Genomic DNA, 72,089 nt, shown 5'->3' with positions numbered 1-72,089 from the left:
AACCTTTGGTCAAGGTTGACCTGGTTGACCCGACTTGAGTTGACCTGATTCGGGAAAAGTCCAAGTATGGATACTTGGCACGGAAAAATCCAAGCAGGGAGCTTGGCACGGGAAAAGTCCAAGCAGGGAGCTTGGCACGGGAAAAGTCCAAGTATGGAAGCTTGGCATGGGAGGCCTGAGAGGCCTCTGGCTGCGTTCTCTAGACCGGATGGAGTCGAGAGGCTCGGTAGCTCGTTCTCGACTAGGCCGAGAGGGCCGGTGGCCGTTCTCTCGGACTTGATGGAGTCGGAGAGGGCTCGGTAGCTAGTTCTCGAGACTAGGCGGAGAGGGTCGGTGAGCTCGTTCCTCGGACCGGACGGTTGGAGAGGGCCGGTAGCTCGTTCTCCGGACTAGGTCCGAGAGGGCCGGTGCTCGTCCGGACCGACGTGGAAGTCGGAGAGAGCCTGGTGAGCTCGTTCTCGACTAGGTCCGAGAGGGCTCGGTGGCTCTTCTCTAGATCGAAGGCTTTAGGTTTAAGGTGGAAATGGATCGGTCTCCGACCGATCCAGGATATCTATGGGTATCCGGATCGGTCCGCCGATCGATCCAGGATACACTAATTCTCATCGGTCATCTGACGGTCCCGGTGACCGATCAGTAACCAAACAGATTGGGAGAAGGAATAGGAGGGATCGGTCGGTGGACCGATCCACCTATGGCCTGATCGGTCCACAGACTGATCAGGGCTCTTCAACCAACTCTCTGTGAGAGTTGGGATCGGTCTGGGGACCGATCAGCCTAGGGCCTGATCGGTCCCCTGACCGATCAGATCCATCCTGGATCGATCAGGGTGGAGCCTGATCGGTCCACGCCTAGCCGTTGAGTCACAACGGCTAGATTTCTGTGTCTTCTTTGTCTTCTTCGCAGGTTCAGGTTATAAATCGATGTTGAAGGCCTCTACAAAAAAAAAAAAAGTGCGCACTTCTTCTTGCTCCTGCGATCTGAGCTTTGTTGATCTCTCTGTTGATACAGTCTGACCTGGCTATTGTTTTGATGTTGACACGGATTTAAGTTTGTATCAGATGTTAATTAAACTCTGTTTGATTAATGATCAAGGTTGATCAAGTGGAAGGGAAAAGTCCAAGTTGGAAACTTGGCACGTGAAGTCAGAGAGGGCTCGGAGAGAGCTCGTTCTCCGGACTAGGTCAGAGCGGGCTCGGTAGCTCGTTCTCTGGACCTGACGAAGTCGGAGAGGGCTCGGTAGCTCGTTCTCCGGACTAGGTCAGAGAGGGCTCGGTAGCTCGTTCTCTGGACCGGACGAAGTCGGAGAGGGCTCGGTAGCTCGTTCTCCGGACTAGGTCAGAGAGGGCTCGGTAGCTCGTTCTCTGGACCAAACGAAGTCGGAGAGGGCTCGGTAGCTAGTTCTCCGGACTAGGTCAGAGAGAGCTCGGTAGCTCGTTCTCTGGACCTGACGAAGTCGGAGATGGCTCGGTAGTTTGTTCTCCGGATTAGGTCAGAGAGGGACCTAAGTGGACATTCCATTGTACATTGGATCGGTCGGCAGACCGATCCAGTGATACATAAGACAGTGGATCGGTCAGCAGACCGATCCAGTGAAACTAAGTTTCCATGGAACGGTCTGGTGACCGATCAGGAAACACTCAGTAGCACACTGAGTGTAATCTGATCGGTCTGTAGACCGATCAGGAAACACTCAGTAGCACACTGAGTGCAATCTGATCGGTCTTGGAGACCGATCAGGAGATGGTATTGCGAAGAGAAGAAGGCAGGGGATCGGTCGTGGAGACCGATCCACCTGCAGTCTGATCGGTCTCCACGACCGATCAGACAAGCTGCGGACCGATCAGGATATGTCCTGATCGGTCCATGGATCGGTCCATGGATCGGTCTGGTGACCGATCCACACACAATCAGATTTGTTCGTTGTTTCTGCGATTCCTCCACTGCATTTGATCTGCCTGATTCATGTGATATAACCCTCTGTGCTGTTAGCTTTTGAGTTTGCAGGATCACAGGTATCATTCCAAGCCTAATTTCAAATTAAGTCCATAAGAGGAATACGACAAATGGCCTTTCTGCTGTGATTCGCGGCGCATGGTGCATTTGAAGCATCAACGGCTACTGTTGTGATCTGGCTGCGATCCGCTTGACTCCTAGTGATTGGTTCGAGCTCAGAAGATACCAGTGAAGACTGTGATTTCATTGGTGTGAGTTCAGAGAACCAGGTAAGGAGGAAGAGGGATTGGCTGCAGCGATGATTCTATGCAGCTTGACCACGATCCGTGACAGCAGAGAACAGGGGCTTAAGAAGCAGTAAAAAGCGAGAGGAAAGAAGAACAAGAAAGCAAGAAAGTGAAAAAGAAAGAAACAAAATGTTCTGTTGATCGTTGAGGTGTGCTAAGTTCTTGAGCTCTCGGGTGAGAAACTGCTATCTGTGAGTTCTCTGTTTCCACTGATCCTCACGTGGTTGTAAGTGTTAGTTCATTCTTCTTTGCCACCGAGCTCTGTAAGTCTTGTGCTTTAACATATATATTTCTTGAGACTTTGTGGAGAGGTTACTCCACCGAGAAGGAGGATCTTTAGCCGGAATTTATCCGGGGTGCGATCTACCGAAGATCAAGGTGTCGTCCACCTTACGGACACGCCGAGGAGTAGGGGCAAGTTATCCCCGAACCTCGTAAATCCATGTGTTAGTGTGCTTGTTTCCTCTTTGTTTTAGTTTCCTAATTCCGCTGTGCTAACAAGTTTCTTTGTAGAAATTTGTGTTTAAGTTTTTAAGAGGCTATTCCCCCCCCCCCCCCCCCCTCTAGCCATCTAAGATCCCAACAAGTGGTATCAGAGCCTGGTGCTCTTCATCTGGACTAACATCCTAAGGAGCAAGAAGATGGCCATGAAGGAAGGATTCAGCACCAACAGACCACCCTTCTTCGATGGAGCAGATTTCCAATATTGGAAGAGCCGCATGGAGTATTACCTCAAGACTGATATCTCCATGTGGTTCTCGGTCAAGGAAGGATTCACACTACCGAAGGACGAAGAAGGTAAGGAACTCGATTCATCAAGGTGGTCTACCGAACAAACTCGTAAAGGGCAAGCCGATGCCAAGGCGGTAGTCACCTTACAATGTGGGATTGCCAAGTACCAACTCGTCAAGGTAGGTCCATTCTCGAGTGCAAAAGATTTATGGAACAAGCTTATCGAGCTCCAAGAAGGAACTCGAGATTCTCGGATAGCCAAGAGGGACCTATTCTTGAATCAACTACAAAATCTCACCATGAAGGAAAACGAAACGGTAAGTGAACTACATGGGAGGTTCAAGGAAATCATCAATGGTCTACATTCCGTAGATGAACGCGTGGAGAATCACGATCTAGTAAGGTACGCTCTTAAAGCCTTTCCAAGGAATGCCTTGTGGTCATCTATGGTAGATGCCTACAAGGTTTCCAAGGATCTTTCCATTGTTAAATTAGACGAATTCTTTTGTGAAATGGAACTTTATGACCTTGCTAACAAAGGTCAAAGAGAGAAAGGTATTGCCTTAGTTGCAGGACCAAAGAACAAGGATGGAAGAAGAAAGAGGGAAAAGAAGAAGGAGAAAGAGATTTCTTCATCTACATCCTCCTCCGAGTCCGATGATGAAGGTGGATCATCATCAAGCGAGATGGCAAATTTTGTGAGGAGGATTATGAGAAGAAGCCGAAGATACAAAGGAAAAGGTAAACCTAATGATCAAAATATCGATAAGACTAATGTTACATGTTATGAGTGAAGCAAGAAAGGCCACTACCGGAGTGAGTGTCCAAAACTCAAGAAGGAGGAACGGGCCAAAAAGAAGGAGGAAAGAGCCAAGAAGAAGAAAGCTCTCAAGGCCACTTGGGATGAATCTTCCTCAAGCTCGTCGGAGGAGGAAGAGAAGAAGGAGAAGAGTACTCGGCAATTGGCACTCATGGCAAGGGAGGAGTCCGAGTCCGAGAGTGATGACTCAAGCACTTCAGCCACGGCTTCATCATCTTCGGATGATGAAGAGGTAACCTCTTCTCACTTAGAAAAATTCTATAAGACTATTACACATTTGTCTACCTTGCTTAAAAAATCAAAAACAGAAAATAAATCATTAAAAGAAGAAGTAGAAAACTTGAGGGCCCTTAGGGAAGATGAGGTTGATGACCTACATCTAGAGGTCCTTGAGGATGAGAACAAGGCCTTGAAGGGTGAGGTTGAGAAACTCAAGAAAATGCTTGAAAAATTCTCAACTAGCTCTAAGACCCTAGACATGATTCTAAATGCCCAAAGGGCGGTCTACAACAAGGCTGGATTAGGATACCAACCTAAGGAGTCTAGCTTTATTTCTTTAGTGTCAAGAACCCAATTTCATAGATCGCATGTTTCTAGGGTTCATGAGACTAGGAAGAAGGTAACAAAGGCATGGGTGCCTAAGTCTTTCATTGTAGATGCATTAGGTCCCAAGATTTGGGTACCTAAAACATCTATCTTTCGTGTCTTGTAGACATTGGTAAAGGGGGAGCGTCTATCAACTTGGTTTGTTGATAGTGGATGCTCCAAGCACATGACCGGGGACAAGTCACTATTTTCTACCATTCAAAACAAAAATAGAGGTAATGTGTCCTTTGGTAATAATGGTAGCCTTAAGGTTATAGGGGTTGGAGACATTCATATATTCGAATATCTCCAAATCAAGAATGTCCTTCTAGTCAAGGGGATGACTTTTAATCTCCTAAGTGTCAGTCAATTGTATGATACGGGTTACACAATTGAGTTTCATTCGAGTCAATGTCTAGTCAAAAACATTGACACACTTGACACGGTACTAGTAGGCACAAGGGTAGATAACATTTATCAAGTTTCTTTTAAAAGTGCTACTAATGCTCTTGCTAAGTGTTTCATGTCAAAAGAAGAAGAATCGTGGCTTTGGCATAGGAGGTTGGCTCATGTGAACATGAAGAATATCCGGAAGCTGGTCAACAAAGGGTTAGTGCGAGGCTTACCAAACATCAAGTACCAAAAGACCAAATTTTGTGATGCATGTCAGAAGGGTAAGCAAACTAAAGCGCCTCATAAAGGTAAAAGCGTTGTAAGTACAACTACTGCCTTAGACTTATTACATATGGATTTGTTTGATTGCAGTAGTGTTATTTCATTAAATGGAAGTAGATACTGTTTAGTGATTATTGATGACTTTACTAGGTATACATGGACCTTCTTTTTGAAAACTAAGGATCAAACCATAGATATTTTTATTTCCTTTTGTAGAAGAACTGAAAATGAAAAATCAACAACAATTAAAACCATTAGAAGTGATTATGGTGGGGAATTTCATAATCATAGGTTTTTAGAATTCTGTCAAGAAAAGGGATATAGGCATGAGTTCTCTACTCCAAGGACCCCACAGCAAAATGGGGTTGTGGAGAGAAAGAACCGAGTCTTACAAGAGGCTGCACGAAGTATGCTCAATGAGTACTCACTACCGAGTTACTTATGGGCTGAAGCTGTAAATACAGCTTGCTATGTGCAAAACCGAATCCTGATACATAGATTTTTAGGAAAGACTCCCCATGAACTTTGGTTTGGAAAACCCCCTACAATTAAACATCTTAGGGTGTTTGGTTGTAAGGTGTTTATTTTGAACACCAAGGACCATCTTGGAAAATTTTTGGCCAAGGCTGATGAAGGGATACTGGTCGGGTACTCGTATCGAGTCTACAACAATAGGACTAAATTGATTGAAGAGTCCTCTGATGTAGCTTTTGAAGAAATCCCTAATTTAAATGATCAATCAAGGGATGTAGGAGAAATTCAATTTGAACTTAGAAGGCTAAGTTTGAATGATCGAAACATAGAAAGAGTCGAAGTTGACTCTGATGATGATGAGCAAAGGCAACAAAGAACTCAATCTGATCCTTTGCCTGATATTGAGTCCTTGCCTGTGCCTAGTGAGACCATTCATGAGGCACCACCAACACCAAGACAATCTAGGATAGCCACTAGTCATCCCCAAGACCAAATTGTGGGAGACATCCAACAAGGGGTTAGGACTAGGTCATTCTTTAGAAATGAGTCTAATGAAGTCGCATTGATTTCAGAGATTGAACCAAAATTAGTTGATGAGGCATTGCGCGATCCTGATTGGATCATAGCTATGCAAGATGAGTTAGGTCAATTTGAAAGGAGCCAAGTGTGGGACTTAGTTCCTAGACCTAAGAAGACCACCATTATTGGAACTAAATGGGTCTTCAAAAATAAGTTAAATCAAAAGGGAGAAGTTGTAAGAAACAAGGCAAGACTTGTAGCCAAGGGCTATAGTCAAGTCGAAGGTCTCGATTATGATGAGACCTATGCTCCCGTGGTCCGATTAGAGTCCATTCGTTTGATGCTAGCTTTTGCTGCACATAGAGGTTTCAAGCTCTATCAAATGGATGTTAAATCTGCCTTCTTAAATGACTTTATTAAAGAAGAAGTCTATGTTGAACAACCACCGGGGTTTGTGAATACCGAAGCTCCAAACCACGTGTACAAGCTCAAGAAAGCACTTTATGGGCTTAAACAAGCACCACGAGCTTGGTACGAAAGGTTGTCAACATATTTACTAGAAAAGGGTTTTGTAAGAGGCCAAATAGACCCAACACTATTTCTGCGTAGAGATGGTGAAAACATTTTTGTAGCCCAAGTGTATGTCGATGACATAATTTGTGGCTCAAATAACAAGGGCTATTTGAATGAATTTATTTCTCACATGGAAAGTGAGTTTGAGATGAGTCTAGTAGGAGAATTGACATTCTTCCTTGGACTTGAAATCAAACAAACTCGAGATGGAATTTATGTCCATCAGACGAAATACACTCAAGAGATGCTCAAAAAATTCAAAATGAGTGACTCTAAGGAAGTATCCACTCCAATGGCGACAAACACTCGTCTTGACAATGATGAGAGTGGGAAACCAGTTGATCTAATGCAATATAGAAGCATGATCGGTAGTCTTCTATATCTCACAGCTAGTCGACCAGACATACTTTTTGCTGTGGGCATGTGCGCTAGATATCAAGTTTGTGCCAAGGAATCTCATTTAACTGCAATTAAGAGAATTCTAAGATATCTCAAGGGCACAATTAGAGTAGGACTGTGGTACCCTCGTACGGAGTCTTTTGATTTGATAGGCTATACCGATTCCGATTATGCTGGATGCAAATTGGATCGGAAAAGCACTAGTGGGGGTTGCCAATTTTTAGGTTCATCGTTGATTAGTTGGTCAAGTCGGAAGCAACATTGTGTTGCTCTCTCCACAACCGAGGCTGAATACATTGCCATGGGAGAGAGTGTATCACAATTGTTGTGGATGATTCACACTCTAGAAGATTATGGACTTTCATATAAAGGAGTGCAAGTGTTGTGTGACAACATTAGCACAATAAACCTAACGAAAAATCCAGTCCATCATTCAAGGACCAAACACATTGAAGTGCGTCATCACTTCATTAGAGATCACGTAGCTAGGGGAGACATTGCACTCACATATGTTGAGTCAAAGTCAAACTTAGCCGACATTTTCACCAAACCCCTTCTGGAAAATGAATTTAGTCATTTAAGGAGAGAATTGGGGATGTGTTTGGCTCAATAGGCCATTAGGATTTCATCATGATCAATAAGGACAACTAAAACTACAAGAGAAATTGAGAAATTAATTTGGGTAACTTGGGGACATCTCACACAAACTATAAGGTTTAACAAATTGTTTTTGTTTGCTAAATATGGGGTGAGATGCTAGGATCAACCAAATTATTCAAAATGTATCATGCATCCCTTGAATAATTAGGTTGAAGAGACATAAATTGAGTATAGGGAAGGCCATTACATAATTCATGTGTATTTGGCTCCTAGATCTTACTCATATATTCCAACCAAGGAATCTTGGTTGGACCTGTGTCTAAAAATCATCTAACCTTGTTGATGTGTTGATTGATACCCTTGATTGATACCTTCCTGATTTTGATTGAAAATAGGACAAGTTAGTGAAGAAATTTTGACATATTTTGACAAACTTGTAACTACTCATAGCAAGGATATATTTTGAACCGATAGCCTGAGTCAGATTTATTACCTTGGTTCACTATAGATCATAGTTTCAGCAAACAAACAAAACAAACTTCTCTGGTTTTGAAACTTTGAGATTCGACACATTTGTTATGAAGTGTCTGAAACTTTCGAGCCCTAAATAATTCCAAATCATTAGAGCTCATCATTAGGAAATATTCATTGGTATCACTGAATATAATCTGTGGGCTCTTCAGATTCTAGGTTATGAACTTGGAAGTTGTTGAACCAAGTTTCAGAGCTTTCGATACAAATTTCAGAGACTGAAATCACTGATTATCAGACATTGATCGGTCCAGGGACCGATCAGGATGATATCTGATCGGTCTCTACGACCGATCAGGAGATTTCCACCTCTCTGTTCGATATCTGATCGGTCTGCAGACCGATCAGGGGTTCTGGCACGTGTCACTAGTCACTGATCGACCTCTGATCGGTCCGGGGACCTATCAGGAGGTTCCCTGATCGGTCCCCACGACCGATCAGGACAGTCCCTGACCGATCAGGACGTTCCCTGATCGGTCAGGATTTCTTCTGTTCGGACAGCCATCCGATCCTATGATCTGATCACCCTCTTTAACTTCCCCCAATCCTTCGTCCTCTCATTTCACGCCGAAAACCCTAGCCGAACCACTCCTCAGTCCCGACTCTTCTCTCCATCTTCTCCGAAAGCCTCAAATGGCGCCCAGGTAACTTCCTTTCTCCCCGAAATCTGTTCATTTTTGGCATTTTAGCTTCTTTTCACAGTGTATCTCTGTGTGTTGTCTCGGTTCTCGACTCTGTGGCTCCCGTGGACTCCCATTTGCCCCGACCATGTCCCATTTTTGACCTATTTAGGAAGAAATCAGCCGGTGAGGGTACTTCTAAGTCATCTGCTGAGAAATCCAAGTCCCAGGCACCCTCCCGACCTCAACCTTCTTCTTCTTCGAGATTCCCGAACCGACAGTTTGAACAAGCGTTTCAACAGAGGACATTCAAGCTACTCCCATGTCGATCTGTGGATCGAAAGTACATGGATGAGTTTTGTCCCTCTGTATCCGAAACCCTGGCTTATTATAAACTTGACTCGTTAGTCTACCTAGAAAGGGACATCAACTATGACCTAGTATCTGAATTCTACAACAATCTTCATCAGGCCAGTGATGGTGCTTATAGAACCAGAGTCGCTAAGAGAACTATCGATTTCTCCGTCGTAGAATTCTTTGGGTATCTAGGTTGCCGAATGTGTTCAGGAGATCCTTTTCCCGTTTATCCTGATTTACCCCATCCTTTACCTCCTCCATTTGATGTCTCACCTGATTCCATCTATGAGTACTTCTTCAGTCATCCTAGACCAGATGGACTGGATGAGTTCGATGTCGAGTTTCCTACTTTTGCGGCTCTGAGACTATCTCCTCCTGACTATATTCTTTTTAAGATAGTCACAAACTGTCTTCTTCCAATCACATCCAAACCTCTAGCAGAGATCCGACCATACCACTGCCTGATGCTTTATGGTTTGCGTCGGCGTCTCGATTTTGATATCATGTCGAGTATCTATTCTTCGATCATCTCATATACTCAGCCTAGCAGCTCCACTATTTATATGCCTTATGGGCATATAATTACAGATTGGCTCGAGACCCTTCTGATAGATGTGTCTAAGGGTAGGATAGTGAAGATGGTCAGACAGGATTGCAGACTTGGGAAACGGGCATTTTCCAAGTCCGGTATCTTGGGACAGAATGGGGCTGTTCGGTGGAAGGATGGGAGAGGTCTGGGAGAGTTACCACGGGCACTTCCTCGACAGGTTGCTGCTCCTCCTCCTACTGCTGATGAGGCCGATCCTGATCTGCGCTGACAGATCGCTGAGTTAGAGAGCCGCTTCGATCAGTACGATGAGCTGTTGTCTGCTGAGCTCCATGGATTGCGTGTTCGGATCGACCAGCGCTACGATGACTTACACAGTCAGCAGTTGGTGATGCAACAGCTGCTTATGGGCTGGATGACCAACTACCCACCTCCGCAGCATTTCTCGAGTCATCCACCTTCGAGCTCCAGCATGCCGCCTCAGGGTTACGTGCCTCCCGCAGATGATGATGAGGTTCCTCCTGTTGAGGATATTGATTGATACATTCTGTGTGTCACTTTGCCTGTCTGTGTTTTGGATGCTATTTGTTGGATATCTTTGTCTGACCTGGATACTTATGCTACTCATATATTTTTGCTATTCATTTGTCTATTTCTTGCTTTTCCTTATGCTTCAGTTCATATTAATATGCTGTTCCTATGCCATGACTTGATTGTATCTTATCTCTTTCTTGCTGTCATATAATACACTTAGAGGGAACTCTAGGTGCATTAAGAAAAAGACAGTATAGGTTAAGGGGGAGCCTTTTGAGTTTTGTCACCTCATTTGTACCTTTTCGGTGTTTGACAAAGGGGGAGAGGATACCTAAGTTTAGAGATGTATGAAGGCTTGATTTTAGGGGAGAAGATAACGGGAAGGATCTTGATTCCCGTTATTGACTTAGTGGTGTATCCATCTTAGGGGGAGGATCTTGATTCCCCTAAAATTATGAAAATAAGAACATTTCTGATCTAAACTTAAATCGTGTTGTCAAACAACAAAAAGGGGGAGATTGTTGATACAGTCTGACCTGGCTGTTGTTTTGATGTTGACACGGATTTAAGTATGTATCAGATGTTAATTAAACTCAGTTTGATTAATGATCAAGGTTGATCAAGTGGAAGGGAAAAGTCCAAGTTGGAAACTTGGCACGCGAAGTCAAAGAGGGCTCGGAGAGAGCTCGTTCTCCGGACTAGGTCAGAGCGGGCTCAGTAGCTCGTTCTCTGGACCTGACGAAGTCGGAGAGGGCTCGGTAGCTCGTTCTCCGGACTAGGTCGGAGAGGGCTCAGTAGCTCGTTCTATGGACCGGACGAAGTCGGAGAGGGCTCGGTAGCTAGTTCTCCGGACTAGGTCAGAGAGGGCTCGGTAGCTCGTTCTCTGGACCTGACGAAGTCGGAGAGGGCTCGGTAGTTTGTTCTCCGGATTAGGTCAGAGAGGGACCTAAGTGGACATTCCATGGTACATTGGATCGGTCGGCCCGATCCAAAGATACCATAAGATGCTGGATCGGTCGTGACCGTCGATGTCATAAGATGCTGGATCGGTCGGCATCCGATCCGGAAACTAAGTTCATGGATCGGCGGTGACCGATCGAGAAACACCGATGCCATGCGAGTAATCTGATCGGTCTATAGACCGATCAGAAACACTCAGTGCAGCACAGAGTGATCCATGGAAACTTAGTTTCACTGGAGACCGATCCACCTGCAGCCTGATCGGTCTCCACGACCGATCAGACAAGCTCGGACCGATCAGGATATGTCCTGATCGGTCCATGGATCGGTCCAGATCTGGTGACCGATCCACACACACATCAGATTTGTTTCTGCGATTCCTCCACCGCATTTGATCTGCCTGATTCATATAATCCTCTGTGCTGTTAGCTTTTGAGTTTGCAGGATCACAGGTATCATTCCAAGCCTAATTTCAAATTAAGTCCATAAGAGGAATACGACAAATGGCCTTTCTGCTGTGATTCGCGGCGCATGGTGCATTTGAAGCATCAACGGCTACTGGTGTGATCTGGCTGCGATCCGCTTGACTCCTGGTGATTGGTTCGAGCTCAGAAGATACCAGTGAAGACTGTGATTTCATTGGTGTGAGTTCAGAGAACCAGGTAAGGAGGAAGAGGGATTGGCTACAGCGATGATTCTGTGCAGCTTGACCACGATCCGTGACAGCAGAGAACAGGGGCTTAAGAAGCAGTAAAAAGCGAGAGGAAAGAAGAACAAGAAAGCAAGAAAGTGAAAAAGAAAGAAACAAAATGTTCTGTTGATCGTTGAGGTGTGCTAAGTTCTTGAGCTCTCGGGTGAGAAACTGCTATCTGTGAGTTCTCTGTTTCCACTGATCCTCGCGTGGTTGTAAGCGTTAGTTCATTCTTCTTTGCCACCGAGCTCTGTAAGTCTTGTGCTTTAACATATATATTTCTTGAGACTTTGCGGAGAGGTTACTCCACCGAGAAGGAGGATCTTTAGCCGAAATTTATCCGGGGTGCGATCTACCGAAGATCAAGGGGTCGTCCACCTTACGGACACGCCGAGGAGTAGGGGCAAGTTATCCCCGAACCTCGTAAATCCGTGTGTTAGTGTGCTTGTTTCCTCTTTGTTTTAGTTTCCTAATTCCGCTGTGCTAACAAGTTTCTATGTAGAAATTTGTGTTTAAGTTTTTAAGAGGCTATTCACCCCCCCCCCCCTCTAGCCATCTAAGATCCCAACACTCTCCACTGCTGAAGCTTCGTGTGAGCTTCCCTCGGCTGGACTCCAATTGATCAGTTGCTGCTGTTGTTGGCATCCGTGAAGTGGTTGCTTCATCACCAGTCGACGAGAAGGCAAGCAAACTAGTGTTTTTACATTCATATTGTTCTTGGCTTCTTGCTTTATCTTTGTACTCTGATTTTGCTGTTGCAAGAGAGATTGTGGCGAGGTTTCTCCACCCAGAAGGAGTTTTTATTAGCCGGTTTTCCCGGGTCTCATCCACCGACGGATTGATAGGATTCGTCCACCTTACGGACACGCCGAGGAGTAGGAGTATCATCTCCGAACCTCGTTATATCGTCGCGTTTGAGGTTTGATATTCTCCCATTTCATTTCTATCTTTTATTTCCGCTGCACTAACTCAAATTGTAGGAAGAAACGAGAATTTGGGGTCGGCTATTCAAACCCCCCCCCCCTCTCTAGCCGCATCCGAAGATCCTAACAAGTGGTATCAGAGCAAGGTCGCTCTTCGTCGGATTAACACCCGGGGGAGCACGAGCTAGAGAATGGATCAACTTGGAGAAGACGTCACGATTCCACCCTTCTACGATCGCGACGACTTCGCGTATTGGAAGGTAAGAATGAAGTATTTTCTTATGACCAACCTAGTAAATTGGAATTGTGTACAAGTAGATTTTATTCCTCCGGTGGATAAAGAAGGAGAACCTCTCGAGAAGAAAAAGTGGATGAAGGAACAAATCCACCAATCCATAATCAACGATGAGGTAATGAAAATCTTTGAATTTTCATTACCTAATGATATCTTGTGTAAGATAGGTGGATACAACAATGCCAAGGAGTTGTGGAACAACTTGGCTAAGTTCCATGAGGAGAGCTCCAATTCAAGTCATGAAGAGGAGTCAAGTGAGCCAAGTAGCTCACATCATGGAGGTATGGAATTAGAAGTTGAGGGCTACTCAACATCTAAGGAAGAAGAGGAGGAGAGTTCTTCTTCAAGACTGGAGCAAGAAGAAGAAGCCTCTACTTCCGGAAGGGATAAAGGAGAGAGCTTATATCCATCCTCAACCCTAGGTAACTCAAGCAACTTAATTTCAAGTAAATTACATATAATGTGCTTTGAGTGTAGGGAATATGGGCATTACAAAAGTAAATGTCCAAAGAGGATTAAGAAGACTCCACCGGCACCAAAAGTCAAGGAAGCCGGAGTCCCGATACGCAAGGGCAAGGAGCACGTGGTGTGCTTCCAATGCAAGCAAAGGGGACATTATAGGAGTCAATGTCCAAGGGGGAGGCAACCTCACAAGGACAAGAGACCAAGCACATCTATGGGGGGAGCTAAGGCAAACCCTAAGATATCCTTTAAGGCACATTCTTGCAATTCTAATAAGACACATGCTAGTAGTTTTATTACAATTGTCAATAATGATAAGCATGATAACCATAGAAACCGATACATGTGCTTAGGTGCCAAACATGTTAGCCTAGATAAAGACAATGCTAGAAATGCCAACCCTAGAGTTAACTCATCTAAGGTTAAGGAAAACCTAGATAGGAATCCCAAAACAACTAGACATATGCCTAGGAATACCTCAAAGAAAAATGGAAAATTAAAGCTTGAGGTATTAAAGAAGGAAAATCAAGTCTTGAGGTCAAGACTTGACACTTTAGAAAATGCTCTTAAGAATTTGGAGAAGTCAACTCTAGGGTCTAAGGGTCAAAAATCAAAGCCCAAGGACATGAGAGGTTTGGGTCACAAACCTAAGTCTCAAGTGGTCAAGCCCGCTTATCATAATGTTCCATTCGATTATGGAACAAGACCTAGGGCTAAGAAGACCATCACCAAGGTCACAAGGGGAGTCACCCCTAGAGTTGATCTTGATGAGTCCCAAATGACCAAGGCCTTAAAGCCTAGGAGGGTCATTAGGAGGGTTGCTAGGGAAGTCATCCCTAGTGAATATTTAGTGAACCCAATGAGCTCAAATAGGTATTGGGTTCCTAGGAGCATGATCCCTTCACGCTAGATGGTTTAGGGTGTGCCAACCTTAATTGGATAGGTAGTTAACCTACTCATGGCAAAAGGTGGCATTTTAGGAATTTTCAAGGTGTAATCAAGTCTTGAAAATGAAATTAAAAATTATTCCTAAGGTGATTAGGATGTGCCAACCACATTTGAGGAGTTTTCTAAGGTCAATCTAATTGGCACATAGTGATCTAAAAATCTTTAGTATATGATTTTAGGTCTATTACACTTAGGAATATAGAATTTATGGTAAAATGATCAAAATTATCAAAAATGGCAACTAAGGCTAGAATTAGGGATTTTCTATACCTTTATATGTTATTTGCCATACATTGTTTGTCATATGCCATGTCATGACATCATATTTATTTTATTATCATTTGAAATATCATGCTTAGGTTAGTTATATGTCATGCCTTATTTAAGTTTCATACTTGATGACATGACATCATGACATTGGCACATGTTTCCACTTATGATATTATTTTATACCATGTCATCATCTCTTGCATTTATGATCAATTAATTTGATTTAAGGATAGAAACACAATTTGATATGGAGATCAAATTGTTGTTTAGAAAATGCATGAGAACTTAGCTTAAGATGACCTAAACTCATATCTCACATCAAAATTGACTTGGATGTGTTTGATACACCTTAGATGTGTGTGAGATATTAGGATTATGAGTTAGGATCAAGGTGCATAGTTCTTGTACCTAGATGAGCCTAATTCGAATTTGAGGATCATAGGGAAAACTTGTGTACAAGTCTTGTACATTTAGCCCTAAGATTGTGGTCCTAAATTGAATAGTTTAAGATCATTTCAAAATTGATTTGAAAAATCTTGATGAAGCTTTTCTAGTGATAGCATTCATCATTGAGCAAGTTGATACAAAGATGGATTAACCTTGAGCTATTTCAAAGTATTTTAAACTTTGTATCAAGATTAAAAAATGGGAGTTATTTTCATAGAAAACTATTTTTTCATGATAATATATGTTATGAGGAATGTATCCTCAAAATTTTACAATTTTTGGATTTTTTGTAATTTTTTAGGGGTTTCTGAATTTCGGGAGAAAAATCAGAAATTCTTATCAGAGAATTGTGGACCGATCAGAGAAGATTCTGATCGGTCCAGGGAAGTTTGGATCGGTCATTGGACCGATCCAGGGAAGTGTGGATCGGTCTGGTGACCGATCCAGTGGAGTCCTGATCGGTCTGGTGACCGATCAGAGCGTGCCAAAATGCTAATTTTTTACTGTTGTCTGAAATTTCAGCTATGGAAGTTGGTGCTTTAGATTTCTAAAGGGTCGAAACTCTCCAAGACATTGTTGGTGCAATGGTCAAGGAGGAGTTGACCTTTAGGGGGAGTTTTACCTAATGGTCAAGAGGGAGTTGACTTTTAGGGGGATTTTTTGCTCGTCAAGTTTTTTTTTTTAAGTGATTATCACTAAGTTGATTGTTGATTTTAGTATCAAGGGGGAAATTAAGGGTTTCAATGAAAGGTATGGGACTTTCATTAGGAAGAAAATCTTGACCTTGATTCACTCCTTTTGATGTGTGTCAAAAAGGGGAAGAATGTCCAGAGAATGTTCAAGGAAGAACATTGGAGTTTGGGGAGAATGTTCAGAGAATGTTCAAGGAAGAACATTGGAGAACTATTGGAAAACCTAAGTTAGGTTATCGGGTTAACCTAACTTGATTATGGTTTTTGTCAAACATCAAAAAGGGGGAGATTGTTGGTGCAACCTTAGGTCAAGGTTGACCTGGGTGACCCGACTCAAGTTGACCTGACTCGAGGTATATTTTGATGTTTGACAAGAATGGAGAAGTTATATTTTGATGTTTGACAAGAATAGGAACTTGGGAGATTGTGGGTGCAACCTTTGGTCAAGGTTGACCTGGTTGACCCGACTTGAGTTGACCTGATTCGGGAAAAGTCCAAGTATGGAGACTTGGCACGGAAAAGTCCAAGCAGGGAGCTTGGCATGGAAAAAGTCCAAGCAGGGAGCTTGGCACGGGAAAAGTCCAAGTATGGAAACTTGGCATGGGAGGTCGGAGAGGGCTCGGTAGCTCGTTCTCTGGACTGGATGGAGTCGGAGAGGGCTCGGTAGCTCGTTCTCTGGACTGGATGGAGTCGGAGAGGGCTCGGTAGCTAGTTCTCCAGACTAGGTCAGAGAGGGCTTGGTAGCTCGTTCTATGGACCGGACGAAGTTGGAGAGGGCTCGGTAGCTCGTTCTCTGGACTAGATCAGAGAGGGCTCGGTAGCTCGTTCTCTGGACCGGACGTGGAAGTCAGAGAGGGCTCGGTAGCTCGTTCTCTGGACTAGGTCAGAGAGGGCTCGGTAGCTCGTTCTCTAGATCAGGAAGGCTTTAGGGTTTAAGGCTAGGAAATTGGATCGGTCTGCTGACCGATCCAGTGATACTATGGGTATCTGGATCGGTCCGCTGACCGATCCAGTGATACACTAGGTCATCTGATCGGTAACCAAACAGATTGGGAGAAGGAATAGGAGGGATCGGTCGGTGGACCGATCCACCTATGGCCTGATCGGTCCACAGACCGATCAGGGCTATGCAACCAACTCTCTATGAGAGTTGGGATCGGTCTGGGGACCGATCAGCCTAGGGCCTGATCGGTCCAGGCCTAGCCGTTGAGTCATAACGGCTAGATTTCTGTGTCTTCTTTGTCTTCTTCGCAGGTTCAGGTTATAAATCGAGGTTGAAGGCCTCTACAAAAAACAACGTGCGGACTTCTTCTTGCTCCTGCGATCTAAGCTTTGTTGAGCTTCCCTCGGCTGGACTCCAATTGATCAGTTGCTGCTGTTGTTGGCATCCGTGAAGTGGTTGATTCATCACCAGTCGACGAGAAGGCAAGCAAACTAGTGTTTTTACATTCATATTGTTCTTGGCTTCTTGCTTTATCTTTGTACTCCGATCTTGCTGTTGCAAGAGAGATTGTGGCGAGGTTTCTCCACCCAGAAGGAGTTTTTATTAGCCGGTTTTCCAGGGTCTCATCCACCGACGGATTGATAGGATTCGTCCACCTTACGGACACGCCGAGGAGTAGGAGTCTCCGAACCTCGTTATATCGTCGCGTTTGAGGTTTGATATTCTCCCGTTTCATTTCTATCTTTTATTTCCGCTGCGCTAACTCAAATTGTAGGAAGAAACGAGAATTTGGGGTCGGCTATTCACACCCCCCCCCCTCTCTAGCCGCATCCGAAGATCCTAACACCTTTCACTCTTACCAAGGTTCTATCCGAACCTTAGTGTGAGAGTGCTCTAAAATTAAATTTTCTAGCGGTGAAGACGCTGTTGCGACTCAACCGAGGTCATCAGTTCTATATTTTACGATGGCTCCTCGGTAAATTTTTTTTCTTAGAATTCTTTTAAATTTGTCTTGATATTTTCATTTAGAATATCTCTTTTATATACAGTAGGAAACGAAAGAATACTGGTGCTGGGCCCTCTAACGCTAGTACTGACCCTAGGTTTCCCACAGATGAACTTAGAGTCAAGTTTGAGTCAACCATTTATATGGCCATTAGGACTAAATGTATAGATAGATCGTTCTTTCTAGTTTCTTGTGCTCCCATTATGGAGGTTATAAACCACTATAACTTACGGAACCTTGTTGAATGTACTAGTCCGGTAAACATAAGTCTGTGTGCTGAATTTTGTAACAACCTAGTGAAAGTAGACGACCTTACCTATACTACTAGAGCAGTGGGTACTGATATCACGCTATCCCCTACGACGATCCGGGAGTTTTTAGGGTTACGTCCATCCACTTGTTCCTTTTTGTGCTATCCTCCCGGGGATCTACCATTCGGAGATCCCTACTCACATATCACTCTTGATACGATTTATTCGTATTTTTTTTGGGGAGAGCGAGATCCCACTGTGACCCAGTTTAGGTCGGTAGAACTTCGAGTCCAGGACTACGCTCTTTATAGGGTCTTAGTCTTCTGCATTTTACCACTGACTACACGGGACATCGCTGTGATGTGCTCATTCCATTCATTTTTACTCTATGCCCTGAGTCATAGGTTAGATATTGACATCAGCCTACATATCTTCTCCACTATTATCTACTCTGCTGGATATGCGACTAATAGACGAGTCCACATGCCTTTCTATCACATTCTGACAGCATATATGTCCTCGTTGGACATTGATGTCACTAGAGGAGACATTCGTTATATGACTGAGTTTGACGTCATAGCAGCTAGGAACTTCTCTCTAGCTAGTATCCACATAGATGAGGGTGACGGTACTATGTCTTGGCGGAGGGGGGCACGGCACCAGCACGATCCAGACGCACAGGGGGAGACCGAGCAGGATGAGTTCATGCTTGCACTGTTTCCAGAGGAGGTCGTTCCACCTCCACCACCAGCTCGAGCACCACGTCACGCACCACGCACTCTAGCTGACCGCATGACCGGACTAGAGAGAGCCATGGCGAGTCTCCAGCAGGAGAACTCTGACTTTCAGCGTGACATGCGGCGAGAGGTCTCCGAGTTACGAGCTGACGGGCAGACCCGACACACTGAGCTGATGACACTACTCCGCTCCTTGGGATCTGGACCACCCCCTTCCTCATCTCAGTAGCTCTAGTTATGACACTTCAGTTATCTGCATCACTTGTAGAATACTTTTTGATCTATCTAGTGCTCTTTCTGATATGGATTGATTATGTTCGATCGTAATAGACTAGGAGTTTCAAATTTCAAAAAATATTTTTTGAAAATGGTTATTCTAAAATTATAGGTTAAAACATATTTCATTTTCAAAACTTTCCTATTTTTAGATTTTTAAATATATTTTCAGCCTTAGACTAGTTCAAAATCCTTAGAAAGCATGTACCCATAGGACTAGTTTTGAGCATCTCACCAAAACTCTAGGCTTACCTTGCTTGTGATTGACGAACATAGAAAGGGGTGAGATGTATAGGCCACTTGCCTAAGACTTAAGATGCTTATTTCAGTGCATCGATATAAGTCTGGGCGTTAAATACAAAATATACATTAATCAAGTTAAGGTTGAACTTAACTTGACTAACCAAGTGAAAGCTGCTATCTTCTGATAAGTCAGTCAGTAACAAACTGGTTAGACATTTGAGTTAATGTCAGGTTCAGGGGGAGAAATAAAACTACTTCAGTATTTCAAATTGACTTGTTAAACTTATCTTTGAAAATCAAAGTCTAAACTCAACTTGGTTAAAAATGTGAAATTTTTTTTATTATTTTTGAAAATTTGATTCTGAAAAAGAATTTTACAAAATTGTTTTGAAAACTCCTTTGTTTAAAAAAAAAAATATTCTGCTTTGAATATTTTTTTCATTTTATGTTAGTGATTGAAAAATATTTTCTTAAATATTTCTTAAACTTATTTTTGAAAACTAACTCTTATAAAACTAAGTTGTTTTGGGTTTTACTTTTTGTTAAAAAATTGATTTTGAAAATTATCTAACTTAGTTTTGAAAATTGAATTTTTTTCTCTTAATTTTGACAATTTGATTTGAAAGTTTAAATTTTATAAAAATTAGTTTTAAAAATTGCTTTGTTATTGAAAATTGTGAAAATTAGATTTTTCAAAACTTAAGTTTACAAACTAAGCTTCTCAAAATCATTTTCCTTAATTTTGAAAATTGAATCTTTTACAAACTTAGTGTTAAAAAATAAATTTCAATCAGTTTTGAAAAATAGATCTTTCAAACTTAGTTTTGGAATTTTGATTTTGAAAACAAAATAAAAAGCAAAATAGACTTAGTATTTTTTTAAAGATTTAAGAAATAAAAGCAAAATAATCTATGTTTTAACTCCCCCAGATTAACTTGACATTATTTCTTACTTTGTCTGAAGTCTATGTTTATGCTTACTTAATCCATGATTATTTTTGATGAATGCCAAAGGGGGAGGGTTAGGTGGTTAAGTTAGCTAAACCAATTTGAAAATACAAACTAACCTTTAAAACCACATAAATGCATGTTGTTTCTTGCATATGTTTTCACTAACTTAACCAGGTTGTCATTCCATCAAAAAGGGGAAGATTGTTGGTGCGGTTAGCACTAACGATTTAACCCAGGTTTTGATGAATGACAAATCATGTTAAGTTATTTTGTTGTTGTCTGACACTTTGATCGAGTGTGCAGGAGAAGTCCAGACAGGTCGACGGGCTGACCGGATGTCTGGCATGAAGTCCAAGCGGGTCAACGGGCTGACCGGACGCTTAGGCACGAAGTCCAGCTGGTCGACGGGCTGACCGAACGTCTGGCAGGTAAGTGAGGTAAGTCACTGGAGGGGAGTGACTGCGAGGACGCGTTCCTAGGAAGGGAACATTAGGCGTCGATCCGGCTTAGATCCATTTCGGATATCTAAGTCGAGATCGTGACTAGATTCCGGTCTCGGAAAGACGGAATCTAAGTCATACTCTTTGCTATTACTTTGTTGAACTTTAATTGTGCTAACAATCTGTTTTACAGGATATATATTTGCCTCGGACTAACTCTATTTTGCAGGAGAAGGAGTTCCTGGAAATAGGAGGTCCGGGCGCCCGGAGGTAAGTGTTATCCAAACTCGCGCGTCGCCACGTGGAGCTTGCTGGTTGGACCTGCCACGTCCCACCAGGGCGCCCGGAAGGGATCCGCGACGCCCCGAGTCTCATATAAAAGAAGGGTCAGAGGGGAGCTTCAGAACAACAACGAAAAGAAAGTCTTCTACTGCTTGCTCTACTGCTCTGCACTCTAGCGACGCTAACAAAGATCCGATAATACGCTCCTTTCCTTTTCTTTAATTCTTGTCGGTATTTTCTTTATTTTGCTAGCATTCCTGTACTTTAAATTGTAATCATTTTCGAACTGCTAGTGATTGCCCAACGAAAGTACTCACGGAGTACGGGCCTTCGAGTAGGAGTCGTCACAGGCTCCGAACGAAGTAAAAAACACCGTGTTCAGTTTGTCTAAGTTTTTTTTATTCCGCTGCGCTTAACTCTTATTAACGTTATTTTTTTTCGAATCGATATTCACCCCCCCCTCTATCGACGTTTCACGATCCAACAGGTTTTACTTGGGAGTTTAGGTTGGGTCATGGATTGAGTCAAGTGGTTTGGAGACAAACTTAAGTCTCAAACCTAGGGATTTGACACAATTAGATTGTGTTTCATGAAAGAAATATGACATTGGGGTCATATAGCATGATAATTGGTTTTGGATGTATAGATGCCACATAAATCAATGCTAGGGATGCATTGTGGGTTGACATGGGCAAATACATCAAGAGGAAGCCAAAACTAGAACTTTAGGTCAAGGTTCTATTGAACCATTTAAGCTAGTTTTGGATTTTGTGTCAATCTTGGGATTGGTGATAGATACATTTTTGAATGTATTTTTCCCAAGTAGACATGGGTAAAACAGACCTCTCCACAAAATTTGGGGATTTTTGGAGGTCTATGGAATTATTGATGTATTTCTGAAATTGGGTCAGAAATGCTGAAAAATGCTGAAAAACTGTGCCAGTCGACTGCTAGTTTTAGCAGTCGACTGCTAAAAGTTGCAGTCGACTGGCAGCGAATAGAAGCATTCTGTTTGCTCAGCTATTGGTGACCAGTCGACTGGTACTTCTTGCAGTCGACTGATACCAGTCTGAAATTGTCTTCAGCACTGAATTTTGACCAAGTCAACTCATACAAGTGTATAAAATCCATGGGGGATAAACACACGAGTTTAGGGTCAATTGGAATGACAAGTTTTCAACAATTGGGATATTGTTGGAGGACTTTTTGGATGTTAGGCAAAGGAGGAGATGTAAGGTTTAGTTGGGAAAACCTGAAAGTGTCTTTGCATAGGGGGAGCCTTGGGATAGGTTCTTAAAAAACCCGTTGTAAAAATCCTAGCTCATTGGGGAGTGTAGGTGTAGGGGAGCCTTGGGATAGGTTCTTAAAAAGTCTGTTGTGAAAATCCTAGCTCATTGGGGAGCATAGGTGTAGGGGGAGCCTTGGGATAGGTTCAAATGCATGTTGCATTGTTTTTTTTCATTCGGCAATGTAAGTCCAAGTGTGTAACCTTGGCATCGTAAGTCCATTCGGCGTTGTAAGTCCAAGTGTGTAGCCTTGGCATCGTAAGTCCATTCGTCATTGTAAGTCCAAGTGTACGTAGCCTTGGCATCGTAAATTCATTCGGCGTTGTAAGTCCAAGTGTGTAGCCTTGGCATCGTAAGTCCATTCGGCGGAGTAAGTCCAAGTGTGTAGCCTTGGCATCGTAAGTCCATTGTATGTATTAGCATGTTTATTTGCTATTTGTTTTCCCTAACTTAAACGTATTGCCAAACACCAAAAAGGGGGAGATTGTTGGAGCAATCCCAATGGTCCGCGGGACCATGTGTTTTGGTATTTGGGCAAAGGGTTTAAGTTAGGTTCACCCTTGTATTTGATATGTGTACTTGAGTTGTGCAGGACTGCAGGATACACATGTGACTCAGGTTGATGGTTTCGGGTTTGGTGAAGGATGGAGCATCCGAGGGACCGTGGACAAGCGACACAGGCCGAGGACTTCGGGTCTCGTGAAGGATGGCATTGGGGACGAGCCGCGGGCTTGTATGCATCAGAGCCAAAGAAGAAGTAGGCTTGAAGGCAAGAGGTCAAAGCGTCAAATGAGTCGTAAGGGTGAGGGTGCGAGTGTAAGAGATTGTACTCGGAGTAAAATCCTAGTTTTAGGGTTTCTTGTAGCATTCTTGTAGCGTTCGATCGCATGTTTTGGCGATCGCGCATTCGATCGCGCCGATCGGCAACGAATGTCTCTGTTAGTGTGGAATCGAGCCGTTGGGATGTAACGGTGAATTTCCACAGAGGGCAGTCGACTGCATGTTTTAGCAGTCGACTGGTAGGCGGGGTTTTCCAACCCATGGCCTATATAACCAAGCCTTGGGAGCTTGGTTGAGGTTGACGAAATTAGTGGTGGGTAACCTCTAATTAGTAGTCAACTAGTGCCCTAGCAATCCAAGCGCTCTTGATCGAGTTGTGGCGAGGTTTCTCCACCGACAAGGAGGATTGTGCTAGCCGGAGTTTCCGGGGATTAATCCACCGACGGATTGAGGGATCATCCACCTTACGGACACGCCGTGGAGTAGGAGCAAGTTATCTCCGAACCACGTAAACGAACGTGTCAATTGGTTTGCTTATCTTTCTCATTCTTAGTCTTTAGCTTTCGTATTTGTATTTGTATTGTTTGTATTCCGCTGTGCTAACAAATACGTAGGAAGCGAGTATTTGGGGGTGTCGTCTATCCAACCCCCCTTCAAGCCGGCCGACCGATCTCCCAACAAAAACTAGTTTGCATCAAATGAATGAAGAACCCTTACTTTGTGTTCAATCTAAAAGAAGAAGAAAGTGCGAGAAAGGAAGTGTAGGATCAAACTCGGGTGAACAACGTTATAAATTTTATAAGTAGATAGTAATAAAACTAATTGAATCAAACAAAGTAGCACAATAGAAATATAAATTATTTAAACAGACTCAATATCAAAGTAATGGAAGCATGCAAAGAACTTAACTACAAATTATGGCAAAAAAGCAAATGTGCTCGCCCCCAGCGCCCCGCCAACCCGTCCCAAGGTCAACACGGAGGAGGTAAATCATGGACGGCTACAAATTAAGCATACAAGTAGTTGATCAACTAAATAGAAGTTATAAAATATAAGGAAACACACAATGATTGTAAAATATGATTCTTATGCCTAATTTATCATTTTCAAAAAGCATCTTGAGATGGGAAAATCTTATAAAAAAATCTAAAATGTTTAGCAGAATAACAAATATGAGGCAACATAAAAATAAGTGAAATGTTATTCTAGATGTTGCCAAATAGAAATGAAGTGCAAGTCATAATGTGTTGCATTATAGAAGCAGAGAGAGCACAAGAGATTAATAGAATGTGAGAATGAGTGATTTCTAAACTCTACCTCGAAGCTCTTTTTATAGCACTCCTCTGGTCGCTTGGAGCTTTCGTAATCTCCTGTATTGATGTTGATGTGGCAATAACATTTATCTATTAGATAACATTAACGAAGCTCTTTGGTCAATTGGATGCCCTCATGTTGCTTAGGGAGTGGTCAAATCTGATCTTGACTTGACTCACTTAGATTGCTGATAATACCATCTCCTAGTTGCTTGAATGCTACTTCATTACTCGTATTATATGGTCGCCCTGACCCTGATATGGTTGCTTGGACCCTCTGAAATCTTGTAGTCGAGAGTTATCACAAACAGTTGCCCCAGATAGCCTCTAGTAGCCAAGAACCATATTTCCATACAGTAGTTACACACAATGAGTAGTATAGAAAATTTAAAGTTACTAGCACTTATGTTAGGTCTAGATGTTCAGCCTCTAGTTAATTCATCTAGACTGAGTTGCCAAGCTATAACTCCCAACTGATTCCACTTGGATTTGTTTGCCAAGCCTTCAGGTCTTAGCTAACTATTGGAGTTGCAAGGTTATAAACAAAGTTCCATATTAAAAATATATGAAAAACATCATTAGTTTATAAGAGAAAGATATCTCCATTGGTATGAGACTTTTTGGATAAATCCTAAAATAAACCCATGAGGGCTTAGGTGTAAACTAGACAATATCGTACTATTATAGATATATATAAATTTCTTCAATCTTAACAATTGATATTAGAGTTCAGACAATTAGAAGGTTTAACCACTAACTATGCACAAGAGTTATGGTATAATGGAGCCATGTGAGTAGAATATTCACCTCAAAAAAGGAAGCGGGGGTTACCATGTTCGGATCATGAGAACCAGATACTAAGCAGGAAGTCTTGATGGACTGCCAGACAGAGAAGCTCTAGTTGCGACTAGGCAAAAAAGACCTAGTAAGTCAGTTAGACTAAAGGCAAAGAAAGTACTAGTATGTTGGGTGGACCGAGGGACAAGAAGACTTAGTAGGTTGGTTGACTCAAGAGGTAGGAAGACTTGGTGGGTGGAGAATCAGACGTCAAATAGATAAAATTTCTGCTTTAGAGGGACCCTAGAGTCCTTCGTTTGAGGGGGGATTATTGGGGTTGTAAAATTATAAATAAAGTGTCATATTGAAAGTACATGAAAAAGATCATGAGCTTATAAGAGAAAGATATCTATATTGGTATGAGGTCTTTAATGTAGATAAAGCTCAAAAATAAAACCATGAGGGTCTATATCCAAAGTCGACAATATCATACCATCATGGAGATATTAAATTCCTTCGATTGTAACAAATTATTGGTGCAATCGACCTCTAGAGTTTTAATGTTTATTTGACAATGTTTAATGGAATCTAGTTAGGTCAAAATTGATTGGATGACTAGCAAATGGAAAAGTCCAAGTGGTCTAAGTGACTAGAGAGTTGTCTATGTGAATAGTCTACCAAGTGACTAGCAAGTCTAAGTAGTTAAGGTAACTGAAGGCTTGACAGTGGTGAGAAGTCTACCGAGTGACTAGTCATAACTAGAGGTTAGGCAAGTGAAAGACCTAACTAAAAGTTAGGTAGTGGTGAGAAGTTTATCGAGTGAGTAAACCTAACTAGAGGTTAGGTAAATGAAAATTCTTGGAGGAGTAAACTCTAAGCAGTGTGACTGAAAGGTTTTCGGTCATCGTGCGTGGTCTACCAAACCATCGAATATTGAATGCTATAAACATTACAGTACTTTACTATTCTATATCTATTGTGCTAATTCAGTGTTACAGGAAAGTCTTAGTGGATTGGGTCCATCAGACACTAAGAGGATAGATGAAATCTAAATAGGTTTGAAGGACTAAATGTTTAGTGAGTAAGTTAAGGTAAGCTCCTGGACTGGAGTACAATGAGGTCATGTCCCGATTGTGACAAACTTTAGGTGTTGATTTGACTAAAAAAATCAATGGAGGTTTTAAAGTTGAGATCAAGACCATCCTAACTGTCATACTCATCATATTCATATTATCATCTAACTCTATTTTGTAGGATCATGACCCCTTGAACTTCAATGGGTCATAACTTTTGACTTTGGAGTCAGAATCAAATTATGTCAGTAGCCACACATGTAGAATCCAATGATCTTCATTTCACCAAGGGTTCAATCGACCAAATTAGAGGTTTATCTACCTAAACTAGAGGTTTAGTTTATCAATCCCTGATAATAAGATCAAATCAGATTTAAAATCAAGTCGAAGAAGGAAATACTAGTTTAGTTGACCGATACATTTATCAGTCGATTGAACAAATATGGTAAGAGGAGATTGGATATGATCATATCGTGAAACAAAAGAAAATTCAGATGTTTAGTAGATTGAAAAGGGAGTCGGTCGACTAATAAATGTAGATTTCAGGAAAGATATGATCTAGACAGATTATGAACCCAGATGTGAAGCCTGGTAGATTTTAGAGTTTAGTTTATCGAAAAAAGGTTCGGTCTATAGGGAACTATAGTGCTAAACATGCTTATGCACAGCGAAAACCATCTAGTTCCTCTAGAAGATCCATGTGAAGGGAAAGAAAATATACTAAGTTTTATAAAATAGTATGAAAGGTTACACTTGTGGTGCATGATCACAGACTCCAGACAACTTGGATCTCAGCACGATCACACGTTCGCACCTCTACGGTATCCACACGAACAAGTATCTCCGTTTGTCTCACAAACTCACAAAAATGGAGAAGAAAATTACCTAAGGTTGTGCTAGCAACCAAGCAAGGTAATTTCGGCCAAGAGGAGTAAAGAAGAGGAAGGAGAATGAAGAAGTTATCAAAAATAAGAGAAAAATTGCTTAAGTATTTTTCATCCAATAACACTTAATGAGCATTAATTTAATAAATGAGCCTTAATGAGCATTCACTCTCCATTAAGGACCACACTTGAAACTTCTCATTTTGAATTCAATTTCAAAAATTGAATGACTCATTGAATTTCAAAAATTCAATGAATTAATCTCCATTAATCCTCACTTGAGTCTGATTCAAGTCTAATTCCCTTGAGTCTAACTCAAGTCTAATTCACTCGAGTCTAACTCAAGTCTAATTCAATCGAGTCTTACTCAATTAATCTCATGCAATTTCAAATTCAATGAATCACTATTTCATTAATTTGAATTGACTCCTTGAGTCTAGTTTGAATTGGACTTAATCTAATAATTATATCCAATTGAGTCTAACTCAATAAGTCCAATTCGGATTAGACTTAATACAATGATTCATCATATGAACCCATCTCCAAATCTACTTATTCTTTGTGTGTGACCCAATAAGTTCTCGTAACATTGGCAATGCATCCAAATCAACATTTAGATACATAAACAATGACTGACATCTAGCAAGACATTATTGCTATCCAAGTGACGAGAAAGTCGAGATCCGACCTAACATGTCCGTGACTATTATCTTATATGACTTGGCTCCTCTATCCTTGATATCTAGATTGATCAATGAGGTATAGACCGTGTCATCCTCTTATCAACCTTTGTGTTTCTTGATCTCTACGTGGACACACTCAATCAAATAAGCTCAATATCACATATTGACTCATTTGAGCATGGTCATGCTTTCTTGTGTCCTACTAATCAAGGGACCCACATATATCACTTCCATCATATAGAATGGATAGATCCCATCTACATCACTCACATCCCTCCGCATAATTCATTACATACCTAGTGATCAACTTTATTGTCCACCTTGTTACAGGTGATGTTTATCGATACCAAAGTACATAACTCCTTATGTAGGGAACCGTAGTGATTTCTGTTGGTTGGTCCTAGGAGGATCGTACCGGTTCCACTGTACAAAAATTTTGTACAAGTGTCGAACCTTTCCTAAACAACCTATTGTGTTCTTTAGAAGTTAAATTAGGAATCGCAAACGAAACTTAACATTATTGATTCCAAATTTAACTTATCTGTTCTTTGGAATTCATACAAAGAAAAATAACTAGCATGATGCGGGAAACAATAACTAGTTATACATTTTCTTTGTATGCTAATAACCTCGAGATCTTCTGCCGTATTCCTCGCCTCGCGTTGGACGTCGTAAATATGGTTGTCTTTTACTACTAAGACATGGCTAAATGGTTTACAGGAAGCTGAAAGAAAGATACCACTCAACTATGCTTCGAGATATACAAGTGGAGTGTCTTCTCGGAACAGTGATGGTTGAGATATATGAATATTATCATATAAAATTTTAGGATCGAAATTTAGTGTGTCCAATATACGTTTTCTCATATCTTGACCACTTGTATTAATGGATAATAATCATATATAATTTATCTCTTTCATATTGACTTAAATACAGATTGATAGGAGTGTTAGGGATGAAGAAATCGCCATTAGTTTTGTTAGGGATGAACGAATCTCATGAGATACAAAGGGGGGCCTTCAAAATTTTGTACATCGCATTCAAGGTCTTTCATCTGATAATCCTATTATTATGGTCAATGATTGATACTTCTGTTAGTATTTTAGTTACTGATGCTGCATTCTCCATGCCCCTGGATGTAGGTTGTTAGGTATTGTAGCAAATTTTGGTTCGCTTGATCTATGAATTCTTGAACATATTTATTGATGCCGCTCGGGTCGTCGTATTAGAACCGGGCTCACTTGACCGATGCCCCTCATGACAATGGAGGTCCATCATGCCCTGGGCTTCTCCATTTTAGCAGCCATGGGGAGCCTGGTCTGAGTAGGTTCTCTTAGCACCAATTTCTAACTCTCTGACATCGATCCAACCCTGCAGAGTTGCCCACTAGGAAAGCGGAAAGCAACATTACTAACGGCCAAACCAAACTGATAGTATGGATCATGGTTGTCGCCTCTGGTGCGAAGGCTCGCCGTGTGGTTGGCTGGAAGGTGGCATTTCTCTTGGGTGGTCGCTTACGGAACCCATTCTGAATTGGTGTGGTGATTTACGTGGACCTCCTCCCTCCGCGGCCATATAATCCCCAATGAAGATAAATGAAAGTATGATTTTCTTCTCACATGTGAAGGCTACTCTTCTTCATCTTGTCTCTCAACGCTCTCTCGTGCTCGCAGGATACTCATTTTTTACTCTTTTACTAATTTAGTATCGGAGGATCACGCTAACCCCAATTGACACTCAGACTTACAAGGCACCGACCGGGAGAGAAAAAAAAGATCCAACTGGGTGATCATATTTAAAAGTTTAATTTACAGTATCTCTTGATTAACCTTATCCAAAATAATCCTTAGTTCATTAATTATCTGGTAAAATAATGAGAAAAGGAATAATGATTGTAATGAAACTACATCAAGGGATCATGAATAAATTAAGAGTGCATTATGTCACGGAAGACTTCAAATTTTAGTTTATATATATGGGTTCATGGAATATATTCACGGATGAGTGTACAATATATCATATTCTTATATATAGAGAGTTTTGTTACTAGCTCACCCATCTATGAGTAATTCATATGTTCAATTTATTTTTAAAAAAAATCATTTTCTTAAACTTAAATATTAATTCTAAACCTTAAATCCTAAAAAAAAACCTGTGTAGGCTATCAATAAAAAACCTTATTTAATTTAGAAAATAAGCAATGTCTGATAATGAATAATTTCCACCTTGTCAGCAATTTAGGAATACAACTTGCGCCAAGTGTATTCACCTTCAGTATACTCATCAATCACCTTTGCAAATGTCGTGGCCTCGACAATGCATTGAACGTGCTCGACGCAATGTCAAGCCTAGATTTGGGGGTGTCCTGTAACACAATCATTCTTAACACTCTCATCAATGGACTCTGCATGGCAAGAAGGCTTCAGGATGGTATTTCCTTGCTCAATAGGTTGAAGTCAAGTCATAAGGCTCTGGGCGCTGCCCTTGACTTCTCCACCTATTCCTCCGCCTGCCTCAACTGTCACTGTTTCGATCGAGTGAGGAATAAATGAAGACGGAAAAAGAAAAGGCCCCAAAAGGCAAAGGAATTGCGGGGGAGAAACTATGCATGGGCTTGGTACCGTGGCAAGAGGTCAATGACAAGGGTAAATTAATAAATGTCAAAATAGATGGTTGTATAACCTAAATTTCACCAATCAACATTACAGTTATGTTTTATTCTTATAACTTTGATTATATGATTATTAGATAATCATGTAACTAAGATTATGTACGATAACTTGAACTGAACGTATCTTAATCATCATTAGGTAATCGGCCTATTTGTTGACCCGATTACAATTTGGGCTAGGTCCAAATGTGATTAGATTCAGACTCAGGTCGTGGTTAGACTCAACTCGTAGTTAGGTCTATATATACACCATCAATTGTTCGATTATCTTTAGCCGTGTCTTGGCTTTTTTTTTTTAAACACCATTTGCTGCTAATAATTTCCCAATCAGCTAAATAAGAGTGTTGCTTGTAATGTTCTCAACTTCTTCCTTGCTTTCCCTAGCATTTTAGAACGCTTAACTGGTAAAACTGTTCTTAAAATGGCAGCACTTAATTTGAACCATGGAGGTTAGTATACAGTTTATACATGATACTTTGTTACGCCTTGGCAGACTTGCATCATTTTAATGTATGATGTACTATGGTCAAAGTAAAGTGAGACAAGTAACGAGTACCTTAAACATATTAAAGGATTCACTTTTAACTAGGCTTCTAGACTTGAATATTTTTGCAGGTTCATTGAATCTGCTTACCAACAGATGCTAATAGCTTTTTTCCACTTCTATATACTTTTAGCGCCAAGGGAGCATGGTTCGTCTATTTGATTCGTCTCTGCTAATATAATATACGGATGCAATCTTCTTTCATATTAGAAACTTGTAATAATTACTACCTCAATAGATAGGGTCTACATTAAGGTGGGTCTAGAGTTTGTACCCTTGTTATATGATGAAATACTTCCAAAGAATTTGCTAATTCATTTGGACTGAGAGATTGGAGCACATTAAGAATTATACCAATGAACAACTTAATTGCAAAAAATATAAGAAATTTCCCAGATGGACATGTAGAGACTGACTAATAAGAATCTAGTGTCTGCAGATAAATAGTTGTACACTTTATCTTTCTGCAGAATCTAGTGTCATCAATAGCAGATCAACTTACATTTCCATTTGCTCTGCAGGTTCTCAGCAGGATATCAGTGCTGGGTTTTTTTCTGGTAGAGCCAGCTGCTGGCCCATCTGTAATTGAACAAACCGTTCACTTGACTGCTTTCGTGGATTTGATAGTACAGTACATCTGTTATATTTCTCGTTGCAACTGATACACACTTTATGCTTGCATGGCACACGGGGAACAAATGCTCGCGTGGTTAAGCATTTAGATCAGCCTAATGAAGTTTCTGTGCGTTTGTGCGAAATTATGCTTATTTAAATTAATGCTTTACAAAAGATTGTGAATGATCCAATAAGTAAGCGAATTAGTAAAATTAAACCATGTGAATCAAAGGATAAGTAGAGAGCAAAGTAGATTAAGACTCATGATTACCTAATGGTAATTAACATATAAGAGATTGATAAAGAGGAACATTGATTCAATAAAACTATTCACTTATAGCAAATAAAGATCAATAAGGGTAAACTAAGCATATTAGAGATGATAGTTTCCTTTCATTATGAATCAAAATCCGAACACCCACTAATTATATAGCACCAGAATTAGCCCACTGAATTACACAATGCTTCTGTAGAGCAAGCACTGGAGCATATTATGCTAGAAACAAACAATTTCAAGAAATTAAGACAAATTTGCTTCCTTTGCTGAGTGAAAGACAGTTGAACAAGAAGCTTCCCACCAACGAGGATGCAGATTTGGTGGGACGTCAAATGCTGAATGTTAATTGCATTTTAGTCTTCTAAAATGCCAATCTAGGAGATACATCTTATCTGAGAATGTCATGAATCCTAAGCATCGGTTTAGCTTAATTTCTCATCAATGAAGGGGTTACCAATCAGTTGATAGCCATTGCACCTGTTCCCTCTTGCGGGCAGACAATTGCTCTTCAATCTCAGATTCCTGATTTATTAACATTTTCTCCCTAGTCCACACTGAATCATACATGCATCTAAAGTTCAAGAGAATTTATTTTTCTTTTCTTTTTTTTGTACAGAATAACTCCATTGGGAATGCAGACCTAAATTATTGCAGCTAATCTACCTGAAAAACCAAACCGATGCAAGGAACTTTGTAAAAGTTATTCTCATTCTACTATTATTAATGCAAAAAGATTAAGAAAAGAGCAAGGAAATAACAGTGCACCAAGAGATATGCAATATAGCTCTTTCTAAAGAAGAAATATTTCCAAAAAGTTGGACTAGTGTAACAGAAAAAAACAATATCTAATAATGCAAGGATTTATATGATTAGCCAACTTTCATTGATTTGGATTTGTACATTTTAGTTTTAAAGTATATGTAAAATCAACTGATTTGCTGAACGAGTAATAATAAAAAATCCTTGACATTGCCCATTCGAAGACCACAAAACGCCAAATGATAGGGTCTGAATCTATTGTTTTTTCTCAAACTTACACATGAAGATAAAAACTCGAGCTGAACCTCTCTTGCATGTTACTTGTATAATTCTTATGAGCTTGGCACAATGCTACACAAGTTGGTAGATATTCTGTACTATTAGTGATTAGGTTCTATACTGTGAGGGATTAGAGATGTGTTAACCAGATGTCAACCAAATAAGCAGCCAGATTGTACAGTGAGTAAACTAACAAAATATTAAATAATTGACATAATTACTATTCCTTGTTTTACATTGAGTATGTGTAAGTACTCTAGGTTAATTTTAATGTGATTAACCAAGTTAAGTTGGAACATGTTTATTTTTTGATACTTTATGTCTAAATGTACAGGAACTTAGAAACACAAGAAGTCACGCGAAACACGCAGCAGACAAAAATGATGGCACGAGAAGCGAGTCAACGGACTCGATGCATCCAAGGGACGAAAAGCTGCGGAAGAGTACACTAGTGGGTGAGAAGGACGTGTGTGACAGTTCGAGGGACGAGATGGCAAGGAGGATGCCTGCTCGAGGAGAAGATCGGAGTTGGGTCCGGGTGACCTCGACTCCAGACGGTTGGAAGCATCACCCACAAGAGCTAAAGTCCGGAAAAGGTCAACTCGAAGGTTGACCTTGGGAGTGAAGAATTATGCCTTGAAGAACTGAGGCGCCTTAGTGGAATGGACGTGCCTCAGGTGGTTTGGACTGTCTCTGCTGCAGAAAGACATGGAGGCGCGCCTCCACGAACTGGAGGTGCGCCTCTACGAACTAGAGACGCCTCCACGGACTGGAGGTGCCTCAACTAAAAGGGCGAGGAGGTGCCTTAGATGGAAAAAGTTAGCCACAGTAACAATTACACACGAGAGACGCCTAATAAGGGTATAAATGAACCAAGCCGCTCGTGAGCTATTCGAAACTCGATTCGATAAAAGCTCGTTTGAACTCGTTTAATGAGGCTCGTTAAGATAAACAAACCAAGCTCAAGCTTCGTAATATTCGGCTCGTTAGCTCGTGAACACGTTCGTTAAGCTCATTAAGCAACTTTTAATTAAAAAAAATAATAGTTTTGATATTGAATTTATAGATTTTACACTCTACTTATGAAAAATATAGACAAATATATTAAATTTATTTATTATAATAAAATTATAAATTTTAATAATATTATTATAATTTTCTTTAAATATATAATTTAATTTTTAATGAATATTTGAATTTATGATTTATATTTATTAAGCTCGTTTAGGCTCGATAAAAGCTCGAATAAGCTCGTGAGCCATGAATATATTCGTTAAATAAAACTCGAGCTCGACTCGATTATAAACGAGTCAAGCTCAAACATTCAAGAGTTCGGCTCGGCTCGGCTCGATTACACCCCTAGCGCCTAAGATGGAACAGAGGCACCTCCATGCGTCCAAAGCCGTTGAGCATATCAGATCTGATCGGATAAGTTTTGCTAGCCTAGAGGTGCCTCGAGCTCCACTGAGGCACCTCCAGTATCACGTCATCCAACGATAAAAAGTGTTCTGAGCACTATAAAAAGAAGAGATGTCCTCTAGCTCAAAAAGAACACTTGTGCTTTACCTTTGATATTCTGTATTTCTTTCTGTATGTGCTTAAACGTTGTAAGAGGTTTTTTCGCCTTCAACGAATGAGAATTTTAGTGCTTCTACTGCCTTAAATTAGCAACCTCCTCGGTTGCAAACCAAGTAAAATATTGTTATCTCTTACTTTCTATTTATATTTATATTAACTAATGTGTGATTGTCTTTGCAAAATTTAGAAAGCAAAAGAAAATGTTGGTTTTATTTGCAAGGCAATTCAACTCCCCCTGCTAGCCTCACTGGGACCTCCGATTAGTATTAGAGCCAAGTTCGCTTTAGAATGACTAATTGCCAGCTAAAGCAAAAGAAAGATGGTCGGATCTAGAATCTACCCACCAACGTTTAAGGGGGAGTTCGTGTTTTGGAAGAGACGCATGAAGGTATTTTTCAAAACCGACTTCAATATATTATTAACAATTAAATTTGATTTTGAAGTGCCTCAAAGTAATGATGGAAAAGAACTTGAGGAGCATTATTGAACTAACAAACAATGGAAAGAATTTATGGCAAATGGTAAGGCCGAGTTCCATCTTTTGAGTGTGCTACCTACTCTAGAACTTGAAAGAATTGACACCTATAAATGTGCAAAAGAACTTTGGGAAAAGTTCTTGGAACTCAACGAAGAATCAAGAAAAGAAGAATCTGACTCTTCGATGGGCATCACTTCGTTATCCGATCCTTCAATGGACATCACTTCGTCATCAAAGGAATCCGAGACCAAGAAGATCACCGACACAGCACTAATAACCGAGTGTCTATCCGAAGACAAAGCCACTTCTGAGGAGAGCATTGATTAAGGAGGAGCGTCTACCGATGAGTATGACATGGTAAATCAAGTAAGTAAGCTTCTTGCAGATCAACTGTATGAGTGTATTAAAATGCTAAGTAGATCTTTATGTACAACTAGATCTAAATATCTAAAATCAAAGAAAGATTATACATGTCTGATAGAAAGTTTTGAAAAAAAATTGAAAATAAAAAATTTAACGTTAAAAGAACAAATAGAATTACTGAAAAAGAATTATACATGTTTGAATTTTTCACCAATCTCAAATGTTAGAAATAATGGGGGGCTTAATTGGAAGTTTAGACATCACAAAAGTCAGATTAGAAAAGTAACACGTAAAAATATTCCAAAAAATTATCTTGTTAACCCGTAGGTATGTATTTTGGGTTTCTAAATCATGCTTATTTTAAATAAATTTTTATGTATGCTTTAATTTTAATTTGCTTTAATTTTGTTTACAAAATTAGTTCGTATACCTGTTGTTTATATTTTTTTTTTATTTTTTCCTATGCTGCACAAATGAATATTCTGTTAGTATAAAGAGTTTCAAGATTTTTCAAAGATTATATAATTTTCTAAATTTTTTATTGAAAAATATTTTTTAAATTTTAAAATCCCTTCAGAGATTAATTTTGAAAATTCTGATTTTTCGAGATATTACCGTTGTATTTTGAATATTGAGAAAAATCAACTAGAAAATTATTTTTAAAATTTTAATTTTGAAAATGACTTTATCTTTACAATTAAAATAAAAATAGTCTATACTTGATTTTTTTTTTTTTCATGGTTTCAAATTATTATGATTATCATTGATAAAAAATTTCAAGATTTTTCGACAAATAAAAATAATTTTAAATTAGTTTTTCAAAATTTCTGATTAATTGGTTAAGAATTATTCCTTTTTGAATTTAATTTTCATAAAATGGCATATATATGATAGTTCTATCTTACACCCTTAGAAAAGCTTTACTATTTTTCTAACTGTTTTTTTTTTATGTTTTCCCTCATTTTTGATGTGATCAAAGGGGGAGAAATTAAGGATTAAGTTTAGGGAGAAGTATAAACTTTTTGTAAAAATTTAAAGATTTTTCTTTACTTGTTATAATTGCCAAATTATTGTATTAACTTGCAATAATTACTTATTTTATTGTTTTCTTTATCCTAACTTAACTTGAATTAATGCACATCAAAAAATGAGAGATGTAAGTACTCAGGGTTGATTTTAATATGATCAACCAAGTTAAGTTGAGTCATGTTTATTTTTTGATGTCTTGTGTCTAAGTATACAGGAAATTAGGAACACAAAAAGTCGAGCGAGAGATGCAGCGGGCGAAAAGGATGGCATGGGAAGTGAGTCGACGAACTCGATGCGTCCGATGGACGAGATGCAGTGGAAGAGTACAATGGTGGAGCGAAGACACACACGGAAGTATGAGAGAAGAAAAGTCAGGGAGGAAGCCTGCTTAAGGAGAAGATCGGAGTTGCGTCCAGGTGAGCTGAACTCCGGATAGTCGAAAGCATCACCACAAGAGCAAAAGTCTAAAAAAGGTCAACTCTGAGGTTGACCTTGGGAGTGAAGAATTATGCCTTGAAGAACTAAGGCGCCTTGGTAGAATGTGTCGGTACCCCAAGGTAATTTTGATGTGATCAAACAAGTTAAGTTAGATCCTGTTGTGTTTAACCTTGTGTCTAAGTGTGCAGGAACTTAGGAGCACAGGAAGTCGAGTGAAAGACGCAGCTAGTGAGAAGGACGACACGAGAGAGAGCCGAAGGGCTCGGTGTGTCTAAGGGGCGATGTGTTGTAGAAGAGTACACCGACAGAAGAGAAGGGAGCGTGCGGTGTTTTCGAGAGACAAGAAGCCGGAGCGGAAGATTGCTCGAGGAGCAAAAGACGCAACTGTCCGAGGGACGAAAAGCTGTGGAAGAGTACGCTGGCGAACGAGAAGAAAGCAAGCAGCGATTCCGAGAGACGAGAAGCCGGAGCGAAAGTTTACTCGAGAATGCCAGAAGCTGGGCTCGGATGAGCCCTATCCGATGGTCGAAATCACCCAAGCGAGTGGAACCGAATGAGGCCCGGATCAAAAGTCGGCAAAAGGCTGACTTCTGATGCCCAGGGCGCCCGAACCAGGTCGGGGCGCTCGGACTCGAGCGCACGGAACCATTTCGGGCGCCTGGAACCCGACTTTTATCCAGATCGACATGACTTTTAACCGTCGCGTCGGGGATAGATTTCTATCCCATTCCAGGCGCCTAGAACGCTTTCAGGCGCCTCGAGCAGGGCTATATAAACAACCCTACTCCCAAAAGCTAAAGTAGGATGAGAAACTATGAAACAACACTTCTATGCTTTTAGTTTTTTATTTAGCTGTCTAATTCTATGTTGTCATTGCTGTAAAGCGGCTTCTCTTTCTGAAGGAAAAAATTAGTGCGCTTTACCTCCTTGGATTAATAACCTCCTCGGTTGTAACCAAGTAAATTCTCGGTGCCTCTGTCTTTTAGTTTCTTTATTATACTTATTTTGCTTTTGTGCAGGGGTTATTCACCCCCCTCTAGCTGGTCGTCAAGGGTCCTAACAGAATGGAGGTGCCTCGGGAGGTTTGTATTGAAGCAATCTAGGTGCCCTAAGTTTTGATGTTTGAGCAAAGGTTTAAGTTAGGTTTATTGTTGTATTCGATATGCATTGTGAGTGTGCAGGATACAGGTACAACAACGTAAATCCAAGTGTGACTAGGTAATGGATGAAGTCCCGGAAGCGCGACCTCTTGGCAAAGGAAGATCCGACAACAATGACAAGGCCGATGAAAGCTCCAGAAGGCAAGGCGTGAAAGATGGGAAGGCATCCAAAGGGCGCAAGGCTGATGGAGGAGGCTAGAAGGCTAGGTCTAGGTTGTGCGGGTAAGGACGAGTGCATGAGAGACTGTACTCAGGGTAAAATTCCTATGTATACTGTAGCAGTACTGTAACGTTAGACTAGTGTTTTCATCAGTCGACTAGTAGCCGACAGTTAGCTTGTAACGGTCGAATTTCACTTAGGACCAGTCGACTGGTGGTTGTACCAGTCAACTGGTGGCGGGAAACATAGCTAGGTATTTCCTCCCGAACTCTATTTAAGAGATCTCGGGATGCTTGGCCATGATTGACGAAAATAGAGGTGGTTAACCCCTATTAGAGTCTCCAAAGTAATCTTATGTGCCTAGAGTGCTTGTGCGAGTTTGTGGCGAGGTTTCTCCACCCACAAGGAACTACGTGAGCTAGCCGGAGGTTTTCCGAAGAGTCATCCAACGATGGATCGAGATCGTCCATCTTACGAACAGCCGTGAAGTAAGAGCTTTATCTCTGAACCACATTAAATCAACATGTTAGATTTATTTTCTCTTGTTAGTATTTGTTTTTGTATTCCACTGTGCATACTAACCATTGTAGGAAGCAAACGTTAGGTAAGTCGCTATTCCCCCCCCCCCCCCCCCCCCCCTTCTCTAGCGGGCATCAAGGTCTCAACAGTTTGGACTATCTCTATCGCAAAAAGGCGCGGAGGCGCCTCCACCGACGGGAGGCGTCTCAGCTGAAAGGCGGGGAGGCGATTCAGATGGAACAGAGATGCCTCCGTGCAAAACTCAACCATAGTAACGACTACACAGGATACGCCTCAAATGAAACGGAGGTGCTTCCATGCGTCCAAAGCCGTTGAGCAGATTAGATCTGATCGGATAAGTTTTGTTGACCTGGAGGCGCCTCAAGCTCAACTAAGGCGCCTCCAGTATCATGTCAGCTAATGGTAAAAAGTGTTTTGAGCACTATAAAAAGAGGGGATGTCCTCTAGTTCAAAAAGAACACTCGTGCTTTAACTTCGATATTCTGTATTTCTTTCTGTCTGTACTTAAACGCTGTAAGAGGCTTCTCTGCCATAAAAAAAAAGAAGAATTTTAATGAGCTTTTATTATCTTGGATTAACAACCTCCCCGGTTGCAAACCAAGTAAAATATTCTTGTCTCTTACTTTGTGTTTTTGTTTATTTTAATTAATTAATGTGTATTTGTCTTTAATAAATTTAGAAAGCAAAAGAAGTGTTGGCTTTTAGGGTTTTAGGGGGGAATTCCCCCCCCCCCCCCCCCCCCCCCCTAGCTAGTCTCACCAAGACCTATAGTATGAACCCTAGGCGGACTCATAATTCAAGTATTAAATATTATCTCTTTTAGGTGGACTTATTTATAATTTGCATATAGGGATACGAACCGAACTCATCTAAAGTGATCTAACTTAAGTTTATTTTGGGTTATTAAATGTAGGTTGAATGCATAGAATCGTTTAGCTCAATTCATTATCATCTATGAGCTGATAACGAATTGCATTTCTATATAAAGGATTGGTACCCAAAGGTTTAAGGCATCTTGATAGAACCCTATTTATGAGAGTTTGCGGTGTCATCACCCTAATTCTCTTGGAAGACCACCTTATTGCTTTCGCTTCATCTTCTTCCACAGGGATTAAGCCGACAATGTCATAGGACAAGAATAATAACTCTTCAATCAGATTCCTCGTCATAGTTTATGAATTTATTCTGTTATGCCATGCTATTGATGAAATAGATATCATGCTTATAATTGTTTTCTTTATTCGAATTCCTTTACAAGGAATTCATGTAGTTAGAAGAAATCAATTTCCATCGATTGGTATTAGAGCATAGTTATTTCATTGTTTTCATGGCACTACAGTTGGGGTTTTCGGAGATCTAATGTTTACATGCTAGATTATGTTTTGCTAGAATTTGATCGCCAAAACATTATGTGAAAGAAACCTAGGATAGGCTTGGTTTTTTATGGTTTTTTGTATTTTATGAAGAACACAAAAAACAATGGTGAACCGTCATTTTCTTTATGGAAAACCACCACGTTCGATCTAATTTTAGCTCAAGTTGTGATAGTATAATCTATTGCTTTGGTAAGGTAATCAATCCATACCAAGTCTATGTTAGTGAACAGAAATATCTGGAATCGATTGACTTAATCGACCAGTTGGCCCTAATCGATTACATTCATTTGGCAATTGATTGGCTCAACGAGATCGAATACGCGATTGATTTTTAATTGACTACCACCAATCGATTGAAAATTTCACCAATCAATGTGATCTTGAGGTTGGACATAGTAGCATTTAGAATCGATCGGCACAATCAAATAAAGTTACCAATGCCAATAGATTAACAACCCTAAAATCGTGACAAAATCGATTTTAATCGATTATCTGGTTCGACTACTTTAAGTAATTGATTGGTGCTAAGCAGTAATCAATTGTTTTTTAAAGGGTTGAACGTAGAAGGTCGTTTAATCAATCAGCCAAATCGATTGAAAGCATCAATTGATTAATGATTTTCACCAATCGATTAACGGACTAAAATCAAGCTCAAAAAACTCTTGGATCAATTAAGGTGATCGATTGGTGATTACCAATCGATTTCCATGAATCAACAATTGATGGTTGAGTGTGAAATGGAACACAGAAGGTTCTGTGATCGAGTAGCGAGATCGATTGGGTATAACCAATCGATTGGCACACATCTGAATTGATTAATGGTTATGAAATCGAACACGGTAAGCTCTCAGATCGATTGGATCAATTGATTGGATCACCATAATCGACAGATACGTCTAAAACATAAGCTATTAAGGTTAATCAAGTGCTTCTTGGGTTTACCTATACAAGTGCTACTAAATTTAACTATTATGTCGGTCCAAAGGAATGCACCTTAGATAGGTTTAGTGCATTTTGTGTCAGTAGATGTATATCTATACTAAGAGTAATTGGCCCAAAAGACAATCACTTTTATGCCAGATATATGATTAAGGATAGCCTACAACTAAGGGAATTTATTTTTTTTCAGATCATGTACAAAGTATGTCAATGAAGGCATATTGTATAGTAGATTAAAATTATTGTAAATTATAGACCAAATATAACTCACATAAAGTATACAATTATGTGCATAATGGGTCGGCCTAAAGGAAGACTTATTATGTGATCAATTAAAGTTTGAATTATATTAGAGAGTACCGCTAATAAATTGTATTTTAATCCTGAGTAAAATGCAATGTTGTATTTGGTATCTCATAAAGAGCTCATCTATATGCATTTAAAATTTTATTTTATTTATATAATCTTATGATTTATTACTTGTAGTTATACATGTTCTTGACCTTAAGTAAATCGTGAGCTTATATTATTTTCTCTTTTAATTTTAGTGTAATTTGTAACTGTCAGTATTAATAACATCCCCACATTGCGATATGATTGTCTCACACCCCTGACTAGTGCTAGCACCATAGAACATAGGACTGAATTTGAAAAGTGAGAGCGATCAAACCGCATGCGTCTAAGTATGATGAGGTTTTCCATTCTTCTCAACTTTATTAGTTGTATACTCACTAACACTTGGTGGATAGATATAGGTGTTACTATTCACATAAGTGTCTCTGGATTATCTCAGAAGTTGTCTTCTACTTGATAGTGAAAGATACATCTATAGGGAGAAAAGGAAGAAAGCTAAAGTAAAGTCTATTAGTGTTTTTAGGCTTTATTTAGGAACTGATGTCTTTCTAGATTTAAAAAATATACTTATTGTACCATCTTTTTGACAAAATTTAATTTCAATTTCTTGTTTTAATAAATCAAATTATTCTTGTTCATTTGGAAATGGAATGTTTATTATTTTCTTAAATTCAGTGTTACTTGGTAATGATTCCTCAGTTGATAAGATTTATAAATTAACACCTTAATTCCTACAATTGACACTGTATAGTATAAGTACGAAATGCAAATTGACTAACGAGAATTCGTCTATGTTGTGGCATAGGGCGTTTAGGACATAACGTCTAGAAAAGTTAATGTCACATGGAATCTAGACTTTAATGTCTACATAAAGTGTGTTGAAAGAAAAACAACTAACAAAAGCAATAAGGGAGCACATCATTATAGTAATATTTTGGAGTTGATACATATAAATGTTTGTGGACCATTCATTAAGGCATCTTGGAATGGTCAAACATATTTTATTAGCTTCATAGACGATTACTCTTGATTCGGCTATATGTACCTTATTTATGAGAAGTCGCAATCTTTAGACATATTCAAAATTTTAATCTTTGGACATGTTCAAAATTTTCAAAACTGAAATTGAAAATCAACTAGATAAGAAAATAAAAGTCATTGGTATGACCATGGAGGTGAATATTACGATCAATATGATGGATCATGTGAACGTCTATGACTTTTTGCAAATTACCTTGCTGAGTGTGGGAGTGTGCCTCAATATATCATGTCTGGTACACCCAGTTAGAATGGTATAGTTGAACGTCGCAATCAAATCCTAAAAGACATGATGAAAAGTATGATGACCTTCACTTCTCTACCAGAGTTTTTGTGGGGTGAAGCACAATTTACCTACTTAATAGAATACCTAGTAAGTAGTAACTAAAATCCCATTAGAGATGTGGACGGCTAGGAGACCTAGCATTAGACACTTGCACGTCTAGAATTGTCCTGCTGAGGCTAGGCCATATAAGCCTAATGAAAAAAAAAAACTAGACTCGAGTACTATTAACTGTAACTTTATGGATTACTCTGAGAAGTCAAAGGAGTATAAATTTTATAATCTCTAATAGATCTTTCTTTAAAACGGAAAACGTCAAATTCATTGAGGATAGTGGGAGCACTAAAGTTAGGGAGGTATCTTTTGAGGAAAGCGTTAGCAATCCTCCTATGGTCACTACTAGTGCAATTCCATACCGCACATTATGGATATTGCACATCGTGAGTCAAGATATTCTCATGTCATCTCCAATGCAATTGAAGAAGCCTACCACTCAAAATAAGATATTGTCTCATATTGATGAGTACAAGTTTCAACTACCTCAAGTACAAGTGTCTTTAAGGCGATCCGCGAGGAAACGGAGATCCATGACTTCTCGTGATTATGTTTATCTCCAAGAGCAAGAGTTTGATATTGGGTTGGAAAGTGATCCTGCATCTTTCCAAGAGATCAAACAATGCTCATGGACGTTATGCAGGAAGAGTTGCAGTCTATGACTAACAATGATGTTTGGGAATTTGTTTAATTGCCTGAAGATACGAAATCCGTTGGTTGTAAATGAATATTTAAAACCAAGCGGGATTCAAGGGACAATGTCGAAAAGTATAAAGCTCATTTTGTGGCCAAGGGATTCACTCAAAAGGAAGACATTGATTACAAGGAAACTTTCTCATTTATGTCGATGAAAGACTCCCTTAAAATAATTATGACACTTGTAGTTCATTATTATTTAGAGTTATATCAAATTGACATAAAAACTACATTTCTCAATGGAGACATTGAAGAGACTATATATATAGTGCAACCGGAGAACTTTGAGTTTGAGGATTCAAAGCACCTAGTATGTATATTAAAAAATTCATTTATGTTTGAAATAAACATCCCGTCAATGGTACTAAAAATTTGATTAAGTGATTATTTTATTTGGATCTAGAGGGAATCCTGTTGATCAGCGCATACATGTTAAGTTCAGTGGAAGCAAGTTTGTTATACTTATTTTGTATGTGGACAATATATTGCATGCAAGCAATAATAAGGATTGAATGAAACCAAATCATTTATATCCAGTATTTTTAAAATGAAAGATCTTAGTGAAATATCCTTTGTTTTAAGTATACAAATCTACCGTGAACATTCAAGAGATAATCTTGGACTTTTATAGAAGACATATATTAAAAAGGTACTTATAAGGTATGACATACAAAACTGTACATATGGTGACACTCCCGCATCTAGAGGTGGCAGATTCAGTTTGTAGTAGTATTCACGACTTGAACTTGAAATAAAGATGAAACAATTCCCTTATGCGTCAACTGAGGGAAGTCTCATGTATGCATAGATTTGTACACAATCAGGTATAGCGTTCATAGTGAGGATGTTATTCCCTTATACGTCAGCTATAGGAACTCATGTATGCATAGGTTTGTACACGACCAGATATAACATTCATAGTGAAGATGTTAGGTAGATATATAAGTAATCCAACACCATCGCATTGAAAAGCGGTAAAGAAAGTGATGTGGCATTTGCAAAGAACTAAAGGACATATACTCACATATCGGAGGTCAGATTACCTGGAGGTGATTAGATATTCAGACTCAGATTTTGCTAGATGCTTGAATAGTAAAAGGTTCACTTCAAGCTATATTTTCATGCTCGTTGGAGGGACTATATATTTGAAGAGCATTAAGCAAACGCAGTAGTCACTTCTACTATAGAGGCATCTAATCATGGGATTTGGCTGTGGAACTTTATCACAGCGTTGCAGATTGTTAATGGCAATGACAGACCATTGAGAATCAACTGTGATAATAAAGCCATAAACTTGTATGCCAAGAGCACAGTTCATCGAAGTTCAAATACATCGATATCAAGTTTCTAGCGATTAAAGAAAGTTCAAGTTATGATAGAGCACATCAACACAGATTCCATATTGGTTGATCCACTAACCAAGGACTTAGTGCCTAAGGTGTTTCATACACATGTTGTGGATATGGGAGTTCTTCTTATGGAAGAAGAATTCATCTAGTAGGAGTCTGTATTTATTTTATTGCTCTATGTTAATAAAAATAAATATTTTATTTTGATTATTGTACGTACTTAATGTCCAAAACATTAATGAGAATTCTAGAATTCTATTTGGTTATTTTTCACACTTTGATATAAAGTATTATGAGCTGCTATTTAGCATTTGATAATTGTAAATATAATATAGATTCCTTTTAAAATCATAAAACTTGGATCATGATTTGTTGTTGTAGTTTAACATAAAGTATTTGCAAGGACGAGTTGGAAATTGACATGAATTGATCATATTTAATGTAATTTCCATAGTACACATCTATATCTTGATGTATGTCATTAATGACCTTGATATTATGAGAGATTATTACAGGCATATATAGTAATTATGACCTCTTTATTCATATACTAATGAAATTAATGGATCAGATTGTTTACGCGGTATTCTGTATTCATAAAGTTTGATATGAACTAAAGTTATATTCGCATGTCATACGCACATCACAAATAGTCCAAGTGGGAGATTATTGAATATTATCTCTTTTAGGAGGAACCGAACTCATCTAAAGTGATCTAACTTAAATTTATTAGGTTTCAAGTAATTGTATGTGGGTTAAATGTGTAAAACCCTTTAGTCCAATCCGTTATCATGTATGGGCTGATAAGGGATTGAATTTCTAAATAAAGGATTGGTCTCCAAAGGTTTAAGGCTTCTTGACAGAACCCTTATTCCTCTTTGATGAGGGTTTGCGACGTCGTCGCCCTAATTTCGTTGGAAGACCACCTTATTGCTTCCGCTTCATCTTCTTCCTTAGCGATCGAGCAAACAACGCTACAGGACAAGGATAATGACTATTCAATCAAGTTCCTTGTCATAGTTTATAAATTTATTCTGTTATGTCATGGTATTGGTGAAACTAGATCTCATGCTTAGGATTGTTTTCTCTGTTCGAATTCTTTTTGTTCCTAGAATTCATGTGGTCAGGAGAAATCAAAACCCATCCATTCTCAAAACCTGATTCTGATTGCTCCACCAAATTATAAGTGTATATTTGTTTGTCTTATAGAGCATTTCTCTTCTTTCATACCACCCATAAAACTTCCAACCTACTATCACAAATGTTGTCTCCTTATTGTCTCATTGGAAAGTTCTCAAAGTGGTATTCAAAGCCACATGGTGGGTTTCTTTGATGAGACAAGTAAAATAATCATATCCTAAAACAATGTAGAAAAAGAAGCAAAAGATCTAAAAAGAAAATGGCATATGCATAAAAGAAGAAAATAACTAATTTGATAGAATGACAGCTGAAAAGGAGGGTGCAGGGAGATGGATGTTTTAGCACTGTCGGGTGACATAGCATGGCATCTACAGGCGACAAGGAAATCTAGGTGTACCAAATTACATTCACCGGAGCTATATGATGAAGCTACAAGTTTTTATAGACAAGGAGGTTAGATTAATGGTTTAGATCAAATGTAGTGAGGTTGAATTAGCTTACGCATGATATTTGTGTGTGAATTATGTTATTTAAACATGCGTACATATTTTCCAGTAGTGAATGGAAAGGCTATGCATGTTGTCATCCAATTCGTATGAGTTTTCTACTAGAAAAGATTTCTTATTTTCTCCTCTTAACAAAACACATCTTCACAATCATAGGTTGATGAAGGTAACATGACCTGCCCAAGAACTTGTGAACCTAGAGGATCGGGCTCACTCTGTCATCTGTCTTAAGGATCCATCACACGATGCCTCAACCGATCTCATGCCAATTTCATATTAGAGTCAGGAATGGAGGACTCAATGAAACATCTGCTAGAAACCATAAAGAAGTATTACAAGGGTCAGCCATGTAACAGGCAATAACTTTAGGAATTGACCAAGCAGTTAAAATCTCTGAGAAACTTATTTGCCTACTGGACATTGAAGAGAACCTTCTTTTGACTGGTTCAATGGAAGTGAAAAATTATGGCATTCCAAGTTAGAATATTGTTACCCAACTACACCTCAAACGAAGGCAGCCCAGCACAATTTCTATATCTATTGCCAACGGGGGCAGATTGGAATGCTTGGGGAAATTCCATGGGTTACAAAATCAACTGCGATGTAATTATATCGGACATGTATTTTCTAATTCTAAATGGTTTTGATGCAGTATTAGGCATGCAATGGCTCTGCGCCCTCAGACCAATCCCATCTTGTTAGATGTTGTTCATTTTTGTTTTTTTCAGTTGACATCGGTATCCAACTTACGCTAACTAATCCTGGGGTAACCGGCCCAGTCCACAGAAGCACTCACGGCGAATAACCTATCAGTCCAGCATTCATGTGACTCCAAATTTGCAAGTTCCATTTTTCAAACATGGTCTTAAGATTTTGATTCCATGGTCATGAGCTTCATACTATAGGAGAGATATATAAAGCTGAAAGAAGATCTCATCGCCTTTGTGGCAATGGTTCCCATTATGAAGAAGCAGTAACGGCCAACTTTGATTTCCTCAGTGCTAATAAGATTTACTCTCTTTTCTAAATCAAGCACATTAATTGCTTATGTAAGCTGGAAAAATACGATCTTACACTTAATGCAGCAACAATGAAGGATAGCTTCTTATCCTAAGGATTGATGAATTGGTAGACAAATTTGATGGTGCTTGCTACTTCACCAAGCTGGATCTTCCCGCCCACATCCATCAAATCAGGATGCACCAACTAGACTTTCAGAACACCACCCTCCAAACTCATCATAGGCACTTCAAGTTTCTAGTAATGTCATTCATTCTCATAAACATGCATTCAATATTTCAAACCTTTAATGTGTCAGGTTTTTCAACCAACCAATCCTTCGTTGATTTTTACTCTTTTTTATGATATTTTGGTATATAGAAAAATCAGCTAAGAGCATCTAATGCACATTGAGAAAATATTTGTCATACTCCAAGAACAGACTCTAGCTTCCTCAAGCACAGCAAGTGTACTTTCCGCCAGCCTGAATTGACCTATCTGGGACAAATATTTATGGCACAGCCTGAGCCACCAACCCAAATAAGGTCAATGCCATCCAAGAGTGGTCCCAGCAATCTGCAAGTATTCTCTCTCGGATTAACAAAATTATACAAAACTATTTCATCGCATGACTCCTAACAAATACACTACATGAATGCATTCACTTAAGTCTCCAGAGGTTGAGGCGTCGTTTGCAAATCTGAAGCACCCTGTCAAGCACCAATTCTCGCTCTACCAAATTTGCCATTACAAATTGTTGTGGAGCGTAAATGCCACAAACTCAGGAATAGGCCAGTTTGGCAACAGGAAGGCTGCAGCCATGGCAGCGGACACCCACCTTCAGACATATTAAAAGGAGTTAATTGGGCTAGCGAAGGTGAGCAAACATTAGCCTCCGATTTGGAAACAGGCCTTCCTAATTTGGACAAATCATTCAAGCCTCAAATGTCAACTGGAACAATGCCTCCACACTGTGTTGGTGTTAGAAATACCCGCTAATCGACTAGTTTTGATAATAGCAGGATTCGAAATTAACCTGCGTTGTGATCTAACAAGCTTACCTGAATGTGCAGGAAAGACCTAGTTAAGGCTAGGCAACAAAGTCCTAGTCAAGGGATTAGGCATGAAGTCCTGGTCAACGAATTGGGCACAAAGTCCTGGCCAAATAGACTGGATAGAAATCTTGGCAAATTGAGTACATCGGACGGAAGTCCTAGGGTCGCGAACACCGGACAGAAGTCTAGATGGGTCAAAGATCGGACGTCTAGTAGAAATCCTGAGGGTCAAGATCAGATACTGAGCAAAAATCCAAACAGGAATTTTGTGAAGACCCGATTTTGGACATGGTGATGGACACTAGTGGGCATACCTTTAAAGGTTAAGTTAGGTTCAACTCCTAGAAATCTTAATACCATAAAATTGAACCCAAGTTTATGATTACTTTGTGTCATGTGTAGCTTTGGATCATAGGGATTTCGAATGCTGAGTCTAGTTACTCGTATGTTTCTTCTATGCTCTTCATCATGAGAATTTATGAGTCACATATTAAGTTTATGTGTTTTAAATTTTTATTCTAGTTATATCTATGTTTTTCTTGATTTCTATCAAGATGACTCAGTGAGTCATATGTTAAAATTTTATGCCTATGTTTCTTTTGGTTTTATCATGATAACATAAGTCATGTGTTAATCCTTTTATGTAACTTAGACTTATTCTAGCTATGCCAATGTTTCATGTGCTAAGTTGTAATGGTATGGTGGTCTTTCACCTAGCCTTTTTAATGAATAGATAACCTTTCACCTAGCATTTTTAATATGAATTTATTTGATACAAAGAAGAGAGAATTCGAATAACCATAATCATGATGATTAATGGAGAATTCGAATAGTCATTATAATGATAATTAATAAAGAATTTGAACAGTGATCATAATGAAGGTTATAAATGAAGAATTTATGGAGTCTATAACTCTTCATCTTCTTAATTAATGAAAATCATAAATGATGAATTAATTGAGATCTTAACTCTTCGTATTCCTTGAAGGCTATAAGTAGTCATCCTCGGAAAGATGCAAAAGGGAAATTCCTTCTATCGATTTCTCCCTCGTCAACTTCTTCTTCGTTGACCTTCCACCGGAAGAGATCGGTAGTTCTTCTAAGTCTTTGTCGATCCAAGAGGCTAGCACCTAACGGATCATATCAAGTTCCGTAAAGTTTCTGTCCAAACCGAAGAAGTTTCTGGCCAAATAAGTGAGTTTTTCGTTTCGAGTATAGCTGCAGAATATGTTTACATTTCGTTATTTTATATTGCAAATTCATTTCTTTTTATTCCAAGATGCACTGTTATGACTCAAGTTAGATATGGTAAAGGAAATTTCCGAAAGTATGATAAGATATGACAAGTTATGGCTCTGATGCGGTGGGTAATAATAATCGATATATGGCCCTGATGCGATGGATAATAATAACCGATATATGGCCTCACCCCTTAGAGGAATTATATATAGGGGGCTGATCAATAAAAGGAAATTTCCGAAAGCATGATAAGATATGACAAGTTATGGCCCTGATGCGGTGGTAATAATAACTGATATATGACCTCACCCCTTAGAGGAATTGCATATAAGGGACTGATTAGTAAGACCATGGAAAACAAGATGATTAACAGTGCTATGTTTTTGATTAAGTGCTATGTTTTTTATTAAGTTATATTTTTATCATGAATTTTGAATGTCTTGATAAAAGTATATGTTTTCGATTAAATTATGTTTCTGTCATGTTTTATGAAACATGTTTTCATCATGAATTCCGAATATTTTGCTATATTTTGTATTCTGTCATGCTATGCTCGATCGATCCCACTTACTGAGTGTTTTTCGAAACACTCACCCCCCTTACTCTCATCCCCAGATAAAGACGAGGAACAAGTTGAGAAAGAGAAGCAAGAGATGTTTTGGGGCTGATAATGAAGTCGTGTCCAAGTGATTCGTCCTTTTAGTTCATGTTATCTTTATTTGTACGCTTTCGCTTTTGGACTGTAAAGACAATATTTTCATTATAGTATTACTGGTTTGGTATGCACTTTATAAGACTTGTTGTTTTCAAGTATTTATATTCGTGAGCAACACCGGTGCCACGCGCCTAGGTCACAGGACGTGACATATTTCCTGAGAGGAGTTTATGAGGGCGCGTTCACTATTGAGGGAATAGTAGACATCGGTTTGACCTAGGATTTCACGAAAAATCCGAAAGTCAGAATCAGACAGTCTCAAGACTATCAAACTAAGTTAAAATGTTATATTTTGCCTTTTGTGTTAACTCTGTGGTGCAGGAAATCGAAATTGGAAGTTGATCGGAAAAGAAACTTCCAAGCACCCGGGAAGGGTCCAAGCACCCGGCGTGGGTCCAGGCGCCCGAATTGGGCTGAACCCATCCACAACTGCAGATGAGGTGGTGCGCTCCGATTGGTTAGCACACGTCAGAATCCAGACACTCAAAGATGGATAAAACCTACATAGATAGAGCTTCGCCGAGGTACGGCCACGTCAACCGTGCAAGCACCCAGAGATGGTCCAAGCGCCCGGAGTGGTCCAAGAGCCCGGAGTTGGATAAATCCCCGATGAAGCAGGATCATATAGACTTTAGTCCAAGCGCCCGGGAACGGTCCAAGCGCCTGGAAAAGGCTATAAAATGGGTTTCAACCAGTAGCTTTAGAACACAATTCTCTACGACTTTTATACTTGCACGCTGCTCTAAAAAGCTCTCCACGACGTCCAAACGTTGATTCGACAATCAACACCAAAGCTACTACTCATTTGAAGTTGTCGATAAATTTTATATTTGCATTTACTTTGTAATTCAAATTTCTTTTGTAATTCTTCGAGCTATTAGTGAATTGTCAAACGTAAACACTCAACGAGTGTGAGCCTTGGTATAGGAGTCGTCGAAGGTTTCGAACCAAATAAAACTAACTTATGTTAGTGATTTCTTTGTCCTTCTCTTAATTCTATTTCTATTGTGTTTTCTCTAATTTTTACGAAAAACATAAAAAAAACCACGAGTGCTATTCAACGCCCCCCCCCCCCCACCCTTCTAGTGCATTTTTCGATCCATTCAATTGGTATTAGAATGGGGGCGCTCCGAATTGGTGCAACCACTATAAGAGCCTTTCGTTGCTTTTTCATTTTTTTCAAGCAACACCACTCAAGCAATATTTCTTTTCAAGTACGTTATTCTTTCTTTCGATACTACTAATCCAAGATCAAGTCTTAGTACATTTTTCTTTTTATTTTTATTTTCTGAGATTGATTATATAAAATGGCCTATCAAGAAGGCAACAACACCACTTGTCCACCTCTTTTCTCCGACGAGTACTTCGGCCATTAGAAGAGCCAAATGGAGTACCACTTGAAGACACAAGTGAAAATATGGATTATCATCCCGACAAGGTTTGCACAACTGCTCGACGACACAGGAGTACCAGTGACATGTGAAAATTGGGACCGCGCATGATGAAAAAGATTGTGACAGACGCTAAGGCAATTCAGACTCTCCAATAAAGAATTGAACCTAGTCGGTCCCTTCAACAGTGTCAAGGACCTTGGGAGAAACTAATCGAGTTACACGAAGGCACCTCCGATACAAAAGTAAGTAAAAGATATTTAATTTTAAATAAATTATATAACATAAAAATATAGGAAGAAGAATAAAGTCAACTCCACGCTCGAATCCAAGATCTTCTCAACAACCTTCACGCGATCGGTCAGAAAGTGGAGAATTGAGATATAATAAGGTACACCTTAAATGCTTTTTCGAGGAACACTTTGTGGGCATCCATGGTAGATGCTTACAAAGTCTCTAAGGATATTTCATTAATTAGACTAGATGAGTTATTTTCTTAGTTTGAATTGCACGAACAAACTAATGTTACTCTAATCGAGAAAGGTATTACAAAAAGTTGAAACCCAAGTATCAACCCGAATTCGAATCTGAATCCAAAGACGAATCAGATTCCGAAGACGAAGACGGGATCACTGCCGAACTGGTCAACCTAGTTCGGAAATTATACAAAAAGAAGCAAAGGTTTACTAAACGCGAAATCAAGAAGGTGATCCAAACAAAGGTCAAAGGGAGTCCGTCATAACTAAGTCAGACTCCAAAGATCAAGTCAAAAATTATATGTTACAGCTGCAACATGTCCAAACCTCAAAGACAACAAGAAGCAAAAGAGAAAGAAGGCTCTAAAAACTACTTGGGACGAATCTTTTTCAGAAGACTCAGAGAAAGAAGAATAACCTCAAGCGAGCTTTCTTTTATTATTGGCACAAAAACAAGTTGTCGAAACCGAGTCTGAAACTGAAGTTGAATCAGAAGCCAAGTCCGAGAGAAACCACGAATCCGTATCTATTTCCGAAGGACCAAACATCAATGTATGTTCTGCATTAGTTGAAAAATTATATAACATGATATCTTACTTAACCTAGCCAAGTCCAATGTCCGAGAAGACTAACCAAATTGCTTCGTCTGAGCAAGTTCTAAGTGGAACTTCAACTCAAATTCAATAACTTGAGGAAGAAAATTCCACATTAAAAGCTCAAGTCAAAGAACTTAAGGATTTATTAGAATAGTTTACTTTAGGTTCCAAAAATTTTGATATGATTCTCGGAAAACAAATAGTCATATACAATAGATCCGGACTATAATACAAAGGCTAAGTCTCGTTTCAAATCATATTTATCAATTATAAATAGAAATAGAAACCAAGTCCAAGCATAGACCCCTAAGTTAACCTTGAATAATCAAGTTGGACCAAATTAATATTGGAACCCAATGATCAAATGCATTACTTAGATAGACCATATCAAGGTTATGATCTAGAGAGCCAATAGAAAAATTATTTTTATAATTAGATAAATTTGTTTGATTGTTTGATTGTTTGATTTACTACTTTAATATGTATGTTTAGTTTAATTTCTGTTTAATTTAGAATTATTAGATAAGGACTTAGGCTTGTTTGACACTTACTCAACCTAGTACCACGAGGGGGCGAGATGATAGTACATTAGGGAAGCTTGGTTTCGGAGTCAAATAGGATAAGGCGTACCCTCTCTAGTCTACATATTTAAGTGAAACTAACCGAAGCTACCTCGCCACATCCTAGACTAAGTTAGACCAAGATTTTTAATAGGAAAATTAAATATATAATTTTTTAAAAAGACTTTGTCTAGAAGTAGTTATTATTTTGATACCCACGAAGGTCACTGTGTCTCGCCACAGTTTGAAAGCTAATTTTTGAAATATATATTTAATTGACTGATGAATAAACCTAAATCTAACTCAAATGTCAATCAATCCTTAGATTTCAAATTAAATTAATAAAGACAAAATTAATAAACATCTCACAAAACTATAAGGTTCATTGAAAATTTGAAAATTTAGAAAAGTATGAGATGAATTTTATACCTAATTAGATTAATTCAACTTTAATTAATTCAACTTAAACTAACTTTAAATTAACTCAACTTAAATTAACTCAACTTAAATTAACTTTAAATTAACATTTACTTAACTTAAATTAACTTTAATTAATTTTTAAACTTAAAATATTTTTTTCAAAACCTTAATTAATTTTGAATGTTAAATTAACCTTAAATCAATTAATCTAAATCAAACCAAAATCTAATTAATCAAATCTAATTACATTTATGTCCATCTCATAGAGAACTTATAGAAATAACATGTATGACAATCTAAATTAGATGAGATAAAAAAATAAGAATCAATCATTTTGTCCTAAAATTCATTTAAGTTCGATCCAAATCAAATATTTTATGTATAGGAACATAATGATTTGGACCAATGGATATTGAATAGTGGGTGCTCTAGACACATAACTGGAGACAGATTTAAGTTTACTAACCTAAAACTTAAGAACTTAGGATCAATTGCATTTGGCAATAACAGAAAACTTAAGGTAATCGGAATGGATGTTGATAGTAGGTGCTCCAGACACATGACTAGAGACAGATTGAAGTTCACCAAACTAAAACTCAAGAATTTAGGATCAGTTGTATTTGTCAACAGAAAACTTTAAGATAATTGGAACATGTAATATTGAATTATGTTCCAATTTCATTATTCAAAAAATTTTATTAGTTGATAAATTTGAGTTTAGTTTACTTAGCATACGTCAATTATGTAATTCTAGTTATTTAGTAACATTCTCAAACCTTGAATGTTTAATTAAAATATTAAAAATCATGAAATAATACTTAAGAGAATTAGGAAAAATAACATCTACACGATTGATCTTCCAAACTTCTCACTTAAGTGTCTACTAACACAACAAGAGGAACCTAAGCTGTGGCATAGAAGACTAGGTCATACTCACTTTAGACTCATTTCAAGAATGAGTCAAACTAGTTTAGTTAGAGGTCTATCTAGAAAATACAATCTGTAATACTTATCAACAAGGAAAACAAACCAAATCAACTCACAAACCGACTACTTTAAATCAAACCAACTCAATACTTGAACCCCTACACTTAGATGTGTTTGATTCACACGGTGCTAAGTCACTAGGTAGAAACCAATACTACCTAATAATAATTGATGATCACTCCAGATTTACCCAGTAAAATTTTTAAATACTAAAGATGAAGCATTTGAAAAGTTTAATAATTTTTATAAATTAATAGAAAATGAAAAAAATATATTAAAATTAAAAGAATAAGAAGTGAAGATAGTGGAGAATTTAAAAATCATAAATTTATTGAATCCTGTCAAAACAAATAGGTATCATCATGAATTTTCATGCCTCGGAACTCCTCAACAAAATGGTATAGTTAAAAGAAAATATAGAACCTTACAAAAAGGAGCTAGATCAATGCTAAATGAATACAATCTACCTAACCAATTTTGAGCCGAAACTATAAACATGGCATGTGACATTCAAAATAGAATTTTAATCAACAAATTTTATAATAAAACTCCCTATGAAATTTATTATAATAAAATACTCGATTTAAATTACCTAAAAGTATTTGGATGTAAAGTTCATATATTAAATACTAAAAATTACTTAGGAAAATTTATATCTAAGTCTACAATTGGAATTTTCCTAAGTTATTCATGAGCATAAGATGAGAATTGCATAGATGAGGATGTTAAAGTGGATGTGTGGACATACGAAGATGTACAAAATAAGGAATGAGAGCATTAGAGAGAAAGTCGGAGTTGCATCTATTGAGAACAAACTCCGAGAGACACATTTAAGATGGTACGGACATGTACTTAGACGACCAATAAATGCTCCAGTTAGGCTATGTGAAACTATGATAAACATGCATATCAAACGAGGAAGAGGAAGACCAAAAAAGACTTGGTTAGCAACAATAAAATAAGATAAAATTTATTTAAATATAGATGATGATATAATAGGAGATAGAGCTCAATGGCGTAAAAGGATTCATACAGCCAACCCCACCTAGTGGGAAAAGGCTTGGTTGTTGTTGTTGTATTCCTCATCTAATAGAGCGTCTATAATAGAAACACCCAGAAATTGAAGAAACAACTAATATTATCTTTGATGAAGAAAATAATTAACTTAACAATTTGACAAGGAATAAAATGTTAGAAATTTATAAAATGACGAACCTAGACCTCAATCTAACACAAATGAAACAGAAGAACCAATTGTTAATCTTGGAGTAAGAATAACTAGATTAACATTTAATCACCGATCAAATTTTGGGCAATCCAACTCTAGGAGTCAAAACTCAATGATCATATATAAACTTAAGTCAAATAGCCCTAACATCCAAAATTAAACCAAAATACATAGAAGAAGTCTTACCTAACCCTAATTGGATCATAGCAATGCAGGAAAACCTAGCCCAATTTGAAAGAAATCAAATGTGGGACTTAGTACCTAAACCAGAGAATAAATCAATTATTGACACAAAATGAATTAGGAGTAAATTAGATGATAAAGGAGAAATTGTTAGGAATAAAGCTCAATTGATAGCTAAAAGATTAAGTCAAGTCGAAGGACTTGATTATGATGAAACATATGCCCCAGTAGCTAGACTTGAATCCATTAGGATGTTGCTGGCCTATGCAGCACATAAAGGGTTTAAATTATATCAAATGGGTGTAAAATCTACATTTCTTGATGGATTTATTAAGAAGAAGTTTCTATAAGTCAACATTCTGAATTTGAGGATCTAGATCACCTAAACTTTTTTTTAAACTAAAAAGGCCTTTTATGACTTAAAACAAATACCTAGAACCTGATATGAAAGGTTATCAACTTACCTAATTTCTAAAGGATTCAACCAAGGACAAATTGACTTTACCTTATTTGTTAAATCCTTAGAAAAAAAAAACATTATCAACTCAAATATACATAGATGATATAATTTTTTGTTCAAACAATACAAGTTTTTTAAAGGGATTTATCAAGTTAATGGAACATGAGTTTGAGATGAGCGTAGTAGGAGAATTTAACTTCTTTTTAGGCTTACAAATAAAATAAACTAAGGAAAGTATTTATGTTTTTCAAAATAAATATGCTAAGGAGTTAATTAAAAATTTTAGAATGAAAAATTCTAGAGAAATTAATACACTAATGACAATAAATGTAAAAATTGATAATGATCCAAAAGGAAAATCAGTTGACTTAAAAAGCTTTAAGAGTGTCATAGGTGGTTTACTATATTTAACTGCAAGTCGACCTGATATATTATTTGCAATAAGTATGTGTGCTAGGTATCAAACATGTACAAAAGAATCACATGAAAGTATGGTAAAAAGAATACTTAGATATATTAAAGGCATATTAAATGTAAGAATTTGGTACCCTAGAACTTCTCATTTTAATCTAATAGGATATTCTGACTCAGACTATGTTGGGTGTAAATTGGACAGAAAAAATACAAGTGATAGTTGTCAACCGGTACAAAGTCTAATCGGCTAGTTTAGTAAGAAGCAATACTGTGTTGCATTATCAACTACTAAAGCTAAATGCATAGCTTTGGAAGAATGTGTAGCTGAACTGTTATGGATGATGCATACACTTGAGGACTTTCAACTAAATTATACCAATATATAGGTCCTAATTGATAATGTTAGTTCTATTAAGTTAACAAAAAAAATCCAATACAACATTCTAGAACTAAATATATAGAGGTAAAACATCACTTTTGTAAGGGATCATATAACTAGAGATGATATTATACTAAACTATGTTGAATCCAAGTCCAACCTAACAAACATTTTCACTAAACTCTTACATGAATTTGCTGTTTTTTTTCAAAATTCAAATTGGTTTTCAAAACTTATGCTTTCTTGAAAGCTATCTTTTTCAAAACTTATATTTTTCAAAAATTCAAGTTACTCAAGTTACTTTAAAAATTCATTTGTTTTTAAATTCTAGGTTAAATCTTTATTTATATTTTTTCAAAAAACTCCCATTTTTACTAGTGTTTAAAATATTAGATTTAGCTTAGGTTTTCCCCCTAGAGGGCATGTACCTATAGTTTTAGGCAACTAGCATCTCACAAGCACACTAGGGATACCTTCCTTATCTATTGAAAGTACTTAGAATGGTGTGAGATTCTTAGGATATTGCCTGAATTTTCAGATACTTATATCAGTGCGTCAACATAAAATCTAAGCGAAAAATATCAATTAATATTGATCAAGTTTAGTAATCCTTCTAAGTCAATAACTTGCTAGATATTTTACTTGACTTGATTAACTAAGTGAACACTACTATTTTCTGGTAGACAGCTAGTAGCTAAAAGTTAGACATTTGTTTTAAAGAAAGTAGATAGTTATTTTAAATATTTTTTAACAAAAATTACTTTGATTTTTTATATGCTGGGACAATAGGGGAATTAATCTTTAAATCTTGTTTATATGCTCTCTTAAGTAAATTTCATAAACTGCCTTAGTACATTGCAAAAATTACTTAAACAATTTTTTCAAAACATATTCCTCCTTGAAAATATAATAAAATTGCTAATTTTCAAAGATGAAAAAGTGGGTAGTATTTTTTTAAATCTAAGCCAATTTTTTAACTTTTCAAACTAAGTGTTTAAAACTTCAAAATTGTTTGGCAAAAGCATTCTCTTTTTCAAAATTTATTTTTGATATATGTCAAATGGGGAGAAAAAGGCAAAAAGATAAGTTAATATTTTTCAAAATATGTAAATGGATTTTTAAAAAAAAAAATGTTATCTTTCAAAATCTATAGGGGGAGAATGCCAAATTAAGGGGAGCAAAGTTTAAAAAAATCCTTTACTTTAAAAATTTAAAAACTTTTCTAAAAAACACTTAAAGTTATTTTTAAAGAATTTTTCTTTTGTGTTAAATTTCTTTAAGTGATATGTTTTTACTTAACTTTGAATCAGGTTTGCCATAAATCAAAAGGGAGAGATTACTGGTGTTGGAAGTACTAGCTAGTCGAAGCTAATTTTAATAATGGAAAAGGGTTCAAAGTTAAGCTGCGTTGTAATCTGACAAGCTTACTGAGTGTGTAGGAAAGATCTAGTTGAAACTAGGCAACGAAGCCTTGGTCAAGGGATTGGGCATGATGTCCTGGTCAAGTGATTGGGCATGAAGTCCTGGTCAAGTGGATTGGGCATGAAGTCTTGGCAGATCGAGGACATCAGACGAAAGTCCTGGGGTCACGAACTCCAGGTAGAAATCTAGGCAGGTTGAGGATTGGACGTCTAGCAAAAGTCCCAAGGGTCAAAAGCAGATACTGAGCAAAAGTCCAAATAAGTGTTTGGTAAAAGGTAACTCTCCTGAGAGGAGTAGGTGAGGGGGCATTCCTCGTTGAGGGAACAGTAGGCGTCGATTCGACCTAGGGTTTCATGAAAAATCTGAAAGTTAAAACGGGGAATCTCGAGAGTGCCAAACTAAGTTAAAATGCTATGTTTTACCTTTTGTGCTAACTCTATGGTGTAGAAAATTGAAGCTAGAAGTTGGCCAGAAAAAGTACTTCCAGACGCCCGAGAACAATCCAAGCACCAGGATGTCCAAGCACTCGGAGTGGGTCCAAGCGCCCGGATTGGGTCGAACCTAGCCGCGAGTTCAGATGAGGTGGCGCACTCCAATTGGTAAACCCACGTCAGAGTCCAAGCGTCCAGACTGGTCCAGGCGCCTAGAGATGGATAAAACCTACGCAGATAGAGCTTCACCGAAGTGCAACCACATCAGCCGTCCAAGCGCCCGGGGGTGGTCCAAGCACCGGGGTGATCCAGGCACCCAAAGTTGGATAAATCCCCGACGAAGCAGGATCGGATAAGCTTCGGTCCAAGCGCCGGGAAAGACTATAAAAAGGTCTTTGACCAACAGCTTCATAACACAATTCTCTACGACTTCTATATTACTCTAAAAAGCTCTCCACGATGCCCGAACATTGATCCGACAACCAACACTGAAGCTGCTATTCATTTAAAGTAGTCGGTAAATTTTGTATTTACATTTACTTTGTAATTCAGATTTCTTATGTAATTTTTCGAACTATTAGTGAATTACCCAACATAAACACTCAACGAGTTTGGGCCTTGGAGTAGGAGTCGTCGAAGGCTCCAAACCAAGTAAAACTAACTTGTGTTATCGATTTCTCTGCCCTTCTCTTAATTATATTTCGCTGCATTTTTTCTAATTTTTACGAAAAACGTGAAAAAACCACGAGCGTTATTCAACCCCCAATGCATTATTTGATCCTTCACACTATTCCACAACCACCATGGGAAGTAAACTAATGAGCTTTGGTGGTCTTGACTGCTCTATTAATTGGAACTATTTTAGAAGGGAGATTCAAAAACAAGAAAGTTTGCAGGGACTAGCATCCAAGAAACGATCAGGACCCTCAAGGAACCACAAAATTTTAAAGAAGAATTGGCTTTCTACACTAGCAAGGTGTATCTACCACCTTCTCACAATTGGAACTAGAGAGAAGTTAAGACTTGCATAAATAGGGTCATGATGAGTACTAGAGGACCTCACCAGGTATGCCATGCCATTTTTTTGTCAGGAATATGAAGAGAGATAGAAGGGAGCTCATGAAATAGTGCAATGAGTCTTAAAGACAGCCATCCTGTCTGTATCTAGCCGGCCTATTGCAACCCTTGTCGATGATAGGTTGACATTTTAATAGACTGCATCGAAGGAATCTCGAAGCCACAAGGCAAGGCGATTGACATTTCTATGGGTGCAATCAACCTGCTTTGGAAGAAGACCAATAGGAAGATGGCGATGAGGTGCTTTCCATGTCTCATGCTTAAACCCATTTGTATGACGAGCAAGCGAAGCTTCCTTATCTTCCATCTTTAGATCGTGGGCTTTATCCCAACATAATCCTAGATTTGTGCACAACACAAGGTTAAAGGAATACCTCATCTATCGGGAGGTCACATTTCTAGCTGATGCTTTGGAGCTGGAATGACACCTAAAATCGTGTATCCCTATTGCTGTGCTCGTGGACTATTTGTGCTTATGGACTAGAACACTCTCAAGGAAGACTGCTGACCTAGCAAGCACACTCAGCATAAAAAGATGGTCAACTTAGCACCCTCGGGCTGACATGCTCATGGATAAGGATAACAATTTGTCCCTATTAAGGTGCCTTGCCTTGAACTGTAATGTAAATAGGAGGATGAATACAGAATTCACATATGTAGGGCAGATCAAGTATGGGATAAAGCTTTTATACCTTACTCTACTTCATCCGCATGAAATTTAATTTACATTATATATATTTGTATATATTTTATATTTTGTTATCCATAAGAGAAGAGTTTCATTCCATAATCCGAGTCATGCCACTTCCCATATGGGACATGGAAGGAAAATAAAAATTCACCTATATGTTGTATGGACAAGGATCAAGTATAGTGGGTTGAAATAGTTCACACATAATCTCTATGTGCGTGTTATGTTTCTTATATATGTCAATATATTTTACCATAATGAAATCAAAGGTTATGCAATGCTATTATCAAATTCCTATCCTTCCTCTACTATGAGAAACTCGTGTTCTTTTCTTTTGATGAGACACAATACAATCAATGGAGGAAACCTACACTCACCCAGGAACATGTGGATACACGGAAATTCAGGGGGGACTCTATCACCTCCATCTTGAGGACCCATGGTGCGATCCCCCAGCTGGTCTAATAAGACATCAAATTATTCATTACCTTTGATTCTCCATTTTGCATGCATAAGAAAAATTTAAGACAACTAATCTGATTCTATAATGGGGCATGTTCAATAGTGATATGTATGTTGTTGCCATTCTCTTTTCAACTTCATGTGTATAACCTGCATCCATATGAAGCGTAATAACATTTCGACAGTTTACTAGCAAGCCAAATGTACAAAACTAAGGACTCATAAGACGACACTCTGGTAGCCATTTACTCTCTAGGATATTCAATTATCAGTTTACCACCATCACAAATTAAATAGTCTTTCGTAACTGTTGATTGTGTGGTCAATTGCTGATCTGCATCTTTCAGTTCTCACTTTTGACCAAGCAACAAAGAAAGACTAATTCTTTTTTAATGGACGATTTGCACGGTGATCAATGATTCTTATATGATTATGGTCTTCAACCACTACTTGCATAGCTAATACTGATTTTTAGTCAAAAGACGCAAGAATAAACTGCACCATTAAACAATTGACATAGAAAGAACAAAGTGAAAGACCAACCTGTTCGTCCCTCCGTGACAGATGCAGTGCACTACTTTAGGATGGATTTTGTTTCTTACTACTTCCTTTGTGCATTCTCCTCATGAAGAGCTTAGCAATCTGCAGCTGTGTATTTGCTATAATCTCAGTCCTTTTAAGCTCCATCTCACCTCTTTTAATCTCTGTCTCTGCTCTCATCCTCTCAGAATCCTTGTACATCTCCATCCTCGCCTGCTCAATCTGCAGTATGGACTGTGCCAATAACCTGATGCTCTCTGCCACCTCACTAACTGTGACTTTTCTCTTCTTGGACGAACTACCAGGGTCACTACCACCGACCATATCAGCAGTGGCCTCCTTGATCCTCGGTGTGCTCAGATTACCATAGACGCCCCTGTTATCCATCCTCTTGTCATCAATCTTATCAGCATTAGTATTAACATCGATTGGCATTGTATTAGAGCCATCGTCGTGATTGCTATCGTGCAAGTGGTCGTCTACTTCGACATCCGTTTCTGCCTTCGGCAGAGCCTGGAGATCGATGCCATGGTTGGATTTAGGATTGACTAAGCAATTCACGGAGCCCTTTAGCAGATCATCCATGCGAGAGTAAAACTGCCACGAGGAGGTGGAGGTGGGATCATGGGTGAGGGTGGACTCAGAACGGTAGCGCTTCTTCAAAGCCTCGATCTTGTTCTTGCACTGGGTCGGGGTCTTGAGCGCCTTAGTCCCCGAACACCGCATAGACACCAGGCGCGCGATCTCCTCCCAGTCACTCCCCTTCAGCTTCGCCCGATTTCGCAGTACCCACTTGGACTCGTAAACCTCCAACAAGCAGAGAACGCCGCCCTCGCTCCACTCGTCCCTCTTTCCCTTGTCTGGGACCTTCGGCGCAGCAGGCGGCGCAGGATCCGGGCCGGACGAGGGGAGAGAACCATCCATGGGAATCCTAGGCAGGAATTTAGAACCAGGAAAGCAAGGATCACAGATTTACACCACGTAAGGCCTCTCCTTGGGTACTCTAGCAGTTAATTGATAAGAAAGTTTGGGCTTTTCCGCACAAAAAACCATCTTGGAGGGATTCCGCTGTCGGAAATTGAGTAGCAACACGGCAAGAACAAGGATTTCTCCATAGATATTGAAAGTTTGGTCTAGAAAAATGGTGCTAATACAGTAATCGCAGTGGAAAACAGATCAAAAATCAAAATAAGCCCTAGACGAGTCGACAGTCGGAGCCCTCGACTACAGCTCAAGGGAAGCGCGAGCCAGCGAGCGAGGCCAGTGGAAAGGACGAAGGGAGATGGAGACTGGAGAGAGAAGGGGGCGAATTACCTGCTGCGCAACACTGGCGCATGGGATGTGGCCACGTGGGTGCATATGTGCCGTCAGTGAAGAAAGAGTCGGCAGTCTCAGAGCGCAATATCGCGGGAGTGGAGGCTCGCATCAGGCCGCGCGTAAGACGACACTTTCCCGCGCTCGGAGATTCGTACTCAAAGATCAAACCCAAAATCGACAGAGCGAGTAGTTCGTATGGGGCCATTTTAAATCTACGGGAGCAGGCTGGTAATATGTGCTTCAGTATGCACCCACCGATAAGAATCACAAATCTCGAACTCGATAGAGTCATGTGGGCCGCCCCTAAATACACGACGAGGGTAAGCTCGGGTAAAATAATTTATTGCTCCTCGATCGGCCACAGCAGTCCTTTCAAATCTGGCACTGTCTGTTTGCTGACCCAACGGTATGGGACGGAGTAGAGTGGGAATCTATTAGGCGGAGGAGAGTGAAGAGGGGGAGGATTTTACCATAATTGGATAGAATCGTGATTCGAACGATAGGATGTCACTAGAAGTATCAAATCGTTTTGGAATCTATTAGAATCATGTTTTATGATAGAATCAGAACAGAATCGTTCGGATACCAAAGGTTTGTTTTTTTTCTTACTGAGGATTATTTTATTAACTTTTAGATTGAGTTATCTTATAGTTATTTTTTTCCGAGAATCTTGAACCCTAAAACAACATTAGATTTTATAATATGAAAATATAATTATTATAATTAATTTAAATTTATATAGATAATAATATCATTTATTTAAGGTATTCGATTGTATGATTTTATGATTTGAACTTACGAAATGATCCTATGATCCTAAATTAATCATGCATAGAATTATGATCCTACAAACTATGATCTCCATCATCGTCCATTGTCTAAGCCTCAGTAGTAGTCTTTCGCCATTGCATTGTCCTTACCAAACATTGTTCATATATATTTTTACATGATACCTTGATAGCATTAGATTAATACATTGACCTCAAACATCTTATACGATCGGTCCTACAATTGCATGATATCTTAATATAATCCACGGATGTCATACATGAAGAATAAGACTATTATATCATTTCCCTTTTGAATAAGGAACGTAAAGTCATCCTACTCAACACCCTCTTAAATGTCTATTTGTGCCCTTAGCTTCACTTATCTAACATGTATATTTTAACGCCCTCTTAAATGTCTATTTGTGCCCTTAGCTTCACTTATCTAACATGTATAAATGTCACGACTAGAAAAGTCTCTGTCCGGAAAATAGACAATATCTCTCTTGTAATAGTGACAAATAAAACCTAGACACATAACCACACAGCTGTATAAGTATAATAACTTACAGCCCACATGGTTGGAAATAAAACATAACTACGCAGTTTAATATGATCAACAACCACGCAGTTATATCTCCAAGAGATGCACCCACATCATATGCATATGCACATGTATGCATCACTCCTAAACGTCACTCCAAGCTATCACTACATCAATATGGCCGAGCGGACAGGACTGTGACAACTGCTCACGTCTCCAAACTACCACTACATCAATATGGTCAAGATGGGCATGATGCAAAGTAGCTATCTAACTACATAACAAGAAGGTCACTAACTGCGCGACTCCAGCTACCATTACACAGAGTGGCCGAACGAGCACGACAGGACAAACTCCCACTCTGCCTCAATGGTCAAATGGGAATATAAAAATGACTGACAACTCTCTCAACCACAAGGAAGACTTTGATTATTAATATGCAGTGCAATGATGGACAAAATATAAAGAATCATGATACTGACATGCTCATCATCAATGCAACATCTCAATCATCATAAATAACTCCAGTACAATTACTCATCTAACATATATATTTATAGTATGGGTAGATTCAATTGATGTCTACTAAACAAATACAATAAGTAACAACACTAGGCATATACACACCATATACGTACGCACCCTACAATGTAGGTATAATCAATATGATACCTCCAATATTCATACAAGATACGTATACACACTACAACATAAGTATAATCAACATGAAACTTCCAATAAGCACACCAAATATATGGGCTCACCCAACATACAAAATGGACAGACAATAAGATAACTCCTATAACATTTACCAAATATGTGTACACTTAATATCGTATACATAATCAGCATGTTAACTCAATTAACAAGATATCCCCTACAGTACATACTCTACATGTGTATACACAATAGAGTATAGATATTCAAAGTCAAAATTGTATATGAAATAACTAGATCATCTCTAAGATCAAGCACATAAGTATCAAGTAGGATAAAACGAACATATTTAAGGTAAGGTAACCTAATCAATCAATCAAAAACAACCATGCACTAAGTTCAATGAACTAAAAAGGTCAAGAAAGAAGTACCCATACAATCGTGCTTAACAATTCCCACATCGAGATACTCACCTTGAATCAAAGTCCCACAATTCCATGACGTACAGATTTAGCTAATTACATATAAATTAAATAGCTACATCAAATCCTCAAACCTATTTAGGGTAACTACAATCGAATACAATAATTGATTAATCATCTAAACTAGAGTTAAACTGGTTTAACCCTAATAATCTATTATCTTCATTAGATTAAGTTTAATCTCTTCAATTAACCTTAACCATTCCACGACCTAATTAGATTAGGTTATACATACATATATCCAAAACTCACCCAAATCAATACATTACATTCGAATTCCAATTTCTCATGAATTAATCAAACATGGTAACCCGAATCCATTAATGATTCCATTTAACAACATCAACCTAATGCATCAATCAATCATGGAAATGGGTCTACAAAGTTATATGAAATTAGCTAAATTTAATCATCCCAATTCCTCAATTAACCAATCATTTAATCCATGACTTAAAACAACCAATCACTTATTAACCAAGCTACATATATTACAACCTTGAAAAGAAATTAGATACAAATACATATCAACCCAACGCCATCATTAACAATCTGAATGATCGAAGAATGCGATTGGGGGGAAAACTTTCTTTTAGTATCGTAAAACCAATCAAAATAAGCAACGAAAAATAGTATAATAAAATAGATGACTCAGGTGATTACTTGGTTGGGAGTCTACGTCGACTCCTACTCCAAAATCCGATATTCTTGACCGTACTGTTGGACAATCCACTATGATTCTTCTTTCCGAAATATTCGGAAAGAAGCAATGCGTACAAATGCAAGTAGAAAATAATAACAAACTACTATCTTCTTTCAAATTAAGTACAATGTAATCTTAAATAAATATACCAATAAAAATAGAAGACGAACCTCGGTCGACACTTGAACGAAGCAGTAGCTTGCTTGAAGATGAAGCGCAAAGTAGTAGCACGAGCAGCTTTGCACAAGGATGAACTGAAGAATTGATTACCTGCCTCAGACCTCGAGCTCCTTTTTATAAGAATTGTCACCGTTCGATCGACCGATCCTCGAGTTCGGTAGACTGGACACGCTCCCTTTCTTCTTCGCTGAGATCTGATCTTCAAGCATTAATGATGTTTAATGGTTCGATCAACCGATCACTATGTTCGGCCAACCAAACATTGAACCTTCCCTATTCACCAAGATTCACACTTAATGATCCATTAATGAGAGATATTTCAGTCGACTGATCCTCTAGTTCGATCGACCAATCAGCCAGATTTCCTTCTCTACTTTGGCTCGGTCTGATCTGTGCCACATCATGAAGGTTCGGTCGACCAATCATTTGGTTCAGTCGACCGATCAAGGTTTGATCGAACTATGCTCTGCTTTGGTCTAAACTAGTCTCTAGTCTGAGTTAGCCTTGTTCAGTCGGCCGATCCTTCGATTGGATCGACTGATCAGGTCATTCCCTACAAAACATAATTAGACAAATCCCTGCAAAACAAAGGTTAGCACAGTAATATAGTGAGATCATGAGTAGTAAAAGATAGTAACCACTACAAGAAAAACCTTGATAGACAATGCTTTAAAAGCATTGTCTATGTTGCTGAAAAAGCGTTGTTAAAAGCACTGTTATTAAAAGTTTACCCAAAGACAACGCTTTAAAAGCGTTGTCATTTGTAGCAAAGACAACGCTTTTGCAACGCTTTAAAAGCGTTGTCGTTTTTTGCAAAGACAACGCATAAAAAGCATTATCTTTTTTAAATACAACGTATAAAAATATTGTCTTTTTTAAAGACAACACATAAAAAGTATTACTATTTTTAGCAAAGATAACAGTTTCATAATGCATAAAAATCATTATCTTTTTTAGCAAAAGACAAGAGGTTTTAAACTATTGTCTTTTAATACAAAAGACAAATAAAAGATAAATAAAAATGAATCTACTTCAATCAACAACATATTATTAAATAAACAACTAAGATAAATATACAAATTATCATCTTTACACTTTTATAACAAACATAATTACTCGCATACAAACAAATTTTAATTAGAAAACACTCAAAACTACTCCTATCGACTATATTTTTTTGCATGAACTTAAATAATCTTGATAGATGCTACTTATCCTCTTGACTTGAATGTTCTTTACTCATTGGTTTTAACTATCTTCTTGCTTAAATCTCAAAACCTTCTTGATAGTTCTTCGTCGAAGTACTTCCCAGTCACACTCCTGAGGTTCGGATGTAGTGTCACATAACATGTAGTTGCTGCTCCTATAATCATCCATACCCGAGTTGTTTAGCTAGAGTTTCTAAATACCTCCATTCACCTTCAAAATATCTAAAAAGACACTGCATGTGAAATTTCCACAATCTCAATATCTAATAAAAGGCAACAGGAATAAGCAAACGATATGTAAAGAAGTCAATAGACATTTATTCTTTATAAGGATCATTATCCTGTAAATATCCAAATTAAAGGAATCCAAATTCCAAATAAAGTTACTTGGTCTCTTTTCCTTCATTTCCACTATCAATGAAACAGACAATCATACATGGTTGTTTAGCACTTCTTCTGTTCCTGGCGGTACTAATTAACATGTCCTTATATATTTATTGCTAGTGTTTCACACAACACTGATATGTAAAGTGAGATATACAAAGAAAAAAACAAACTTCTGATTGATTTTCTCATGAAAATGTAACTTATTGAGAGAATAGATTAAAACAACAAATGGAGTAAATCAAGAACAGATGCACAATTTAGTACAAAAAAAACATTCAGATAAGCTGTCCATCATATGGACTAAGGTGGACTTGTCAATCATCTACTTTCAATTGACCAATTATCTACTATTAGTCCATAATATTTAGGCCATGAACCATGCATCATTTTCAAAGGTCCACATATGAACTTCACATGGCTCTTTCAGTTGTTTTTCTATTGCATCTCTTTTCAATTTCCTATCGGTAAACACACTTATAATCCAAGATATCTATGAAACTCACAAACCTCTGATATTGTAAGTGATTGAACCTTCTTTATGTTTGGCACAACAAGTCCAAAAGTAGTTGTCATCGCTATACCTATATTATGATAACCTTCACAAAACAAAGAAGTTAGAGATAGAGGAATAATAAAAGAATAATTCTATAATGTTACAAAGCTAGTAAAATAAGACAATATGACAATAATTATAGCATGCCCAAATCCATTTGAAATTGACATCTTCATAGTAGAAAATGCATGCAATATCAGCATATATATTATCCTAAAGTCTAATGATTAATTGATCATTAGTTCTAAGAAAATTATTCTTTCAAAATGTGAACTTTGTATATCATAACCTCTCTGAAGTTACAACATATAGAATTAGCAAAAATTCACAGTACTAGTATATTATCCTAAAGAAACTTATTCCTTCAACATGGGCATAGCCTAGACCAGAACCTTCTATGAAGTTGCAATGGAGTCTGCAAAAATGCATAGTGCTAGTATTATATTTCTCTTTTTTTGTATCCTCCATTTTTACCATGGTTATTTGTTTTGCAATTCAAATTATAGAAATATGGTTGTGCTTGATTTAGAATATATACATGATTTGTAATAGTAAAGCATGCCACTTACCACCTTGGATCACTAAATAAAATAATAAGAGGTGAAATGAATAACAAGTTGTATATTCCAGTAACAATTCTTAGTCAAATATATGCCAATATTTAATCATACTCGGAAAAATTCTTATCTCAAAAATAATCCAAGGTAATGCCTCTTCAATTCCCACAATATAACAAAGGATACCTAGAGATATATAGACTTGTGAACTTAAGAAACATTAGTCTTTTCAAAATAATGGAAATAATAAACCAATGTTGAAATCATATAAATCATTAGAATGGAAGGAGAATGAAATTTGAAACCTTTTAAGATGATTTCATTGGTTTCGTCATTGAAGGAGCTATTTAGCGAGGGATATTTATTCAATGCCATTAAAAGAGACTTTAATATAAATGGAAGATACGTGTGCTTCATATTCTGATCCTTATTTGTAGACTGAAATGCTGCTTTAAGCTCTACAAGGGCATCAAAATTTATTTTCTCAACATAGTGAAAGTGACACCTTTCCAGGCATGGTCATTGCTTTAACCAAGCGACGTGCGACTGCAAACAAAGGGGTCGTTGCCGAGCCAGGCGACGTGCGGCTGCAAACGAGGGGCCGCTGCAGCGCTACCTCGCTAGGCGATGAGCGGTTGCTTCGCGTGCGACCACACACGAGGGAGTCGCTGCCTAGCCAAGTGACAAGCGGTCACTTTGCGTGCGGTCGTAGGTCTGTGTCTCACCAAGCTAGTTCGCACACCGGGGCGAGATTCTATTTTAACAATAAATAAGAAATTAGGGTTACCTTTAAGGTCCTCCTTTCTTGCTGCGGAGAGTGAAGACGAGCTCCTCCTTGCTTGCTACCGAGTGGGAAGAAGAACTCCTATCTTGCTGCAGAGAGGGAAGAAGGTAGCATCACTGCTTGCTGAGGAGAAGAAGAAAGGTCCTCCTTGTTGTACGAAGGAAGAAGGGAAGAGGAAACGAATCAGCGGCGTGGAAAGGTAAGTTAATAAAAATAAATAGGTTAAATGGGAAAATTTGCATGCAGTCACATTGGTAAACCCAACTTTGTATGCACTCCCCCATTGAAAAAAATCTTTATTTTCACTCAGTCTAATATACTTACCTAATTGCCCTTGATATTTTAAGTATAAAAAATCTAAAAATGAGTATAAATCCTCTTAAATTCAGTACATTAAACTATAATCTAGTATATTTTCTATCAAATTGAGTACGATTCTTTTTACACCTCAATTGGATGGAAAATATACTAGATTTTCTTTAAATGGTACTCAATTGGATGGAAAATATACTAGATTTTCTTTAAATGATACTCAATTAGATGAAAAATATACTAGATTTTTTTTTCAAATAGTACAAAATTTAGGAGGAATTATATTAAATAGAAAAACAGTCGTACTCAATTTAATAAAAAATATACTCGATTCTAGTTTGAAAGGTTGAATTTAATAGGAATTATACTCATTTTTAAACTATTTATATCTAAAAAATATGAAGGATAATTTTAATACAAAATATACTCGAATATATTAGATTTTCTTTAAATGATACTCAATTGGATAGAAAATATACTATATTTTCTTTAAATGATACTTAATTGGATAGAAAATATACTAGATTTTCTTTTTACATAGTGTCGAATTTAGGAGGAATTATATTAAAATAGGAAAAAAAATATGCTCAATTTAATAGAAAATATACTCAATTTTAATGTAAAATACTGAATTTAAGAGGAATTATACTCATTTTTGGACCTTCTATACCTAAAAAATCTGAGGACAATTAGGTCACAATATTTGCATGAGGGAGTTGAAGCAAATAAAACTTTGCATGCAGGAGAAGAAACAAAGTTTTTTATGAATGGAGATTGCATGCAAAATTCAAATTGTAATTGGGGATTTTTCTCTATTTTACTCTTGAATTAAATTGTAATGTCATTTATAAACTTGGTCTTGATAGGTGCTCTAATATGATATTTTATTTTCAAAACTAATTTTTTTAAAATAAGTGTCATTAAAATTTATTTATAATGACATTTTAAATTAAGTATCATTAAGAATTTGTCGTAATAGGTCTAATTTCTTAGTGTTTCCTTTGATTTTCTTTAGTAGGCTTCTTTTTTGAAATGTGTCGCTATAATGTGTAACAATAAGTTATCAAGATTCATGAAGACTTGAAAGTAGGTGATAGAGTAAACATATCAGTCAAATTATAAAAAAAAAAAAAAAATGAATGATAATGAGTCCAAATAGAACATCATTAAGATTGAAAAAAAAAAGAAAGAGAAAAAACAAAACATAACAATTACAACAATAAAGTTAAAGAATCAGAACAAGTAAAGCAGAGAGAAACATACCTTAGGTTCTAGATGTCGAGCTCCAAAACTGAAGATCCTCTGCATATCTATTCCAAACTCAAGGGTGAGCAAGTCAACCATACCAACATATGAATGACAAAACCCCTAGGAGTAATGAGCGAGATTCGAGATTCCCTTCCAACCAAAAGACGAATGAAAAACCAAAAGACGAATCGGGAGCACCCCTTCCAACTAAGGATTGGACA

General features: G+C 38.3%; 1 protein-coding gene and 1 long non-coding RNA gene across 4 annotated transcripts; both read right to left on the bottom strand.

Moving 5' to 3' along the window:
* Window positions 1–31,688: 31,688 nt before the first annotated feature.
* Window positions 31,689–63,550, bottom strand: LOC122029316 (trihelix transcription factor ASIL1-like). Of its 2 annotated transcripts, none has more exons than XM_042588258.1 (2): window positions 62,176–63,460; window positions 31,689–31,776 (listed from the first exon to the last, which is right to left on the bottom strand). In XM_042588258.1, the coding sequence occupies exon 1, from the start codon at window positions 63,094–63,096 to the stop codon at window positions 62,212–62,214; it is 885 nt and encodes a 294-aa protein (XP_042444192.1). In that variant the 5' UTR covers window positions 63,097–63,460; the 3' UTR covers window positions 31,689–31,776; window positions 62,176–62,211. The 2 variants fall into 2 exon arrangements, with proteins under 2 accessions (XP_042444192.1, XP_042444191.1); XM_042588257.1 differs by lacking the exon at window positions 31,689–31,776 and adding an exon at window positions 32,025–32,591 and having other exon boundaries at window positions 62,176–63,550.
* Window positions 63,551–67,847: 4,297 nt separating this feature from the next.
* LOC122030203 lies at window positions 67,848–70,520 on the bottom strand. 2 transcript variants are annotated; one of them, XR_006125351.1, is made up of 3 exons: window positions 70,030–70,520; window positions 68,922–69,010; window positions 67,848–68,260 (listed from the first exon to the last, which is right to left on the bottom strand). It is a non-coding gene; the product is annotated as an uncharacterized LOC122030203 (long non-coding RNA). The 2 variants fall into 2 exon arrangements; XR_006125350.1 differs by having other exon boundaries at window positions 70,312–70,519.
* Between the last annotated feature and the right edge of the window lie 1,569 nt (window positions 70,521–72,089).

This window comes from Zingiber officinale, chromosome 10B, assembly GCF_018446385.1.
Source record: "Zingiber officinale cultivar Zhangliang chromosome 10B, Zo_v1.1, whole genome shotgun sequence".
Lineage (NCBI taxonomy): Eukaryota > Viridiplantae > Streptophyta > Magnoliopsida > Zingiberales > Zingiberaceae > Zingiber > Zingiber officinale.
The sequence above is the reverse complement of the archived record's forward strand: the minus strand, read 5'-3'. Positions and strand labels throughout refer to the sequence as shown.

Bases quoted from the DNA above. Each gene is read 5' to 3' on its own strand.
- LOC122029316 (XM_042588257.1), bottom strand. From the start codon at position 63,096: ATGGATGGTTCTCTCCCCTCGTCCGGCCCGGATCCTGCGCCGCCTGCT.